Source organism: Pezoporus wallicus, unplaced genomic scaffold, assembly GCF_028554395.1.
Source record: "Pezoporus wallicus isolate ANWC-B61680 ecotype Strahan unplaced genomic scaffold, APGP_CSIRO_Pwel_v1 contig_7722, whole genome shotgun sequence".
In the NCBI taxonomy this organism is placed as follows: Eukaryota; Metazoa; Chordata; class Aves; order Psittaciformes; family Psittacidae; genus Pezoporus; species Pezoporus wallicus.
In genome coordinates this window covers 1,503,812-1,575,900 of record NW_026635420.1, presented here as the reverse complement: position 1 = coordinate 1,575,900, position 72,089 = coordinate 1,503,812, and the positions used below count along the sequence as shown (strand labels likewise).

At 37.6% G+C, this 72,089-nt stretch overlaps 1 long non-coding RNA gene across 2 annotated transcripts; it reads right to left on the bottom strand.

Moving 5' to 3' along the window:
- Positions 1 to 35,016: 35,016 nt before the first annotated feature.
- On the bottom strand, positions 35,017 to 49,057 carry LOC130607072 (uncharacterized). 2 transcript variants are annotated; one of them, XR_008974154.1, is made up of 4 exons: positions 48,574 to 49,057; positions 40,628 to 40,789; positions 38,825 to 38,992; positions 35,017 to 35,075 (listed from the first exon to the last, which is right to left on the bottom strand). It is a non-coding gene; the product is annotated as an uncharacterized LOC130607072 (long non-coding RNA). The 2 variants fall into 2 exon arrangements; XR_008974153.1 differs by lacking the exon at positions 35,017 to 35,075 and adding an exon at positions 35,665 to 35,764.
- Positions 49,058 to 72,089: the final 23,032 nt, after the last annotated feature.

The window sequence follows — 72,089 nt, the reverse complement described above, 5'->3', positions numbered from 1 at the left end:
GCGCACTCAATCCCACTGTCCATGTCAGCAACGAAGATGTTAAACAAGACTGGTCCGAATATTGATCCCTGAGGGACACCACTCGTTACCGGTCTGCAGCTGGACATTGAGCCACTGACCACAACTCTCTGCGTGCGGCCATCCAGCCAGTTCTTTATCCACCGAGTGGTCCACCTACCAAACTGATGTCTCTTCAATTTAGAGACAAGGATGTCGTGTGGGACAGTGTTGAACGCTTTGCACCGGTCCAGGTAGATGACATCAACTGCTCTACCCCCATCCATCAGTTCTGTAGCCCCATCATAGAAGGCCACCAAATTGGTCAGGCAGGATTTCCCCTTAGTGAAGCCATGCTGGCTGTCACCAAGCACCTTGTTGACTTTCATGTGCCTTAGCATGCCATCCAGGAGAATCTGCTCCAAGATTTTGCCAGGCACAGAGGTGAGACTGACTGGTCTGTAATTCCCCAGGTCATCCATTTTCCCCTTCTTGAAAATGGGGGTTATATTCCCCTTTTTCCAGTCATGGGGAACTTCACCTGACTGCCATGATTTCTCAAATATGATGGCCAGTGGCTTAGCAGCTTCATTCGATGGCTCCTTCAGGACCAACAAATGGATTTCATCAGGTCCCATGGACTTGTGCACATTCAGGTTCTTAAGATGGTCTCGAACCAGTTCCTCTCCTACAGTGGGCACAAGGTCTTCATTCTCACAGTCCCTGCATCTGCCTTCCAAGACTTGGGTGGTGTGGTCAGAGCCTTTGCCAGTTGAAGACCGAGACAAAGAAGTCATTCAGAACCTCAGCCTTCTCCAAATCCTGTGTAGGTAGCTCTCCCGAGAGCTTCCTGAGGGAGCCTACGTTGTCCCTAGCCTGTCTTTTATTCACTATGTACCTATAGAATCCCTTCCTGTTATCCTTAACATCCCTAGCTAAGTTTAATTCTAACTGGGCCTTAGCTTTCCTAACCTGGTCCCTAGCTTCCCAAACAACATCCCTGTACTCTTCCCAGGCCGCCTGTCCTTGTTTCCACCTTCTATAAGCCTCTTTTTTCATTTGAATTTTCCTCAGCAATTTTAATTTAATTAATTTAATTTAATTTTAATTTAATTTAATTTTAACTAAGTATAATTTCAACACACTTTTGTAAGTGGATCCTAATCTTACTCAAGCAAATGCACAACTTTTTCTCAGACCTTGCTTTTTCTACAGTTTCTGCTTGTGTTATACTTCATTTAATTCTACCTCTGTCTTAAATGTTCTGGTCTGATTAGTCTTCCAGAAGTACTTTTCAAACTTTTTGAACTCTTATTTATTATAATACGTTTGGTTGTTGGGTGCTGAAGAAATTAAGTATATCAAACATCAAAAGTCATCCAGCTGGATTTCCATTCTGTTTTCTGGGGTAAGATGAACTTCCAGCACAGGCCATTAAACCAAACAATGTACTTGATATTCATGTTAAACAGAACCAGAACATGGTATTTACATTTATTATAATGTATTTCCTAATGTTAGGCTAACAGAATCTGTGTACTGATTAAAATACTGATCAGAAGTTTTAACTGAAAAGCCGCTCTGAAATTAATACCAGCAGCAGTAACTATGCATTTCAGCATTTCATCTTTTTAGCTTCTGTGGTATGTACACACATCAGCTCTTTCTCACTGATCTAAAAAGTGCAGACAGAGTTTAGGCAACTCTCAATGCCATCCATTGTATACCTAGTATTGCTAGAATTCTAAACTGCCTGATTTTCCTGGGCATTTTTCCCATGGTGCTGTTAACCATGGCAAGTTTCCTACAAAAAGTAATTGTTTTTCTTAGGGAAAAAAAAGACATTCTTTGTAAAATATTCACAGCAAGAGGCCAGCAGATGTAATTTTCTGATATCAGAAGATTATGTTCAGAACAAAAAAATGTTGAAAAAGGTTGATGAATTCAATGTTCCACATTCATCTAGTGTGAAGCATACAAACACAAATCCTCAATCAAGTGCCAAACTATGTTAAATATTGCTCAGATATTAGTTTAAGACACTAGCTTTGAGGTTATGTTTCAAGGATTGTGTCTATCCACAAGGTATATAAAAGAGCAAATCTCTAATTTTCCCCAGGTTCTGCTGGGTACAGATGCAGGCTCTTTTGGTAACTTGCTTTGCCCTGCTTTGGCCAATATGTGGATATCCCCTTTCAAGCTATTTTCTAACCTGTCATGGCCTTTTCCTTTTCATCATCAAACTTAAATTTTAGCCCTGCAAGATTTAAAACATTAGGACCTGCAAAAAGAAGGAATAGAAGTGATAGAGAAAAAAATATCTACTTTTCTGCCAGCATTGTTCTACTTGTCTTGCAAGAAAGTTTTATGGTGACTCATGGTGAGTTGCTTGGCTGGTACATTCACTTATCACAAAGTCAACCAGTGTTGGCTTCTGAAGAAAGGAAAGTTCCAACACTTCATATTTAGCAATCATTGGAGCAGGGATTAGAAATCACATTTGATTCATACCTCCTAATGCAAATTGTGTTAACACTGTTAGGATAAATTATTTTCTAAGAAATTTCAAGGGAAAATGTTATTAAATCTACAACCTGATTTCTCAAAATCTAATATTCTAAAAGACTGGAATTTATCTGATTCTTAGATGGGTCAGGGGAGTGTTTATTTTAGAATCTTAGAATCATAGAATCATAAAATCATAGAATAGTTAGGGTTGGAAAGGACCTTAAGATCATCCAGTTCCAACCCCCCCTGCCATGGGCAGGGACACCTCACACTAAACCATATCACCCAAGGCTATGTCCAACCTGGCCTTGAACACTGCCAGCGATGGAGCATTCACAGCCTCCCTGGGCAACCCATTCCAGTGCCTCACCTCCCTAACAGGAAAGAACTTCTTCCTTATATCCAATTTAAACTTCCCCTGTTTAAGTTTTAACCTGTTACCCCTTGTCCTACCACTACAGTCCCTAATGAAGAGTCCTTCCCCAGCATCCCTATAGGCCCCCTTCAGATACTGGAAGGCTGCTATGAGGTCTCCACGCAGCCTTCTCTCCTCCAGGCTGAACAGCCCCGACTTTCTCAGCTTGTCTTCAAATGGGAGGTGCTCCAGTCCCCTGATCATTTTAGTGAATGATTAATTAGGCCTGCAATAAATGCAAAAATAGTATCCTGCAAATAGTTCTAACAAGAGCTACTTCTTGTAGGCCACAATTTAAGAAGGTATGTAGGAACTTTCATTAGCCAAGCATGTAAACAGTTACATTAACTTCAGGAAGTCTACAGATATGCTTAATAGAGGGCAAATACTGAGCTCAGGGCATCCAAGAAATATGATACAAAATTGCAGGCAGGCTGAAAAATTATAATTTCAAGTTCTTGTTTCTAAGATTCCAATTTGCTGTCTATGTTTTTATTGAAATTCTAAAGTGAAACTCTGAAATTCCAAAATCTTTACTGGAACTGTAGAATGAGGTTTCGGATGACATTAACTTCAGGTTGAATTCTATTGGTTTTGGCTTGTTTGTCAAAAGCTTTTTGATTGTCTCAAAATAATGTCTAGTACTCTGCAAGCATAATCTATAGTTTGCCAACAAAAAGAATGTCAGTTCCAATTACATCACTGCATCAGTGCTATATTTTATTTTTTCTGAACACAGTTGATCATCTTTATGAATTTAATGATTAAAATCACTGAAAACCAGATGTCCGTATATCTACTCACATATTTGATTGTGTCTTTTTGCATATCTTAGGTATATGTATTTTACAGTAAGTATGCTAAACAAAAAAAAAAAAAAAAAGAAGATATTTGACTGGAGCTCTTTATTCTGTATGACTTCCCAAATGAAGAGGGATTTTTTAGGAATTCTTAAATAGCCATGTTCGAAATCATTAAGGATATGTGAATTACACAGAGTCATAGAAAGTGTTCTTTAAGGACTCCCGAGACAGTAACTACTTTAGTCCTCTTTTCCTAAGGCAGAATCAATAACATCTAAGCTGTTGACAGCATTTTTTCCAATCCTCACTTAAAAATGCACAGTAGTTGGGTTATACAGCCTCCCTTGGTTATCTAGCCTCCTTGGTTATCTATTGTGATGTTTAATTGACTTTACAAACAGATCAATCAAGGAAAGTTGACTGTCACTCTTGCAGCAGCTTAATTGACTGCTCAACTTCAGGGTAGTTTGGAGTGGACAAAGAGAGCAGTTCAGCCTCCTCCACTTCCTTGGTGTCTGAAAGAAAGGAGGAAGGTGCCTCCAGGCAGGAAGCAATGGCTGTCAGGTGCACATCTGCAGGAGGCTGGAGGTGAGGACCTGAGCCCAAGGCTCTCTGTCTGTGCCACGCAGCTGAGCCCTGAACCCTGTGTGGTTTGAAACAGCAGCCAGTGCTGTCTGTGCAGGTGGGTCCTGCCTCCTCTGGGGATATATCCGCAGCCACAGCACAAGACAGCTAGGCTGGCAGTGCGGCTGCACAATGTTGCTTCAAATTAATTTTGTTTGCTAAGAAAATGAGGGGAATTCAGTACTTCCTTATGTTGAGTCTCTAAATTCTCACAGGAGACTTTTGTGCTTGCATACAACAACCTTCCACAGCAGATTGACAACAGACCTGAGACTGTTTTGCATTACATGTTAATTATGCGGTACATGGTGTTTTCCTTTTATTTTTAGAGAATGAAAGATACATTTTGTTTTTCCAAATTTTGAAAAAAAAATGTGTTTTAAATTTCTGGTCTTAAACACTGTACTAAATAGAGCTACAAAGGTTCTTATTTTGGGGGTGTCAGAATTTAAGTTTTCCTTTCATTTTCTGTGTGTTTCACCTTCTTACCTGCTGGCCCCTCTGTAAAGGTTGATGACTTGGTGTGTTAGGAAAAGAAGAAATAGCAGGGATCTCATCAAAATTGTACTGAAGATCTTGTTTAAACAAATCCTATGCTGTAAATTAATAATACTTTTTAAAAGCTGAGTATATATGTTTTTCTGAACAGTGTTTTAATCTAATTTAAAACACTAGAACTGGTTAGAGTGGACTTCATTCTCTTGGCCATATAAAAGATACATCACAGAATCACAGAATATATATGTATATATGATGTATATAGGATGTATATATGTGTATATATATACACGAGATGTTTATCAGGAGCTACACTCTGATATAATCTCTTTTACTTAACAAAATGACACAAAAGGAATCATAGATGCCAGTGCAGATGAGAGGAAGGGAAAAGACTTTAAATCATTCTTTCACATTCAAATGCTGGCTTGCTGAATATTATGAGAACAGAATAAAAGAAAGTGGGAGGAAAATGCGAAGGAAGAGATATGAAGGAAATTCTTTTCAGAATCTTGACTAATTATTACCAAAACAAATCACTTAAAAATCATTAAAAAAACACCAAGAACACTTTACTTATTATTGGTTCATTTTGTAAGGAAGTACAGTAATTATTATTCTTGATATTGTTAAATTCTTGTCTCTTGCATTTAGTGGTCTTTACTAAGTTTTTTTTGAAAAACATGATATTTCCTTTTTAATAATAAATGTTTCAAAATGCAGAAACATCACAGTTCATTTGTTTGTTTTCCAGAAGAAAATTTAATTAAGATTATTTTTTTAAATAAGTACTTAAGGATTATTGAAGACCAAAGGCAATATGATCATAGAAAAAAATAAATTCATAAGCTTAGAGATATTTCTTTGGTTTTTTTTCATTTAGGTGTTACTGTGAGGGATTTTATATGGGAACAGATGGATGAAGTCACCTAGCCAAGGCTGAGTCAAAGGTAGACTGCAAAGCCCTGTGCTAATGATTTCTTTATCTTTTCTCCTTCAAAAATATTTAATTTTCTAATGACCATTACCTAAGCATTACAATTTGAGTCTTTTGTTACCTTAATTAGATTGACTTAATATTAAATATTAATCAATTTAATATTTTCAGTTAACCTGTAGTTGTTATACTGGTTTATAATTTGGCTATTGGTTCTGGCTGTAAATGAAACTAAGGCTCTGCTTCACTCACCAGAAGTAAAATACTCAACCGCAGAGACTTTTTGTTTTTAGTGTAATGATATTAGTAATAAGTAGTAATACTACTATTTCAAATGTAATTGTGATTTTCTTTCAGAAAAAGCTTTGTCTAGAAGCCATTTTAGTATTGTCCCATTACTGTCAATATGAGAGAACTGGTATTTTTAGGGAATGGAGAATAGAGTAATTGCAGAAATTGAAGAATGCCTAATGGTTTCCCCTTTAAATAACAAATTTCTTCATATGGGACAACTGAAATGAAAGCATACCTTTCATTTGAAAATTAATCCAACTAATTTAGAAGGTATGACTTATATTTTGCAAATACATACAGGCATGTTAATGTGTTATACACAAGCAGTTACACAGACAAGTGTGTGTATGTGAATATGTTTGTTAGATGTAATAGCATGGCAACAGGCAAATCAAAAATGCCTAAAAGAAATACAGGTTTCATTATTTGCAGAAGTTAATTAAAATCTTGGCAAGATTTTTCTTTGATGTTCTATACATAATTGTTTTTAAAAATGGATACTTTTATAAACTTCCTAGAATTGTGTCTGGCATCTTTAAAGACGCAGTTGGTTTAGTCAGTACCTTGTTCTCTGTTCTAAAAGTTAACATCTCCTTTGTTGTTTAAACACAAAACGTGTCCCTGTTGTCACTACCAATTTCAATTTTAGCTGTTCTGAGAATAAAAACATTTTGAATTGTAGGACTCCCATGTCTGACTCCATCAAAGAATCATCTTTACCTTATATTTTATCCACCTATATGCACCTTTGTCCATATATCATTATTAGATTGCAAAGAGATGCTCTTAAAATTTAGCATATATCAGAAATAAACTTACCTCTGCAATATTATGCCAGCCCCCTTGTGTACTTCTCAGTTTTTAATTATAATTTTAACCTTTAATCCAAAGTTGTGCTTACAGTTATATTTACAAATATTTCTTTACAGTTATATTTACAAATATTTCTTAACGCTTTCCATAACCATTTACTCAGACATGAAAAGATGGAACTGAAACAGAAGATGTAATTGGCTAAGTTAGAATTTGGGATGTTCAAGTTAACTCACATATTTATTTCATACTTTAAGCATATACTTGAACTATTCCTCTAGAACATTATTGCATTTCTAAAGAGCTTGGGGCTGAATAAGAACTAGATCAAGAAAGAAAACCTTAGCACAAATATAATTCTCTTAAGTAAAAGCTTTTCTTCTTGTGAAGCTAGGATTTATATAGAACTATGTATGTGCATATTCATGTGTGTGTGTGCATGTGTGTTTGTGAACTACGAAAAGGTAAAAACTCTTTTAAGAAGGAAATACTTTATATGAATCGTGGCACACTAAGACTTAAACACTGGCACTGATATTGTTGTAAGTTGTAAGATAGCCAACAGATCACTGTGAGCCAATTGAAAGGAAAGAGGCAGCTTTGATTTTGACTGTCATATATCTTGAAACAGTGACTACATTCACGAGGTTTCATTTAACTCAGGCTTAGAGACTAATGTGTTTGACTATGATTCTATGATTTGGCAAACACAAAAGTACTGACAAAGACATATGGAAGACAAAACTGACTTGGATCTGACCAAGATACTTTCAAGGTAGAACCTTCTATTTGTGAATTAACAGAGCATATGTTAGCTGAAGTCTGAAGGGACTAGACAGGTAAGTTTGGATTGTACCCAAATGTATTTTGGTTTACATGGCAATGCTGGGGGAGACACATGGGACTTCAGGGGTGGCATCTGTGAGATGCTAGAAGCTGACCCCATATTGGACAGAGCCAGCTCCAGTCAGCTCCAAGATGGTTCTGCCACTGGCCAAAGCTGAGCCAATCAGTGATGCTGGTAACACTTCTGTGATAACATATTTATGAAAGGGTAAAAACAAGCTGCACAACAGGAATGAGAGAGAGGAGTGAGAATATGTGTGAGTGACAGCTCTGCAGGTACAAAGGTCAGTGAAGAAGGAGGGGAGGAGGTGCTCCAGGTGCCAGAGCAGAGATTCCCCTGCAGGCCATGGTGACAACAATGGTAAGGCAGGCTCTGCCCCTGCAGCCTATGGAGGTCCACAATGGAGCAGATAACCCACCATGTCTATGTAAACACAATCCCTCTCAGAGAGGCTTCCTTTTTTTTTGGTTTTATTCTTGACACCTGGCACTATAAAGAAGTTTAGAGAGAAGTGGAAGATTTGGAGTTAATCCCTAAAATAAATAAATAATAAATAAATAAATAAATAATAAGTTTTCAAACCATGGAGATCATAGTGAATGTAGGAATACAGGAGACACAGCAGCTTGATATATCAATATATTCAAAACTTAAAACAGTAGAAGCTGGAAGATGCACATTCCTCCTAAAGGACCATGTTAAATATGTTCACTAGTGAAGAGCAAATTTAAACTGATATATTGTAATGCAAAGGAAAAGAGTTGCTGTTACTGAACTGGCCATGCATCAAGATTTCTACTATTGTCAGGAGAATATCCTCATCGAGGGCTCAGAGGTCCAGAACAATTAAGTAGTTTAAATATGTCTCCCCAAGAACAGAGAAATCCTTAATAAAGAACAAAAGGAAAAAGGAAGCTGGAAGAAATTAACAGAGGACGTGTACACACAGATCACAGCACAGCTTAGATTACCACCAAGGTGTCTTCCCTAACTGGCAAAGGAAAATGTCCATGGGAATGAGAGATTATACCTGGAAAACTTTATCCAGTTTTGTTGCTTAACCCAACGTCTTGTTAATGCTGTAGAGCAGTGTTTCCCCATGGACATGTAATGCAGATAAAGACTCTGAGAAAATGAAAACTTATAAAAGTTCAAATTCTCAGTCAGACTGAAGAAGAAAACTTAGTTTTCCGCAGGTACTTCCAGGGAGGGATACAGTTCTCCTCTGAAGAACTAAGATCAAATTTACAGATTTAGATATTTAGAGCACTAACAAAAATTGAAAGTATAATTCATCCTAAGATATTTATGGTTGTACTTTGAAACCTGCACTGAAAATGGCTATATCTATGCTGGACAACCTGGCCTTCTAGAAAATAGAAAAGAACAGGCTTTCCTTACTTCTTTCTTTTTAGGGTTTGGTCATATTATTTCTGCTCTGTTTCAGTATCTCCAAATACATAAAGATGTATATAATCAGTCTGAACAAAGAACTTGATGCATATATGAAATTTTAATGTCTTTAACTAAGACTGGATGAAACTTTATAAATCACTTGCTGCTGCTGTTTAAAGTGGGACAGAAAATGAATGTAGGTTAAAGACACAATTTTACAAAAAGTGCAAAAAGTGCAGTTCAGCAAAGTACAAAGTTAATTTTTACAGCAGTATGTTTTAATCTAAACCAAACAAAGAATATAGTCAGTATTAGATAAAACAGGACATGACCTGCCCAATCTACTGAGCAGGATATTCTGGAAAATGATTGAAACTATCAGAACAGGTTGAATAAGATGGTGTGCTTCTACCCCTAACATCAAACTATCCAATAATGGTTGAGGTTGGCATGGACCTCTGGAGATCATCTAGTCCAACCCCCTCCTCAAGCAGGTTCAGCTAGAGCAGGTTTCCAGTACTGTGTCTAGCCTGCTTTGGAGTATCTCCAAGGATGGAGACTCCACAACCTGACTGGGCAACCTGGTCCTGTGTTTCACCACCCTCACAGTGGGAACATTTCTCCTCTTGAAATGAAAATTCCTGTACCTCCCCTTGTGCCTTTTAACTGACCACCATGACTAAAAGTATGACCTTATCATCTCCCCATCTGTCCCAGTAGTTTACACGTTAGTAAGATGAAGAAGATGTTGGATATGTCAGCCATTTCTACGTCCTCTGTCACTGTATGTCCCATCCCTTTCAGCCATGGGCCTGTGTTTTCACTTGCCTTATGTTACTGCTTAGCTACCTGTAGAATCCCTTCATGTTGCACTTCATGTCCCTTATCAGATTTGATTCCTGCTGGGCATTTCCTAACACTATCTCTGTACGAAAGAACAGTGTTTTTATGTATCTTCTGTGTGACCTGACCCCACATCCACTTCTTGTAGGTTTCCTTGTTAAGCTTGGATTTTTATAAGGAGCTCCTTGTTTATCTATGAAGGCCTCCTGCCATTCTTGCTCTTACTCATGAGGGTGGGACCATTCTTGAGCTTGCAGAAGCTAATACCTGAAAATCACTTAGCTTTTCTTGAACCTTCTTCTCTGCAGGACCATATCCTATAGGATTCTCCTAAGCAGATAATTGTGCTTGCAAAAGTTCTCTGGAGTGGTTCACTTGCCAGCCTCCAGATACCAATTTCTAAATTATTTGAGAAAAACTGGCCTTCCCTGCACCCCACTTAATACCATACAGCATTAAGCATTCTTTGCTGCTAGTAGAGAGAGGTTACAAACTTGTACAATCTCTCTGCATGCCATGCTCCTATTTCTATCTCACCCACCCACTTGCAGTACTATATTTATCCCTAAAACAAGTAATGTTGAGACAACTTTGTGCTTTATATATATATATATCAGACTGCGAGTAAATAAAGCATGTATGTATAAACAGGTTTGCATTCACCAAAGAAATTATTCATTTATGTTAGATTATTTTTCTTATATTGGATAAACAGTAGATAATGTGTGTCAGTTCTGTCTTCTTGTCAGCCATGGTATATTCACAGGGGTCTATTTGTCGGGAGAGTGTGAGCATGATTTAGGCAGTTGACAGTGAAATATGGATTTAGGTGTGTAACTGTTAGTCCTTATAACACAGTGACAAAGGATGGTGGAAAAAAATAATCAGACTAATAAAAAATGTGCTGAAAAAGAATGTAGTCAGAAACTGATCCATATTTAGCATGGTTGCTATGGAATAGCACAGAGTAACATGCTATCAAACACTGACATATTATTAAAGAAAAAATAAAAATTGATGGATAAGACTTCAAAAAACCCCGTATAAGTATTGTGTTTCAGAAGGATGGTGTAGGTGTTACATATGGTAGGAGTCAATGATTGCCAGACACTGTGAAACGTTAAGGGAGTTGTTATGCATCCACTTTATTTGGGCGCATAATGGAAAGGAGTCACTGAAATGGTTTATATATCCAGCTGGTGAGGATAAGGAGCCTTTATTCTGTACCTTTTCCTGTGAAGAAACATCAGGTCAAGAAATGTAAGCCGCAGGATGTGGTACTGTTAGGACAGATGACCTTGTCACCTCTCAGCAATATTTATAACCAAAGGAGTTTTTCAAGTCCAAATGGCAGAATAAGGTATCTCAGAGGATAACTGAGCAATTTTAAAAGTACTTAAAGCTCTGTATTACATCAGTGCTCATTGCTGGTGTTATGCTAGCCTTGCAAGTGAAGACATACTGTTGGGAGCTATCTTTAAAACAGCTTTGGAGACAGGATGTCTGCAACAGGGTAGCAAAGTGGTTTGTTAAAAAGTTGCAATTGTCAGAGAGAAGATAAACAAAGCAAAACTTTATCAAATTTGAGTAAGTCAGACAGCTCCTTCCTTCCCATATAACAGGCCTTTGGGTTTGACTGCAGGTGTATTACAGTGGGCCAGCCCTGCCATTCAAAAAACAAGCGCTGTGTGACCTGCTCAGCAATGTGGTTTTGTGGATAAATATGCACTTTCATGTTGCCTGTGTTAAAATTGAATTCCTGGTATGAAAAATTAATGTTGTATGTTGTATTATTCATTAAGAAAAAGTTTCACCTGACAGTAGTTTCTTTTAAGTGGGTGATCCGTAATGTAAAGAAAATATATTAAGAATATAGTGACTGCACAATCTGAGCATTCACTGTTTGGCTCTCAGTCATATGTTGCTTTTTGGTCATATATTGGTGATTACTTGCAAAATTCAAATAAGTAGTATTTCACGTGAGTACTTGGAGGGAAGAGGCCAGCTTTTATACTGTTGGATCTTCATATGATATTCATTTTTCTTTTGGTTTAAATTACATATGTATATCATGCATATATCAGAAACTTTTATACTCCTTGGATATCTCAGAAACATCATTAGAGCTTACACATTAGAAATATCACATGTGTGTGTCCCAGCTGCTTACATGATCACCTGAAGTTGTCTCTCATTAATCTGTAGAACAGAAAAATAGAGGGAAAAGATTGTAATTATGTAATTTTGCAAAGGAGAGCAAAGAGAAATGACTTTATAAATGTTCATTGCAAACTGGTTTTGGTGCGATGCTGTTTCTCTTGTCTCTTTACTTATACAGAAGCAGGAAGAGACTTCTGGTGCATTCACATCAGGAAACACTGGATAGAGGATTCATTAACGGAGGTTTATTTTGGGTCATAAAAGTCAGCCATAACAGTAAGATATGCATGTATATGGCACTCCAGAACATATTTTTCTTTCAGTGTATACTGCCAGGGATCATCTGTCAATGTGATTACTCACTATAGCTTACTTTTCAGGCAGAACTAACTATTTTCATATCCCATGATATTTTCTATCCATGTGAGCTCTTCTGCTGCCGCGGTAGAGATCATATGGATAAACTGTAGACTGGGAATCTGAAACATCAAACTGTCCACATAGCTACATTGAAGTAGTGGATGGTAAAATTTAGTTAGCAAGACTTGCAACAAACATTTATAAGTCATTAACACAAAAAATATTCCAGATAACATGTTAATTCTGGTAATTGAAATACTATTTCATTACTTCTATCTTAAATGTATGGCTTTGGTACTCCCTTTGAATTTATTTGTGTTTCTTTGAAGTGTTTGTAACTGTTGCAGAGTAGACACTCTTTTTGACAGTATGTAATGTAAACGTTATACTGACAACACAGTTTTCAGTCAGTCTACTTTGTCTGAGCTGTACCTAGGCAACCTCTTGTCAAACTTAGGCAACCTCCTGTCAGACTTGGCATCTCACAGTGTTTTCAAAGGACTTTAATAGTGTGAAGTTTAGAAAACATTAGCAGTAATGAGCTTTTCCGTACTAACTCTAGTTTACAAAAGTTTACTGCCCTCCTCAAGTTGTTTTGGAATTAAACTAACAAATCTGAAAATTATAACAGGGTTTTGTTGGTGTTTTTTTTGTTTTGTTTGGGTTTCCTTTTTTTTTTTCTGTTTTGTTTGTTTTTTTTGTTGTTTTTCTTTGTTTGTTTTTTTTTGTTTTGTTTTTTTTTTTTTTTGGGGTTTTGTTTGTTTGCTTCTTTGTATGTTTTTTTCCCTGCAGGAGACCAAGTCAGAGCTAAAAATATGCTGTGAGTTTTTTATGGTTTTATTTATCTTGTAGGTTTGGAGACTAGATAGTCCTTCAGCTAGAAATTCTAGTACTTTTCAATAAACCAGGGGAAGTCCATGGCAGAAAGGGTAGATTATTTTATTTGTAATACTCCTGGCAAAGGGCAAAAAGAAAAAGTCAATGTACTATAGACCTTTTATATATATGTATATATATATAAAAATTATATACATGTATATATTATGTAAATGTGCGTATGGATATTATTCCTACAAACACAAATATATTTAAATACAACATACATAATGCATTAGCCGTGTATTTATTATACATGCATACATATATATTTGTAAATGGATTCTTTTGAAATAAATAAATCCAAAGCATGAGCTGCAAGTTTGCTTTTAATTAAATTTGTTGACTTCTGTTTTTGGGAAAAAAATGAAGATGTAATTTAAAGCAATTGGATGGGTGCAGAGCTACAGGAACTCAGTAAGTTGTAGTTCAGTTAGCTGGTGTGAAGGATAAGGGAAATGAAAACAATGGGGTGCTTCCCTAGTACAGCAGTTCCACTAGCAATGCCAGGTTAAGGCCTTCCTGTCTTAGGCCATTTATTTCAGCATATTCTTCTGAGAGTAAACGAATGGGAGCTGGGTGTGTTATGCAGCTGTGGCAGTGTGCTTGTGCTTGGTTCTGTACCATGTTAGCTTTTTACCTGACAATGCACTCTGCTTGGTTTTTCTGTAAATCTGTTTGCTTGTTTCCATATGCTGTGTTGTTATCTTTGAAAGGAGTTACTGAGGCATGTCTGACCGTCCCAACCTACTGAATGCTTTAGTCTAGAGAGCGCACGGAATAGGCAAGAGAACATATTTAGAGGGATACCAGATTAGCTGATAGGCCTGACAGAAATTAGAGAAAACAGACTGACAAACTGTTTTAACTGCCAGGGTTTTCAAACACAATAAGTGAGCTGGGCATTTTAACCTTGCCAAAAAAAAAAAAAAAAAAGGAAGTGACACAGACTACATTTGCAATGACAGCTACTATATCTGACTGAGAGATGCTTTAGTTCATAACAAATGGTTATAGGAACTCTGTTCTGCCCTGGGGCCAAGAACCAAAAAGAATGTAATGTTAATACGCCATGGATACTTTAAGCTAGGACAAATATATTCAAAAATTTGCATAGAAAAAGAGCAGGGAAAAGAAAAAAGGAAAAGACAGAGACCATTCAGTTTTCATTTCCCTCAGATTTGTTGCACCTTTGCTGCTCATCCCAAGGGGGCAGGCTGCATTTTAAGATTCCCGGGTCCAAGGAAATGACCATCTTACACCTGTCTAGGCAGACACACTCCATTTCTCAGTTATATAGTTCTTTGGTTTATGACTATCTGTGTTGGACCCATAAATCCAGTGCGCTGTCCTCCTCTGCCATCTCCAGTGATAAACCCCAAACTATTAATTGGCTCCAAAATCAAAGTTTGCATTGCATACTGTCAGATGTTATTTTATATTTTATTATGTCTACAGAATTGGTCAAGCTCATTGATACAATATTTCAAAATATACTCACACATCCTGGCAGCACCTTCACTGAATATTAGGGTACACATTCACCACCAATATTCCCTTCCTGTCTTTGACACATTTCTTTAAGAAATAGTATAGAGATTTGTCTGCTATAGGTTCACCATTTGGACTATAAAACGTTGCAAATTCCATTTTTCCCGTTATAGAATCTTCACTATGGACAGTTTAAAATTTTTTCAAAGTTGTTTTTAATTTTTTTTGCTCCCCTTAGAGTATGATAATTTTTTCTACTTTCATAAAGCTGGTGTCACAGAGAGAAAGCTTTCTAAAAAGATGCTTATGGAAGTCTTCTTTTTTGGTTCTGTTGAAAGTATTTTTTCTAGTAGAAAAGGAAAATCTTTATTTCATATTCTGTTTTTACAGATAATACTTTATCTGTCCAATTATCAAGGGGCAAATGTCAAAGGCTGCACTTGGTATAGAAGAAAAACAGTGAAAAAAGTTTTTTTCTGTTTCATATTGATCTCCTTTGATGAGACCTACATTTCAGTGTATCTTTCTGATTTTAGTTTAAAATCTGTTTTTCTAAAAAGGAAACCAAGCTTTTATTTGTTTTAGCATTTTATATTATTTACCCTTCCCTAAATCTTTATCAAAGGGGAAAAAACAGTGCTGTTTTTAATGTAAATGCTTAAAAGACAAGCCTCTTGTGAAATATCTGGGGTCAATTAATCCCATTTCATATTAGACTCCTCTGTTGTAGACTTCTGCATCTGGGCTTGTTATCTCACTTCTCTTTTAGACAGTGGAGGGAAGCAAACATTTCTGGTGTGCAGCTATGTCTTAATTGATCTCAATTAGGATGAGATAATTTAATACAAAGGAAAAAAATCTATTTTCCTTCAATGTGTATCTGTCATCTCTGATTTTTTTTTTTTTTTACTACTTTACCTCCCTGATTATTACATGTTATAAAATATTTTAGGTTACAGTGTTTCTCAATAGTAGCTCAGGAGAACCACCTACACAAAGCAGGTGACTGCAATCACGTATGTTTCCCATGAAGGGCCAGTGAAGAGCTGCATGACTTAATGCTAATAATGCATTTGTGTGAAAGGTATTCTTCATATTAGATATTGAAATAAATAATAAGTTTCAATGGATGGAAGCACTTTATATTATTGTAAATAGCTATTGACAACAGGGAGAAGTATTACTCCTGAATCAAGGAATCACTAGTAGACGCGTCAAATGCAGAGATGCTAGAACCTTCACACAGGTGACACTTTTACTTGTTTAGCAGAAAGATACTGCCAGAATGACCTCCAGAAAAAGGTACAGGTGATAAGCTTTGGGGAGATAGAAATGAATGTGACTGCAATCACTAGAAGAAAGTTAGGTTATTTGTAGAAAGCATAGCTTACTAGAGGAAAAAAAAAATTGCTGGATAGTATCTGAAAGCTTCATCAGTTAAATGCATGTGGAAAGCCAGCTGTGTTTAAGTGGAGGGAAAGAAGCTATGAACATTAATTTTTATGAACTAAGTTGAATATTATATTACCTCTTATATTCACATAAACACCTGCAACTGCTGTCTTTATTTTGTCTATTATAAAACCAAAACAAAAATCCCAAACTTGCATTCTAGTATCAAGGGATAAATAAGAAAGCTGTCTTGTTGGGAGGCAAGAGCACGCATCATGCTTTTGCCTCAATAACAAAAGTACTGAGAGACTAAAGAGTTTGTCCTAACACGGAAATCATAGTAATCTCACTGCTTCCTTAACAACACTAATTTAAGTTTTAAATAGTGTTTTAGATATGTGAACTTGTGATAGAATCTGAAAAGGAAGAAGTCAGACTCCTTGGATATTCGAAAGTAATAACTGAAAATGAGGAAGTGCTTTAAAAGACTGTTTCTTTCTCTGTGTGTGTGTAATTAGTGGTTACAGATATTCATTATTTTGTTTCATGAAAGCCCTGAAATGTGCCAGCACAGCAGGTATAGAAAAAAGAACCTCAATCCAGAATTCTCATTAGGCAGCTACGATATCTGTGATCCTACCAAAAGCCATTGATATGTTGGCAATTTGATCATAAAAGAAGAGAGAAGAGGTAGAGCATGTGAAGTAGAAAGGCTGGTGTGCTACAGGGCTTTACTGTAGGTGGGGCAGAGATGGGTTTGAAACTAAGCGCTAGTGGCTTTGGAACCACTAATAGATGTTAGGAGATAGGAATTGAGAGGCAGAACTTGTAGTGCATATTTTTTTTCAGTAAATATGTTACTTTTGTGTGTGTGTGTGATTTGAGAAAAGATATTTGCCTTTGATTATGAGACACATTGCATTCACATTCATGACTTGGAAACATCAACCTAACATAATTCAAGTGAACATAAAAAAGGTCTGATTCCAGCACCACGTATGGTAGCTAATCACTATTGTTTTCTGATCTGTGTGATTTTAGGTGAATTTGTGCTTTCTTCCACTGATTTTTTATGGTTTTCTGGCTTGTCTATCTGATGAATCAGGTCAGCTACTGACAGGAGAAAGGAATTTTAGAGACAATAATCATAGGCCTACAATATTTGTTAAGGAATTAAAAATTTACACATGGCAGATGAAAATATTGTTCACAGTTATAGGCAATGACTTGAATGCGTGTACTTGTACAATACTTTAGGAAAGGAGAAGTTCATTCGGGGTATACAGTGATAAAGAACTGGAAAATAACAATGCCCTCTCTGCCCTTGGCTGCATGTTCTCCCTCTCCTGTGTCTGCTCAAGCCACTATGCAGCCACATGGTGATCCCCTTTCCTGGTGATTGGTGATGGGGCTTTGCTGGTGCGGAGGTTTCTTGAATTCTAATTGACTAGAAAGGAGGTAGCTATTATTAATGCATGAACTTGAAACTGCATGCACAGCATAACACTCTAAATATTATTACTGCTAGAGGGAAATTCATTATATATATGTGGAGCTTTTGTAAGTCTAATTTGATAGTCTAATCAAAATAAAGCAAAGAATTATAATAATACTAACACAATACTACCATTTAATGGGAGTACTACCAATTACACTCCAAATTAATATAGGAAAGTCTCTATAGTACAGCTAGTTATACAGAAAAAGAAATCTTAGTCTTCACTTACTTTCTCTGGTGTTGTGCTCACTTTTCAGTGTCTCTCCAGGTTGTTAAGGTTGTTGGTCAGCCGTTCTCAAGCAAGTTGTCTATGTCTGCACGGCTATATACCAGCAGGAGTTTGAAGCTTCAAGGAAAAAGGGAAGGGGTACCTTCCTCCTTGTCTTGGAGTCCACTTGTGTTTATCCATTTTTTTGAAGTGGATGTGAGCATTCTGTTAATTTGTTCTGAGTTATCTTCATGGGATTTCAGTTGCTTAAGTGTTCTGTTCTCTTTGTATGTCTAAACTGGTTTAACAAGATTGTATTCCTGTAGTGACCGCTGACTGATCATTGCGATTTTTGTTTAGTTCAGGATGTCTGGTACCAGTCTGTGTTTACACTCTTGGAAGCCATATTTTATTTTATGATTACAGATAGTTCAATCTACAAAGAATAATTCCTTTTTCTCGCTATAACCTAAAGCTATCTTAAATGAAACCTGATTGCTAGGTAATAGCTATTGTAGATAAAACAAGTTAAAATTAGCTTAGGCCATAGGCTAGCCCAGGCAAGCCTGGAGCTCCTACACTTCCAGGTTAATACCAAGCTTGTGGACTTTAAATCATAATGGTAAAATACCATATTTACTGGACTACAACAGCTCTATCTTGTTCACAGCTTTTCCACCCAAGTCTGTCCAACTCAGGAAATTCCTGAACATTCCAGGCTCCAGATAGCGTGCAGTGCATATCTTCCAGCCCTCATCCTTGAGGAAATGTTCTAGACCTCCTAGGGATTGGAAGATTGGCTCCCACCCTGGGACTTATCTCCTGAAGCACCCATAGCACTTGTCTGTCCCAGTGCTCAGAGAGCACCAACAGAAGCTGTGTCAGGACTCCTATGAATCATGTGGGAGGGCTGAAGATACCACGAGCAATTGTTGTGCTTGCAATTTACTTTCTGCCTGAAACCTCTTGAGCTTTATCTCTTCCAGTGCAATTTTACCTGTCAGGTGCTTCTACAATTAGAGAAAGTCATGTCCTCCCACAGCAGTGGGTGTTACCAATCCTACTAAGCAGCTGTTGGAACACCTTGAAAAATTCTTGGTTCATGAGGGTAAATAAAGCTAAGGATTTCTGCTGTGATTATAGGAAACAGGAATTACTTTCTGATTCATTCTTTTTCTTTCCCAAGCTACTTTTTAATATAAAAGTTTAATAACCTCAGGCTTCCTGGCTCAGTGGCAGTTCCTTTCTTCTTTCCTTCTTCTTGTAGATACAACATATTGGCTGTATACATCACATCCAGCCATACCATATGTCCATAGGAATCACCTTCCTTTGATTCTACAGTTTCTTTTTTCAAGAACACACGGAAGGGCTTATGCTCAAGTTAGGAATAATCACCTAGAGTGTACTCATAAAACACAGCAAAACCTCGAACAGTTCTGTTTTTCCTGTGGTATTTACCCAACATAGAAAGAAACATCATTTAAAATGTGGTTTAAAATTATGTTTAGTGTCCATGACTGTAGTCAGTTCTGTTAGGGACAGCAAGCCATACAAAAATCTAGTCATTTCAAGGGATTGACATATGGCTCCTGCAAATCAAAAAGCAAACCTGTTTTCATTGCCTATTCAATCTTATAATGGTTTGCATTTCAGTTTAGGAAAATTAAGAAAAAAACCAAAGGAAATCCTACTGAGTTTTGAGGACACACAAAATTCACATAGAGCTCAGAACTTGCAACAGCTTCTGTGTTTCATCTTGGGCTGTTAATTATACATTTTATGAGGAAAATATATGACTAAGAAAGGATGCATCACTGAGTGATGAGTGGAGAGAGATTATTTACTATGCAGTCATTTGACATACTCTGTTCAGGTTGTAGGTGAAAGGTATTCTAATGTGAGAAAGGTAAGCTAATATTTGCCTGCAGTTACTCATATGACTGTTCCTCCCTTTACTAAAAAAAGAAGTAACATACAAGCTATAATGAATCTTCTCTATACTTTCTTTCTTGGTAGAACTGCACAATCTCCTGTGAAAATCAGTATGACACATGACTTGTAGACATGTCCCATAACATTTAAGGTAGTAATTTAATTTTGAGAAGGATATCAAGAAGTGAAATTAAAGGAACATCTGTCTGTAATGCCATCAAATGTGCTGGATTTCTAGAAGAAATTCAGATGGTCAGAGAGCTGAAAAGGATACTATTATTTGCATTAGGGTGGCATCCTGGGGCCATAGAGGAGCAGAGCTCCGTTGTGCTAAGTACTATAGAAATGGAATAACTGACATCATCTGCCCTGACAGGGATGCCAGAAATTCCTCAAAGATGGGAATTCAGAGGGGATAGCTAAAACTGTACAGAACTCAGCAGAACACCCCATCAGACCTTAGAGCTGCTCAGAGCTGTAAGGTATGTCCTGATGAAGAGAAGCACTAGGCTAGTATTTAGTGCTTCAAGCCCCAAAAGTGGTAGAGCTGCATCTATGGGTAGCAGGATTACATACAGGAAAGATCTTAATCTTGATCTATTATCTTAATCTTGGTCTCAGTAAATGTTTAAAGACATTGTTGGAGCAGTGTACAGGGCTAAAAATGATACCAAGCTACATGGGTTTGGCAGCAGAACATGAAGTATAGATTCTTGGTTTCTGAAACAGCATCAAGATTAAATATTTATAAGAAGATGGAGGAAAAACTATAACAAATCCCACTAAAATGTTTTTTCATATGAGAACAAGAGAACAGTCCATGACAATAGACTTCCCTGAGCTAAAGAGACAATTCCATTTTCTTGGGAGCCTTTCTATGAAGCTAAATTTTTATTTACCTCGTTCTTGACAAGTTCTGCCTCTTGTGCTCTTCAGTTCTAGAATACAATTAAGAGCCATTTCAACTATCTTAAAGTAAGAAACATCTGCTGTAGCAATGTGCCAGCATTGTCAGGGATTGGCTCTCAAACTGAATTTTCATTGGGCACTACCTTAGCAAACATGCTGTGCTCGTTGGCATTATGTAAAAAAGGGAATTACATCAGGTCTTTGTGTAATAGATGAATCCTTTGTTTTGGGAAATATTAAAAAAACATTCTCCCAAGCGTATATTCTTGCAAAAACAATCTTATGCTTTTTACAAACTTTTCTAATAGTAGGTTGAAAATAGTGAAAAGATGTGCTGGCTGTTATTCTATGAGAAGGCTACTATATTTTTCAGCTCTCTTTTTTCAATTTTTTGATGAATCAATTATGTTTACAGCTACAATTTTTATTTTTTTTAAATTAAACAATGATTTAATGATCTCCCTCCCCCCAGCCTATTTTTCCCCACTACATTCAGTTGGCAGATATAATTTAAATTACATGATGGAAAAGGTGTCTTTATCTTTTACTAGTACTTTCTCGATAGTTCTTGAGTTCTCTGATTGCGTTCAAATTTGTCAAAGGGGAGGGATATCCAAATTATATCAGGTTTTCATAAGCTTTTTAAAACTTCAAAGTTGGGCAGATGACAGATTTATTTCTTTCCTTCTTTTAGGAAGGTTTCTGAAGCCAATACAGGATTTTACTGTGCTCTCATGTGTGCTGGCACACAAGACAAAAGGGCTTACTGCAGCATTATATACGCTGTAGTGTTCATATAGCAATCAGCCTAACTGGATACATGTCACCAGTGACAGCATGCAGTAATTCAAAGCATAAGTGAGAAACACAGCAAAGGAGTTAGGGGTCCTCCAGAACGGCTCATGTGCAGAGCTGTTTACTTCTTGCAGTGGACAGAGAACCTCTGTATATGGCATAAACTGTGTAGGAATAAGGCTTTGTAGGTCATTAATAGACCCACTGGAGCAGAGTCGCTTACACATTCTTGTTTCCTCCTTCAGTTCCTCATTTCTACATTTTTGAATGTAAAATAAAGAGAAAAGGGAGAATTTACTACTACAGCTTCTACTAGTACTACAAAAATAAACAAGTAAATAATCAAAACCCACAGAAAGCAGTATAAAAAAATCTATCAACACTTAATTTCTGAAGTGGTAATACTAGTCAACTGCAATAAGTTCTGCTATTACTGTAACAAGTAGATCCTATCCTTTGAATTGCCTGGATTAACTATGCTGCCTGTCTTTAAAATTGCAGGATCAATCCATGTTGAAAGTAACCATTAGTTACTGTTATAACTGTCAAATCCTTACTGTTAAAGTGGAAATCTTGCATGTCAGTGGTATCCACTTTACTTTTTAAATGTAAGCCAAAGCCAGTAACCTTTGATACTGAGAGTGAGAGAAAAAAAATCTAATAACCTTCTTAAGTCCAGGATGAAGATTGACCCTTAACTTTTACATTTTAATTGGTTTTGGGTTTTGGCTGCGTAGCACTGAATCAAAAATGTTATGACCTCAGTTGTTTTCAACTCAGGAGTCTTATGCAGACATTGATTTGCTTTATTTTTTTTATTTTTTACTGGCAAACAGTTTAGAGTAAACTTTCTCTAAGCCTTTCTTCTTAGAATTTCTCATTGTGCATTTCACAGCATATCCTCACACAGTATTTCTCTCTAGTTAACTTCCACTTTTTCTTCTGACTTGGAATTCTTTTGAATAAACAGTTTATACAGTGATGTACCACTTAGTTCTGTGATTTTTAGATGCATTTTTCTCATTAAAGGTTCTGCATAATTTTCCTATGCTTTTTTCTTGTGCAGTAAAAGCTATTCATTCTGTAGTTGAGAAACATTTGCTGCAAGTTAAAGATGTGAGTTTTCTCAGATGACCATGTTTATTTCCATGGGGTTCTAAAATTTACTCACCACATGAAAGACCAGAAAGTTAAAATCAAACAAACACCTTTTTATTTAGACAAATAAGGTAAGAACACCCTTGAAGGCCCTGAAAAAAACCCTGAATTTACAGCAGGCTCAGAAGTCAGTACTTAATTCTTTTTTTTCAGGATAAGATAGGAGAAATCCTATTCTTTCATGTAAAGACATTGTCTGAAAATCTTTCTAACAATATTCAAAAGTATCTTTTACTTGCAGAGCCCATTTTGAAAAAAACCAAAATCTCTGCTTGATTTCAGCCACAATAGGTCTGCACAAAGTAAATGGAAATTGTATCCCAGATTTTTCTTTTTGCTAAAATGATTGGGTTGTCTTTGTACATTTTCTGTTTCTAGCTTATATGAGCTTCTGCTTATGATACAGTAGGGTTTCCATTATTAGTTACAGTCTGCATTTCTCCACAGTAGCTTTTTGCAAACTGGCTTAGAAACATCATAGGTATTTCTCTCTCATCAATCATCTTCTAGTTTTCCAACCTCAAAGATAACATTTAGATTTAATTTATATTATGTAATACTCATTTGTATCCACCTGGATGATAATGAGGAAGTGATGGCTTTCATAAATGTCATATTTGAGACAGAACAATTTAACTACACAGTCTCCTTCCATGACATTTGCATAAAATGATGGTATTAACCTCCCAGTGGTCCTCTTCTCATCATACACAAGATCAAAGGCCTATTATGCTCTGAGCCTGTCTGCAGCTGTTCAATGCTTTCAGGGACTGTTTTTCACTCTCAGATTTTCAAGAGTATTTACTATAGGGGAGTATCAGAGTTTCCACTGTACTTGAGCTGTAATTTCTCAAAACCAATGTTGTGTTCGGGCGACCGCCATGTTGTATAATTTCTTAGGATTCAGCAGCTGTGTTGTGCAGCACATAGCATACCATAGTTATGAAAAATGTGGCCTCTTGTTCCAAGGCACTGAGGCTCTCTGTGGAGCTGCCAGCTGTCTCCTGCTGACTCACTAGGGGAGGAATGTCTGCTAGCATCTTCCTCAGTGTGCTGCGTGTGGGAATAATGACCTGGGCAGCCAGAATGGGGAGGAAACAGGAAACAAAGAAGCGCATGTGTGTGTGAATTTAAGGGAGGGGCACAAATATGAGGAAGAGGCACAAGGATGAGACTTAACTAAATTTTCTTCAATCTTACTGTTGTTGAACCAGAAACTGAACTCTCAGAGCAAGGGTAGTTATGCACTGGATCACTGTGTCATGGTTACAGAGTTCTGCTGGAATATGTTAATCACTTTGGTGGCTTATAGCAGGCCCTGGTGGGAAATAATACAAAACACTGATAGGACACTATTTAAGTACTCACTTTTGCTGATCCTCGTATGTCATCTAGCTTTGGAAATCACAGAATGGTTGAGGTTGGAAAGGGCATCTGGAGTTCATCAAGTCTAACCCACTTTCTCACTCAGGGTCAGCTAAAGAAGGTTACCCACGACCATGTCCAGTCCAGTTCTGAGTATTTCCAAGGCTCCATAATCAATCTGGGACACCTGGTTAGGTGTTTGACCACCTGCACAGTGAAAGCTGTGTTTTCCTGTCTTCAGATGGAGTTTCATCTATTTCACTCTATGCCCATTGCCTCTTGTCCTATCAGTGGGCACCACTGAGAGAAGTTAGTGGCTCTTTCTTCCTCATTCCCTTCTAACTTTTACACATATGGATAATATTCCTCTGAGCCTCCTTTTCCCTAGGCTGACCACTTCCAGGAATTTCAGCCTTTCTTCATGTATCAGATGTTCCAATCCTTTAGTCATCTTCATAGCACTATATTCAACTCACTTAAGTCTATATCTTGTACTGAGGAGCCCATAACTGGACCCAGCATTTAGGGTTTATGTTTCATTAACACATTCTAATAGGGTTTTGCAACAGTATTATATGATCCCGAATACAGTGGTGGCCAAATACCCTGGAACTAACAGGTTCAAAAGAAGGGATTGGATGCTCACATGCTGTAATTAGTATTTATGTTGTAATAAAAGGTTTTCTTTTTTTTGTTTCTGAGTATTTACAAGAGGTGCCTCTCTATTTTGCATAATTACCTCTCATTGCACGAGGAAAATGTTCTTTTATTTCCCAGTAGATGAACTCTTTATTTTTTTTTTTGTCTCCACAAGAGAAGTATTAAAAAAGAAAATGACTTTTTTTTGGTAACATTCACTAGAAATTAAACTAGTCTATCTACTTAAATAGATGAAGATAAATCACTTTGTCATTACTTAGTTATAAAACAATAGCCCGCTTTTATTTATTGTAGCTTTCTGCAGGTGTCTCTTAGTGTTAGTTTCCAACTTGTTCAAAACATCTTAGTGTTTAGATATATTATTGGTCCATAGGAGGTATGCAAACAAAGTAACTTGTAATCCTTGTTTTGAAGAATTTGCAACCTGAGGCTATGTCTACAATATCATTTATTTGTTTGCAAGAAAAACTGTTATGGAGGGTATTTTCTTCTGGTTTTATACTGACCAAAGCTCAAAACAAACATTCATGTGGTCCAGTGATTCAAATGGAATGACCCATTGACTAGAAAATAACATGATGTACAAGTTAGTGTTAGGTACTAAAACTCTAGGAAAATAAGTAGTCTTAATAAGCTTAGTGTGAAGGAAGTAAAAAAAAAGGACACAAAGCTCCAGGTGATGCCATTTACCATCTGTAGCAAGAGACTGAGCCTTACTGCTTGAAACTTATTAACTTGTTTTAACATCTTTCTTGCTCAGTACACAATTGACCTCCTAGAATACCCCTAAACCACTTATATTATGCGTATTACAGTTGGTTTCATTAAGAATCTCAAGCTGGCAACAAAAGCTAATAATTTAGAAGAGATTGCTCTAAAATCACCACTGTTAAGACAATGCTATCACAACTGTGATTTCATTTATAAATATCTTTAAAAAACTGTAAACTCACTCCTTGAATTCCAAAATGTGAGTACAATGAAAAAAAAAAAAAATCCATTTTCACACTAGAGATCTAGTCTGGTAAGGAATGCCACCCTCTACAGAAGCAGATTAACCCATGCTGGCTTCTCCACAGCAAGATAATTTGCAGTCCTCTGGTTTCCTGGAAACATGATTATTCATTTCACCAGATGCTAAGTTTGCAATTTTCGTAGTCAGTGTCAGGCTGCTTAAATCCACAAATTACAACCTCCAGTAAGTAGCCAATTACACTAAAGATTTACAGGTGAATTATCAAAGGAGTTATTTGCTCATGAATTTCAAAAGTAGTTGCTAGAAGAGAGTATGTTACATGATACAAAATCTTGCTTGGTATTTTAGGATGCATTTAATGCTGAAGCCTTTAGTGTAATTACCAAGTAATCCCAGATAACTTTTCATGGACCATCTTGAAGCAGATTCCTATTACACAAAGAAAAGTTTTGTCTGGACAGATCTGTAAGTGATACATGGTATGGTTGCATAATAGAGATAAATTAGCACTGCATATTCATGCAAACACTTGCATCTGTAATCTTGGTTTTTTAATACAGTTTTCAGGCAAACAAACCTGTGCTGTCTTACAGACCTGCAAGAGGAAAATTGAGCAAGAAAATCACCTGTTAAAAGTTTTAGTCAAACATAATGGCAATGGCGGAGAGCAAGTGTTCGCATGTAGTGCAAGCTCCACCTGATACTTCTATACTATAGTGTTCTTCCCCTTTTTCCCCTTCCTATTCCTCCCATTTCTGCTTAAGACATGGAAGTATTTTCTTAAATGTGACTACAGAAATACAGGAGGTGTGCTGCCCCCTTGTAGCACTAAAAGTCAAAATCAGTCTGCTCAATGAAAGACTGCATATCAAGCCTTGACACTGGCCAGATACATCAGAAATGTCATGAGCTCTTTTTTAAAACAGATTGCCTAAAGACTTAATGAAAACTCAGTGTGAAAAAAAAAAATCACAACAAAACAAAAACAACACAACCGTGAAAACACCAAAAACACAACAGTGACACTGTTTCTGAAACCAGTTGTCCCAAATCATTGCTGGCCCAGAAACGGGAAATATGAGAGTCCCAATCTGGTTTAAAGACACTACAGATGAACTGCCCTAGAACCCTTCCTGAGAAAACACTTAGCTGAGGAACCACTTAAAACACCAGCCCTGGTGCTGGGCATCTGACACCCTGGCAGCACAGGCACTGCAGACCTAAATTAACACTGGTAAATAAAATACACCTGGGCTGGCTGGGATGAGGGCTGGAAGCAGCAGGGGCTCCTGTGGTTCAGCCAGGGAATAGGTCAGACTCATAGCTGACAGACAGGTCCAACCATCAGTCCAGATCAGTAGCACAGTGATGAGGTAGGTCTGAAGTCAGATATCAGTCACCATGATCATTATCACGGTGATACTGGCATACAGTGCCAGAGAATGTAGATATCCCATTATGATCTTCCTCCAGAAAGACTTCTATAATGGTGTAGTTATTTTGATATTAGGACCATTTCCAACAGAGATCGCTAAACTTCCAAGTCATTGCGAGTTTGTGATGTCTCTTTTTCTGTATCCTCTCTGTCTCGTATCAGATCTGGCAAAAAATTATGAAAGCCCTTATGCATTGAGACTGACCATAGTTCTCTGACCTTTACTATAAAAAAATCCAAACATAGTTTAAAAACAATAGACATAGTGAATAGGAAATAACTTATTGTTTATCAACCTGTCATAGACTTTCTTTGTTGGCCACCATTCCACTAGTTTTTTGGTCCTTTTCCCTTAGAAACATTCTAAACTGCCTCACTTGAAAAAACATGACACCGGTCCATTCAGAGCAACAGCTACTTCAACAGCAACTTTTCTGTATATAAAGTAAGTAGTTAAAAATTCCAGCACTTCTGCCTTCTTTTCTCTGTGTAAACCTTCACACTAGATGAACCCATTTTATCATTGCTTTCTAATGAACACAGAAGCCCACCAGACCATCTTGTAGGATGTTGTGCAGGATAGTTCAATAGTTTGCTGGGCTTGTGTGATTTCTTTAGTAAATGTTCTTTATATCTCTACCAGCTTTGGAAGAAAAGCTCACCTCTAAGAACTGAGGGTGGAATTCTGTCCAGATGAGAAACACCTACATTTACACCTCCAGATGTGCACTACTTTTTAAAATTCCAATTACAGTGAGTGGAGATCTTGGCATACAGCCCATGAAGCTTATACAGTGAAACAGCTGATAGTTGTGTTGTGTTTCCTTCAGGATAAATTGCTCTCCACTGGTAAGAAGAGCTCAGATCAGTAGAATCCTAACAGTCATGTGCATGTACACATAAATTTAGGCATCTTAACCTCTACACTGAGTAGTACTCTGCACATCTACTTCCAGAAAATGAGAGCGTGGAACGTGATCCCTGTGTCCAAAGGATACAGTGATGCCTGTGGTCCAGGTTCTCCACTGAAGCTTTTACTCCACTTCAGTTTTCCCAGTGGGGGAGCAATCATAGAATCATAGAATAGTTAGGGTTGGAAAGGGCCTTAAGACCATTTAGTTCCAACCCCCCTGCCATGGGCAGGGACACCTCACACTAAACCATGTCACCCAAGACTCTGTCCAACCTGGCCTTGAACACTGACAAGGATGGAGCATTCACAACCTCCCTGGGCAGCCCCTTCCAGTGCCTGACTTCCCTTACAGTAAAGAACTTCTTTATATCCAATCTAAACTTCCCCTGTTTAAGTTTTAACCCGTTACCCCTTGTTCTATCACTACAGTCCCTAATGAAGAGCCCTTCCCCAGCATCTTTATAGGCCCCCTTCAGATACTGGAAGGCTGCTATGAGGTCTCCACACAGCCTTCTCTTCTCCAGGCTGAACAGCCCCTACTTACTCAGCCTATCTTCATGCGGGAGGTGCTCCAGTCCCCTGATCATCCTCGTGGCCCTCCTCTGGACTTGTTCCAACAGTTCCATGTCCTTTTTATGTTGAGGACACCAGAACTGCACACAATACTCCAGGTGAGGTCTCACAAGAGCAGAGTAGAGGGGCAGGATCACCTCCTTCCACCTGCTGGTCACTCTCCTGATGCAGCCCAGGATATGGTTGTCTTTCTGGGCTGCAAGCGCACACTGAAGCCGGCTCATGTTCATTTTCTCATCAACCAACACCCGCAAGTCCTTCTCCGCAGGGCTGCTCTGAATCTCTTCTCTGCCCAACCTGTAGCTGTGCCTGGGAGTGCTCCGACCCAGGTGTAGGACCTTGCACTTTTCATGGTTAAACTTCATAAAGTTGACATCTGCCCACCTCACAAGCATGTTGAGGTCCCTCTGGATGGCATTCCTTCCCTCCAGCATATCAACCAAACCACACAGCTTTGTGTCATGGGTAAACTTGCTGAGTGTGCACTTAATCCCACTGTCCATCCACCTGGCACAGATCTAGTAGCTCCAAAGACAGCAGTAGGGAAGCCTGATCTAACCCAGTTCATATACAACTCATCCATTGACATAGAGAAAGGGGTTAACTCATGGCTTTTTCCTGTTGGAGTACTGCCATTGGGAATATTTTGAGGGCAGCTTCAGCATTCTGGCTTGTCTGCACAGAATGGTAGCCAGTGCTGCACCAGAAAGAAAAAGCCAGATTGCTGGGGAAAAAGAAAAGCACCAAGGGCCAGGCATCATGTTCCCTAAAACCTCATGAATTCAGGCCCACCCTACTGAGAAGCTAGTTTGTTTTCCAACCAGCCATGACCTCACAGGTTTTTTTATTCTGTCATTCTTGTTCCAGACTGGCAAGTTTCCTTCTGCCTTGGTACCAGCTGAATTCATGCAAGTCTATAGGGACATACATGTTGTGGTGTACCTGATAGTTCTAGTCCCTCTGTGTCTGACAGGGTGGGAGTCACAGTGTGCTCCAGGAGGAGGCTTTTCTCATATCAGCACTGAGGGTGTACCATGAGGTGTAGCAGCCCCCAGTAGAGGCAGTCTTCATAAACCTACAAACTGAAGACACCTTTTGTACTCTCTGGATATAACCTACTTCCATAGAACAATAATTGCCTTGTTGGTGTATAGCACCCCCTAAGACAACAGAATCGTTTAAAATGCAACCTGCCCTTCCTGAATGTACAGTTGGGGTGATCAAGAGCAAATGGATCAGCTTGTCTGAACGCTGTAGTCAGTGCCTTCCTCATTTTAGTTTTTCTCAATGATTATAGGCAATTATATTCATAGCATACATTACCTTATTGGTTATTGCCCTCCAAAGATCAATATGGACTTTAAAAGAAGGAAGATTTATGATGTGAATCATTCATATATGGGCTGTTTGTGTGCTTTATTTTAAAGGATACCAGAAATGCATTTTTCACACCTACACTTTTAGAATACATCTGTTGCACAAAGCAGTTTGTAGGGACTGTGGCTGTTGAAAGCTTTAGTGCTTGTTCCCAGCTTCATCTCAGCTAACCTCCTTTTAGGGGAAGAATTAGATTTTTTATTAAGTTCTGTTATACTTTAATCTTAAAGCCCAGTGTACCTGGGTGTAGATTACCTGTGGGCATGCGCAGAAAGTAATTAAAATTGTCAAACTCAGAGTAATGGGATTAATTTGCTATAAACTGGGATCTTTTGTTTTTTGTTTGTGTTTTTTTTGTGTGTGTATGTGTTTGTTTGTTTGTGTGGAGAAACTTCTGAAAGTTACTGTTGGAGTAATGTTAATGTTAGGTGTGTCTGCTGGCAGCCAAGTACAACAAACAGGTACCTACAGATAGGGTTTGCAATGAACATTAGGTGCCTGAAGACTTGTAAGAACCGAACATAAGAAACACATGAACCTGTTGAAGCAAATCCATAGGAGGGCCATGAAGATGATCTGGGGGCTGGAGCACCTCTCCTATGGAGACAGGCTGAGAGAGCTGGGCTTATTCAGCCTGGAGAAGAGAAGGCTCCAGAAAGACCTCAGAGCAGCTTCCACAGCCTAAAGGGGGACTACAAGAAACCTGCAGAGGGACTTTGTCCAAGAGCAAGCAGTGCTGGAATAGTTTGCCCAGACAAGATGCAGATGCCCTATTGGAAGTGTTCAAGGCCAGGTTTGATGGGTCTTTGAGCAACCTGGTCTAGTGGAAGGTGTCCCTGCCCAAGGCAGGGGGCTGGAACTGGATGATCTTTAGGTCTGTTTCAACCCAAACCATTCTGTGATTCTATAATTCTATTACTCCAATAAAATCTACTAGATAGTTATCTGCATTGGACACACGATAATACTTCCGTTAAATTACTACTAGTATTGGAAGTATGATTTTTTTAACTCTGGAAAACAAATTTAGTTCTACATGAAGTACTCAGAAGTTACCCAGTTGTAGGATTACAGAGAGAATTTGCCTCAAGCTATCCAAAGATAATGATCGCAGCCTTATTTATCTTTATTTCATAGTTAAACTATGAAAAATGAAACAGATTAACATTGTGAATGCTTTCTTTTTTGTTCTGTCTTAATTAAAAACAAAAATCTCAGATAAGCCCAAATCACTTTTTACATGAACAGTAGTAACTTCCTCTTAAATCCCTAGTCTAGTCTTTTAATATTCTGGTAAGTTTTAATGGACTCCATCATTATATGGGAAATGCAGTCTCTAGAGAGAACTTTTTGTCACACAATGAATACAAAACTCATGTTTGATTCCCTGACACTACAAAGTCATTTGAATTCCTATAATCTACTGTAAGTCCTAGCCCTCCAGTGCCACTTCTGTAAAATGTTCTGTTTGATTCTCAGGTAGATGACAGCTTTGGGCAATTTACAGGTAGAGTTGGTAGATGAAAGCAGAACTGTTACAAAATATGGTATGTGTAGTGCACTGCAGTTTCTGTCTCCGAAAAAAATGTTGATTATTTTTATCACCTTCTCTTTAGAGTACACACTAATGCAATATGTTTTGGAGCTTCAGTAGTACCTTTCTACCAGTGTTGCTGATAAAAATGTTCTTCCAGACAAATAAAGTTTCCTCTCTCTTCTCTGTTATTCCACTGTGTCTGCATTCAGTCTTGTTTCTGGAGACTTCTCAAGTCATGTGGATATTGTTTTGTAGTCATAGTTGCTCTTATACTTTGATCTTGTCTTTCTACGATTAATTTATTTTCTTAGAGCATGGAATCACTGACTATGACAGAAAGAATAGTAAGCAATTGTTCCTTTGGATTAGCATTGAAAAGTCCATAAAATTGTAGACTGGAACTCGAATATCAATAAAGCTCTGGTATTTCGGTGTACTTCCTTCCTCATCATGTCTCAGGCAATTAAAGTTTTATTGGTTTATCTTTTGCCAAAATTTAATAATTACAGATTAGGGAGAAAACCTTCCCAACTTATTATTTGAATTTTAAAATTTCTTCTGATATTAAAGCTACCAAATAAAACTGTCAGTTAAAATGATAGTGATGTTCATTGGATGTGCCATATTAACTAATATCTTATTAAGATGATGTATAGTTAACTCAGAACTGCCGTGGAGCAAAAATAATACACCTATTCTTCTAAATCAAGAGCAAAATAGTTCTTACAGAATCATAGAAAAATACTGGTTGGAGGGGACTTCAAGAAGTCCTTCTCAAAGCAAGGTCAGACCACATTGTTCAGGGCTTTAATCAGTCAAGGTTGAAAATCTCCAACAATGAAACTGCACAAACTTCTCTGGGAAGCCTGTTCCAATGCTTGACTGTCTTCATGGTGAAAAGTTTGCCCTTATACCCATTTGGAGCCTTTTCTGTTTCACGATTTGATAGGAAACTGATTTTAGACTTTGGATAGATAGCAGCATTACACATGAACTATCATACCGTTATTTATTCACACTAAGGAGCTACCTCAACATAAGTAATCAAGCTGTGACAGATGTCACCGAGTTTTATTATAAAATGTGGGTTTCCAGTTCTAAACTGAATAACTTAGCAGAAACAGCAGCTTCCAAAAATCTGTAAGTAGCTATAAGCATACCCTACAGTTCTACTGAGCACATCTGCCATGAGAAACTTGCCAAAAAAATCAATGGATCTGTCAAGAATGGAGAGCTGCTCTTTGAATCCTTTATTTATAACCAAACTAAGCATTGACCAAATTAAGCCTACCCGTGCTGGGATTTTCTTCTAGAACTAGGAAAAGACATGCAGCAGACCTTTAATAAGCCTCTGTCTGATCAGAAGTATTATGGCTTAGTGATGTACTAAGAAAGCAGTCCAGAGAAAAGTGCTTAAGATGAAGGAAGTCTCTGTTTTTTGAGAGCTATCATAGAACAAAATGAGGAATTTTCATCTGAGATACATACTTGTTATGCTATTCGATCAAACATTTCTTTCCCACATAAAAATATGAATAGACACTGTCAAATACAGAATATTTTGCAGAACTATTGAACATGACTTACCTAAATTGTTATGCAGCCAGACTGAAACACAAAAAATGGAAAATTAAAGACTTAGAAGTTTCGCTGTATTCTGAAATACAGCACTTTGGAATATGTACAAATAAAGGACAAACTGTTGTATGTGATCTGAGTACAAATGTTAGTTGCAGTAAAGATCAGCTTTGCTAACGCCTGTTTATTTTTGTCAATTCATTTAGCCTGAGAGAGACTGTGGGAACATCTAGGAAAACATGCCTCTTTCCATTCTATCAAAGTAAGTATAAAAGGATACGGTGCAGAATTTACATTTAGAGCATCCCTCAACTATCTATAAAGAAAGGTGTAATCTGGCTATATTCTAGTAATTGTAAATATTTTTTGTGAGATATAAAGAAAGCATTAGAGATCTAGCTGAAGGTGTAATGAGGACACGATTGACTAGTAATACTAAATGAATAACATACATAAAATAAAAAGAAAGGGCAGCTATCCAGATGTTTCTTAAGCTTCTAATATGAGTAAAGAAAATGGCCAAAACCAGGATAAGTCCATGGTCTCTGATGGTTGCTTTGTTCCCTATAAAAATTACTGTGTAAACACATTATTGACACCCTTGCTAAATATTTTCATGGACTGTCTTTTTGCAGACTGAATCCAAGGCAGAAAACTTCTGTCTGATGAAGTAGCACTTTCAGATGCAGAAAACTTTATAAAACCAAGTATTTACTATTCATGCTTATCTAAGAGTTGGTCAAAACCGTATACGACTAAAATAGGACTAATTGGTTTGACCTGAAGACAGGGGTTAGACAGAGCCCTAGTGTGACCAAATTTTTTATTATTTGCAGCCTAGAAGACCTCACAAGAAACAGTGTTAATAGAAACCTATGAGATGGAATTTGCACAGGGAGAGCCAAAAAAATAATTATATATACATATATATATACTTTGAGGTATTGAATGTGTTGGGTTATTGCAACACAATGCGGAGAACTTAAGGGAAAATATCAGGAAAACCAAACAAGCTAGGTCACAAGCCACAAAATGTCAAAAGTTGTTTTTGACATATAAAATACTGGCCCATTTTCTTGCCACTTCTGTCCCAGAAGGTAACTGAGAATTGAAATCAGTGGCTAAAATATAACACAGAATAATTTAATTTACATTCAAGTTAGCAATACAATACGCAGTAAGACTTCTGAGTAGTGTAAAAAATCAATCTGGTTTAGTTTTATGTGAAAGGTTTTACCATTTGTATGTGACACTTGCATATTGAAAAAAATGAGATATTGAAATCTGTTGTTTTCATATTGAAATGTTGTGTGTATTAGATATTATTAATGAGAAGAAAATCAACCATATTTGTCATAACAGGAGTCAAGCCTGATAAAATCAGAGCAGACAAAGAAAACTTGAGTTTGCAGAACTTGTGGGCTAGATTGGATAGATTGCGAAGGGAAGATGTGCAAGGGATGATGCCCACTGCAGAGGTTAGGGAACATGTGGTCGCTGTGGTTTGTAACAGCTGAGGGATGTAGTACCACATTTTACCAGGCTGTGCAACAACTGCAAGACATGCAGGATGGTTTGCAGTGTGTGGTTTCTTTGAGTTGTATTTACCATCTATTGTCATTTAATTCTAGAGTAATTTTGCAATCCAGTGCAAGTGTTCAGTAATTGAAAATGGTATAAGTAATTCAATGTTAAGTATAAGTTTTGTTTTATATATATGTCTATATATTTGTGTATATATATGTACATTACTTTATAATGAGATACTGTGTTTGTTCATCAACATTTGCATGTGTTTTCTATGATAGGCTATGTGACTCTTCCAGAAGCCTGAAATCTGACCTGCCTTTAATGGATTTCATCCTAAATCTGACTTTTGTGTTTGGTAGGGTGGATAGATATTTCCTAAAAAAATATTAGAAAAAGTAACATTAGTTATCCTGTTGCCTCTGTAACTGGTCCAACTTTGGGATGATAAGCTTTTGTGGATATACTCATACTTATTTAATAGCTTGTCTATGTGGATAATATTTAATTAAACATGATAGGTATGGCATGCATTAAAGGTTTTATATACTAATATTCTCCCCATAAGCCTTCGCAGTGAAAAACACTTAAGAATTTATTTTATTGGGATTGCCAGCAAGAAAGGATACATGCATTTTAAGAATAACAGAAGAGATTAATCCACCATTCTCCTATAGTCCTCCAAATAGGATGGTGGATTCAGCCCCTGGTTTCAATGGTCAGGACTAGAGGAAATGCTTTTCCTTTGGGCATTGTAGGGCCCTCTTGAAGACTGGATGTTGAGTTGGAAGTAGCAGTTGTTAATCCCAACAGATTCATCAGCAGATTTATTGAACCATTTTCCATCTGAGAAAATGTTGATGTCTCTTAGCCTTAAAAAAAAAAAAAAAAAGAAAAAAGAAAATAATAGCTGAAATTAAAAATTTGCCTAACCTGGAGAAGAACTAGCATTTTTCTTGAGGTGATATGCTGCATTTTTCACTCTGTGTTCTTGAATATGGTTGTAGATACGTGTGGGTTCTCATGTATGGAAATAAGATTTACAGCCTTTTAAGGAACTAAGAGTTCTGTTATAAAACATAGTAAGTTGGAACCATGTCAGAATGTCAGATTTGGATTTATGTTTGGACAAACAACACTCAAATACGTATTACTCAGAACTTGGACACACCTCCCCATTCCCCCTCCTCCCCCTCCCCCAGAAGACAGACATGTTTATTTCTTCAGTTTTAAGGATTTATGGCTAAGACAGTCCTCTGGAAGTAAATTTTGAATGCCCTTAAAATTCTGCAGGGGTGTACTGATTCTGGCTGGGATGGCGTTAACTTTCCCCATTGCAGACCTTGTAATGCTGTGCTTTGTATCGGTAGCTGGAAAGGTGTTGATAACACACCGCTGTTCTGGCTGCTGCTCAGCAGTGCTCACATGACATCAACCCCGTCTCTCCAAACTGTCCTCCCTCCAAAGGCCAGTAGGCTGTGGGGTGGGCAAGAGGTGGAGAGGGGATACAGCCAGAGCTGACCCAAACTGACCAAAGGAATATTCCATAGCATATGACATCATGCTCAGTAATAAAAGCCACATTTGCCTTCCAGAGCAACCAGTACACTTGCTGAAACCCAGCTTACTAGGAAGTGGTGGGGCATCACCTGCTGATGGGAAATAGAGATTAAAGTCTTATTGTTTTCCTTTGCTTCTGTGCTTCAGGTCTTTGCTTTTTATTTATTAAACTGCTTTTATCTCAAACCAGAATTTCTTATTCACCTTATTTTCTCTCCCTCTGTCCTGCCGAGGAAAGGGAGTGATAAGGCAGCATGGCAGGCACCTAGTGATCAGCCATGGTCAACCTGCCACAATGGTTAAACATAGATCTAGTAAGTGCATGCTGAAAAGAGAAAATTATGCCCTTAATGTCATATCTCATCACAATCAGGATATTAGAGAAAAGAGGGCAATCCTTTCCTTTCTTGGCCCCCACAAAACTCCTTATCTCCCTCTGGGAATCACAGAAAGCAGAACTTCATATTTTTCAAGTTACCTACTAGCCAAAACTATTTCTAGAACACAACTTCATCTCCTCCCTACTCTCAAGGAAGAATCCCAGGCCAAAACATGTTTTCTCTTTTAGCAGCTTGGTTACATAGGATAAATGAACTTCTCTATAGTCCTACATTCTCATGTGGGATTCCCTTTATACACAACTTAGTTTTTACAGTTCTTTAGGGCTTCTACACACTTGTACATTTTTAAGTACTTGAAGTCACTGCTAAGAGGAAATGTGTCTAAGCCTTATCTGTACAATGACTTGGAGTTGAAAAGCTGTTAAAAATGTGATAAAGCCTCATGTAAAAATCTACCCTCATAGTCATTCCAGGACAATTTTTACCCTTTCTAGATATCTGAATAGTTCAGTAAGCATCATTAAGAGGGAGGAGATCCCTTATATAAAACAAATCCATGGCAGATCAATCATTAGGTAAGGATTAACATTTGCCATCCACCTTTGAATTGTGTAAGCATATAATTTTTCTTCTGTTCAAATGCAGCCAGACCAATTGAAGGAAATAAACCTTTCACTCAGCTTTTCAGCTTGCCATATTAATCATCTCTTAATTTTATAACAGAGGCTCTCAAATTCATCTTCACAGTTCGGTTTTGTTTCTTATATGTAAATTTAGTATTCGTCATATACCCAGGGTTGTTTGGAAATGGTCCCCAAAATGATGCCACAAAAGCTTTCTAACGTACTCATCCTCTTTGTGGCCTTAGGGCTGTCAAGTTCTTAACTTTCAGAGCCACCTAAGTAGAGTTATTGCTAGTTCATGTAAGTTCTGTGAATTGCTGTGCCCCATGAAAAGATGAGCAGCGGACCAAACCTTCAAAATTCTTCATATGTGTCAGTCTACACAGCAAAGAGGAACATCACAGAAATATCCAGGCTCCCATGGAGCAGTCTCATTCAGTCAGTGCTAGAGGGCTGCACACATCTCTGTGGAATTACATCCAAGGAAATTAGTTTGGCTGAGAAATGACATGCCACGGCCAAGGCAGAATATCACATTAGAACAACTATGCCATTTCCTCTTAGTGACAATGTGTTTTTAGAGTTAGCTTAGATGTCTTCATATAGTTTTGTGTTGCAGTACTTAAACATATCCTCTAATAAAAGGCTTCATAAATAATACCTTTGCTTTATATAACTATATTTCAGGTGCTAACATGTCATCTTTGGTTATCTTACATTTTAGCAGTAGCATCTGCAAAGCCCTGAAGGCAAGTGAGATTGCGAATATAAATATTAACACTCATGATGATTCAGGTGTTATATTTCTTCAAGGCTTCATGCAAGTGGTAGTCTCTGTCAAGCTACATTGTGCTGTTAGGCATGGATGATGGATTGGCTTAAAATATCTCTGTATTATAAAATGTAGACATCTGTGGGGTTTGCATAAGTATACAGGGAACATGCTGTAGGAAGGTTTTCATGAGGAGAAAAAACCTGCAACAGTTTTCTTGATATTCTTGTGATTTTTTTGTTATTCTTTTGAAAATAGCACCTTTCATATTATTAATACTAATAGTACCTTTGAAAAGCAGAACCCTGAATTGTCCCTATGAGTTTGAAAACATAGGAGTAGATTTTAAAGAAAATCCCACTGAAATTAATCCTCTAGACAAGAGTGACAGTCTCCCTTTCAGACCTTGTATGTACAAGTTGCAGAACAGCTGCTTATTGGTGGTATTTTAAGGAGTCCACTAGCTGTTTTGTAGTGAATTGGGCTGCATATGAAAAACAGTAGAAAGAGATATTAAAGAACTAATTTCACTGAGGTCCAGGTACAAATCCCATTGAAATAAATGAAACTTCAATACTTGCTGTATGTATTATTTTATTATGCTCAGATGTGTTTCTTGAGCAAAATCTAATACAGAAATACCTCACATTTAATTTATTTTGAATATCATAGGGCTCTTTGCAACATGGACTGTGTATTCAGGAAACAAGAAGTACAGCTGTCAGTATGAAAATGCTACAAAAGAAAACAAAATCTCTTCTACTACATTGTAGTCTATAACTAAAAAGTCAAACAACCTTAATGCTTTTCTTCCATCTCCTTTTTCCTTACCTCTGAATACTACTCCAGCTTTAAATCTTTGCAGGGCTTGCTCTGGAGATACAATTTTGTCACTAGCAATGCTTTTTGCGCACATCCTGCTAACAAAGAAATGCTTTGATCCACACAGATGGCAACAGGCTTTATTCTTGTCTTCTGTAAATCCAATAAATTCCAAGTCTGCAAGTAGTAATAAATTAAAGGCACATTTTAGTGTTTACATAGGGAAGCTGTTGTGTTTAGAGAATGAGATTAACCAGAGTGGTCAGAGAAAACTCTGAATAACAAATTCCATGCTCCCAGTAAAGGCCTATATGACATGAAAATCATGGTCTGCCCAAAACAGGGCTGTATTTCTCAGATTCATTAGGTTCTCTCTCTAAGAGTTCTAACTTTCCTTTGTTCATAGTATTCAAAATTTATAAATGCAAAAAAGTAACCCAAAATATTTTATTGTATAAAGAAAGAAGATATCAATACATGCCTCAGGACTCTCACCTTTCAGGTTTCCAGGACTTTTACTCTATTGAAAGAAAGAGAACTTACTGCAAAACTAAGGAACAGATTTCAGGAGCACAGAACATCATACACATGTAAGGATAATATGGAGTGGTGGGGAATATTAGATTAAAACCAGTATCTAACATCCTGTCTCTGGAAGAGGAGGATATAGGATCTGTATCTGAAAGGGAGCAAAGCTTTGCTTGTTTTGTAAACTCTTCTGTGTTGAGTCAAGCTAATTCAATGCTTTCAGTTGCATGGATTTAACATCCTCAGGATACTGAGTCATCTCATGGACCTCTGGGATCTCACTACAAGAAGATATGGCGCAACACAAGCAGGTCATAAGAGTGTGTATTTCCCATAATGTGTTCTTAGAGTGCCTTGATCATGCCATATAAGAAAGACATCTTGTTACAGCACCAAGATGAACATTCAGAGCAGATATATGTACATACTTAAAGGCTCACTCTTCCTCTTCCGTCCTTCCTAAAGGTTACATAACAAGTTCTGTTAAACCAATTTGGAATACCTTATGTTATTTAAGATGTTTTCTGATTTAACAGTACCAACAAAGCTGAATTATTTTCTCTTCTTTAGCGGATGTCCCTAATTAATTAGCAATGGTTAGTTGTCAGATGGGATATTCTGTCCAGGAATTCTTCATAATGCATCAAAATAGTTGCTGTACTAATAGACCCACTTTAAACATTTGTTTGTAGTTTTGAACATGCCCACTAAACCTGAGGGTCATGCAGAAAACTTCTGTACAAAAGCAGACAGGGTAATCTGAATTATTGAACTTAATTACTGTTATTTGATTAATGAAAAGGAATCATTCTACCATAATTTCCAGAAATAATGGTAAAAAATTAACTGGTAAATAGCCAATATGCTAATTCATTATAGACTATTCCTGAGAAGAATTTTTTTTGCCTAAAATTGCCTATCTGTCAGGATTTGATCATGTTCTGCCTCGGAAAGAAGTGGACAGCAATTTATCTTGGTAACAATTGTGGATAATCACTTGTACCTACTGATAGAAAGCCTAGAGGAAGGATTTTTTTTTTCAATAGGAAGGCACAATTAATTGAGACAAAAATTGTTTCAGTGCTGGGTCAACCTGATCACAGAAAAATAACACTTGAAAGATGTATAAAATTGCACAGTGCTGAGCCTTTGGAGAACCCAAGGAAAGTGGTGTTAATCTGAGTTGTTTTCAGTTTTTCAAATAAAAATGAATCTCCTCAAAAGATGTAAGCTTGGGTTATGTACTCTACATTTCTTAGCAATTAGGAAAAATCAGCTACTTACACCACCTTAGCACGTCTGACACTGGTTCCTGGTTCCACAGTTAGCTTGGTCCCACTTCTGGCAACCTGACACAGTCAAGCGCAAACAGATGTTTCACAGCAGTGGAAGCCTGTTCAAAACTACTTGGCCGCATCACTGAGAGGTTCTGCCCAACCTAATTAGCTGTGATGAGAAGAAATCATTATTTTATTTGTGTCACATGTTGTTCATTAGTATATAAAGACTTTGGCTTTGAAAGAATAAATTGTCATCAGAAGTGCACAAGGTGTAGAAAAGTGCTTTATGAGAATCTGATCCATAAAATTACATTGCCTGGAATGGCAAATGCTATGGGCCAGATGTGTAGCCACAACTAAATACTCTTAGTGTTAAGTGTACTGTTCTGTGTTTAGCTTCTGAGCCCTCACTTAAGACAAAACCCGTAACAGGAGAATGTTCCATGCAACCATTTAGATTATAAATTAACCTGTAAATAAGTTGCTGTCATTTCTTTCTATATACTTTTGTTTTCTAATAAGTAAGAAATCAGACAATTCTAAGTGCACAAGAAAGACACATCCTGGTTACATGAACATAATTGTTTTCCTTTTTTGGTATATTTTAACTATAAGTAACTAAGATATTTTGTGTTGATGGGACTGCTTGTCTCCAGCTGTACTTCAGGATATAAACTGGCAGGCTCTGCCCCTTACTTACTATATATGCCTTATGACTATATGTCTTAGACAATAGTACTCATATATAAAAGAAGAATAGGATGGAAGGAAAAAGCTGTCTTGTAGCAATTTCTGATTGTCACCAACCTCTTCATCCATATTTGCCATTCACTCCACAGGATGTTATAATGCATTAGGTTTAGGTGGTCCTCTCTCAGCTCTGCCCCATCAGCCTGTTCAGATCCTCAAATTCTGTCAAATGCTGACCCTCCTCCAAACTTCTAGAGCTAGACTAATGAAGTTGTTACTGATTACTTTCCTAGTATGCAGCTGAGGAACACTAGTGACAGATCAGTACTGACTGTTTAAATACTGGATAAATACAGGAAAAAATATTGGCAACTTCTGAAGGCAGTGCCTATAAGCACAGGAGTAGAGATGTCAGATCAACACTGACAAACGGGTGGTGATGTAGGCATCAATGCAAAGGAGAATTTTAAAAAGGAAAGTAAAGAGGAACAAGAAAGTAGCTTTGTGCATATTTACAGAGATTCCAAGCTGGTCTTACTGTGCTGAATGAAGGCAAGAATTGATCTTCTAAGGTTAAAGGAGACATGATAAGAGGAAGGTATAGGTAATTGGGATCCTGACATAAGCTTTTTTATTGTTATATAAATAGAGGACTTTCATAGAAAAAGGAGAGGGAGCAGATAGAAGGAAACAGAGATGTGAGAAGTACAGAGCAGTAGACTAAGGAAATTACTTTTGAATTAGAATTTTGCTACTTTCCTTTTGAACAACACAGGACTTTTTGTCATGGACAAAGAGGTCACTGAGACGACTAAAAATGGCATTTTTCCCCAAAGTGTATCCTCTGGGTATATGTCCCTTGATTCCATGGGATCATTTATAAGGTCCTACCAAATGTTCTGCATGATATTCCTTCTCAAAAAAAGGGTCTCTCTAGGACAGTGTTAGCTTGATCACACTTCTTCTAGACCTCTTCTTAAGTAAACCATCTGATCACAGGATTAACTCTACAGAGGGGGTTGCCATCCCAGTGTCTTTAACAAGAATTTTGTAGCAGAATTATTAGTTTCCTAATTCCCTTTGGGATACACAATATGTATTGTACACCAAACATTTGATTTTGTATATAAAATATTTTGTCATCAAATATTACAGAGTCATCTCCAACAATTTGTCACTAATTTAGCTTTTTTAACTCAATGAGCCTTCCTGTCTTCCTAACAGGGCTCCATGTTGTTACTGGGAGAAGTCAATGTATTTGAAGTTTTACTTTGTTCTATGGAGAAGCTTTCCTAAGAAAATAATATCTCACTTGGGACACCTTCTGCAAACCATTTTCTGAACCATATTTTTTCCAATACTAATGTTAAAACCATTACATCTTATAGATATAGTGAAAGTCAAATCATCCATCCACTCAAAGTATCAAAATTAACAGTAACCTGTGTCTCACTGGGTAACTTCCCAGCCAGCAGCACAATCAAGCTGAAGCAATATTTTGCCATTCCTCTAGAGATATGCTGTGTGTGACTTGAAGTAAGAATATGACTAGTATATGATCAAAGGCATTTTATTATCAGATATCACCACAGGGATATTGCAAGAGATACCGGTCTGGTCCACATAATTAGTCTTTAAAGCATTTCAAAAGGGCAAAATCTAATAATCAGGTGATTGACATTTGGTATTATGTCTGCTGCAAAGAAAGATAACTAAATACTAGACATACCATTTGTTAATGCTGTGTTTCCACTATTTTCTTATTTCTTATACTTTTATTATTCTATACTGTGTTCTACCATTTCTACCTTGTCAGAAGTAAATATGGAGATAAAAAATGTAATCAAACACACTTATGCAACATTGGGTTGAATGCAGCAAAGTCTTTTAAAGCTGTTAGATGTTCTAATGCCTGTTTCTCAAGCAATTACTGTGATGAGACTCTGCATTAATGAGACTTCTGTGACAGTAATTAAAAAAAAATTTCTTTATCATGTAATCCCCATTTCATCAGCACTTTAATGCTGACAGAAATTTAACCCTACAAAGTACTGTAAGTCTGAATATGAGAAAGAACTACCAGTAAAATGTTAAATTTTGATAAGGATAATATTTTAGTTGAAATCCATGTGCAGTGTGAAATCCATTGTTGCAAAATTGAAAACCTTCTTGAACATTTTTCCACTCACACTTAAAACAAAAAAGGGAAAATCTCAGAAGATATTAATTTAGCACAGTTAGCTGCCACAGTGGCCAATTCTAAGTACTTTTCCCCTGATACTTAAATTTTCTCTAATTTTCCTGTTCAGCTGAAACCAACAGCTAGATTGCTTTAGAAATCACTTAATAAGCAGTCAGCCAGTGTTTTTTTTTGTTTCATATAAACTCTGTCATTTCAACTTTTGACTAAACTGAACAGAATGAAAGTGTGATTTTGCAGAATTCAGGATAAAAATAGCCCTATTTATCCAAATTCTAAGTGTCTGAGACTGGTTGAATAATAGATCTTTCATCGTTGTAAGTTGTTCTAAACAAATAATAACTATAGTGCCTGAACTAAGAAGAATTTAGGAGTTACATGCACTTCAGGTATGCCGAAGACAAAAAGAGCTAAACGTAGGGAGAATATGCACCCATTGCTACATGATCCATTTGATATATAGAAAAGGCAAGAAGGAGGATTTGGGGAACCAGAAGCTGGTCAGCCTTACCTCAATACAAGGAAGGGAATAGAGATAAATCGTCCTGGAAATCATTTCCTAACATGAGGGACAGAAAGGTAATGGGGACTAGCCATCATACAGTTATGAAGGGGAATCCATGCCTGAGTGATCTGATAGATTTCTGTGATGAGTGGCTTGGTGGATGAGGGCAGGACAGTGGAAGTTGTTTATCTCAACTTTAGCAATGCTTTTGACCCTGTGTCCATTAACATCCCTATAGAAAAAATGGTAAAATACAGGCTAGGTAAAAGGTCATTGAGGTGGACTGAAAACTGACTGAACTGCTGGGATCATAGGATTGTTATCAGCAGTGACTGAAAACAGTGACTAACGGTGCACCCCAGGAATCAATACTGGGACAAATTGTTTTCAACACGTTGGACAGAGCCTTGGGTGGCATGGTTTAATGTGAGGTGTCCTGCCCATGGCAGGGGGGTTGGAACTTGATGATCTTAAGGTCCTTTCCAACCCTAACTATTCTATGATTCATGTCTATCATACCACGATGGGACGGAGCGTACTCAGCAGATTTGCAGATAGCACAAATCTAGGAGCAGAGGCTAATTTAACAGTGGGTCACGCTGCCCTCCAGAGGGACTTGGGCAGGCTGGAGAAATGGACCAACAGTAACCCCATTCAGTTCAACAAGGTCAAGTGCTAAATTCTGCTCCCTCGGAAGGAGTACAAACCGGGGCTAGTAAGCTAGAAACAGCTCTAACAGTGAACGAATTTGGTGTCCTTGTGGACAACAAACAAACCATGAGCCAGCAGTGTGCCCGTGCAGGAGAGAATGTCAAAAGCCTCATGGCCCACATTAGGATGAGTTTGACAGGAGATCAAGGGAGGTGATCCTTCCCCTCTAGTCAGTCCTGGTAAGGCCACATCTGAATCCCAAGCTGAGTTCCCCAGTACAAGAAAGATATGGACCTACTTGAGTGAATGTGATTCAGGGTGATGAAGATGAGCAAGGGATTGGAGCATCTGACAAGAGGAGAGGCTGAGATTACTGTGAGTGGTCAACCTTGGGAAGAGAAGGCTCAAAAGTATATTATATGTGTATACTAACATGAGAGGAGGGAATGAAGAAGAGTGAGCCACTGACTACACTCAGTGGTGCCCACTGATAGGATGAGAGATAATGGACACATTAAAACATATGAAATTCCATCCAAAGGCACGGAAACACTTTTTTACTATGCAGATGGCCTCAAAGAGGTTATGGAGCCTCCGTCCTTAGAGATATTCAAAACTGGACTGGACACAGTCCTTGGACAACCTGCTCTAGCTGACCCTGACTGAGCAGAGGGATTAGACTTGATGAACTCCAGATGTTCTTTCCACCCTCAACCATTCTGTAATTCTATGATTTTCTCATTCTGTATGTCAAACTCATCTTAATCTTTATTTTCAACGGTGTTTAAAATTCTTTGAAAAATATCTTCTGGCATTATGACTGGTGTGGGAAGTTTAAAACTGGAGAAATGTTCTGGCAGCAACCTTCATTTGCTTGTTTATAGTAGCTAGTATTTTGTTTATTTTCCCTATTTCTCTTTAATTCCCAGCTTGGTAAAAAAAAAAAGAATAATAATTGCAATTTAGTGTATTTAGATTTTAAGGTTACTAAGATTTCCTTTGACTCTGATATGCCTATAGAAATACTGGAAAAAATGGTTAAAATACTTCTACTAGGACTACATGACTAGGTTTTAAATGCTAAAGATATGTTTATGTAAAGTTGTTTATATTTCCTTATTTTGCAGAAAGGATTTATTCAATCTGTGGATATGCAATAACCTTGATTCAAACCACGCAACACCATGTTCTCTGGATGAACGGTGAATTCAAGTATAGAAAGTTGAAAAAAGAAGAATATGCATATCTGTGTATATATCTATCTGTGTGCATGTATATGCTTCACAGCAAGAAATGAGAAACTGAAGATCATGTGTATTTAATGCCTACAAATATTTGTAAATATTTAAGGTTACATTTTGCAGCACAACAGGAAGTTACATCTAGGCCAGTGACCAGGGAAGTTTCATCTTTTTGTTTAAAAGAAGCAGTGAGAAAGTTGAAATATGACTCTTTTCACACAATAAAAAACCAAAAATAAGATACAGGGGAAAAATATGATGATAACAGTACTTGAAAGGTTGGTTTATGGTCTGAGCAACCTACAAATACCTGTGTGATACAAACAAGTTGATTTGCTCATTACTGCTGAAATTACATACCATAACTATAAAACCAAATAGCACAATTAATGATTTTTGCTGTTTGGTGCACATGAAGAAAAAGAAAGATCAGTAAGTAATCTGGTAACCAGTACCAGCAAACCTACAGTAATACCACTGCAAATAACCAAAACATGTTTTATGCTGGAGAGCAAAAGAAGTCCTATTCGTAACATATATGGGAACTTCTTCAAAGGAGCAATAACGTGTTCTACCAATAACCTTAGTCTACTATACCATTAGCTCATAATCTAACATGAAAGTCATATGCAGTTACATTTCACTTAGTTATCCCCCTTTGGGTGAAGTAATTTGTATTTCACTAAGCCATGCTAGTGTACAGTAAAACTGATTTTTCAGAGACTCATGCTATGTAGACTTGAAAACACAACTTGGACAAGTTTTTTACTGAAACTGCTGAAAACATATATTTTGTTCTCATTTGGATTTCTGCTGAGCTTTCAGACACTGGCTTTTGTTATGCCTTCATTAATAAAATAAAAAAAGCCAAACAATTTCAATATTTTTTTCCTCTCTCCAAGGTATTTGCACACAGTAAGCTTTCAATCTCCTCTGAAAAACTGGGCAGACTGAGCTTTTTATTACCCTTACCATTATTTTTTTTTTTTAGTACTTGGATTGTTTTTATGTCTGCACCTTCCCTAAATCAGATGTTTTAACAGCTCTTAAAGTACAGGCTGAAGCTGGAATAGTATCTCAGCAATTCAGTAAGGATATGTACAGATGTAAAATACACTTTATTTATGCTATGGAGGAGTGCATAATAAAGACATATTTTCCATGAAAGTGTACTTTCAGGAATTAGGCAGCAGGTTATAATTGTTATAATCCTAAATTTGGTCTGGTATATATGTAATGGTATCTCTCAGAGCTGAGCACCAGCAATAGTCAAAGCCTGTCTGTCACACAAAAAGTCTTGGCAGAATAATCACTTTAGTTACATGGTCTCCACCTGCTTTCTGATATTAAATCACAATAAACCTAGAAGTCCAGTGTAACTAACCTAAATCCTGTGCAGTTTGAAAAATTACATTTGGAAAAAAGTGAGGATCAGAGAAGATAATTGTTGGGATTGAAAAAGGAGGTGTAACAGAACTAAAGCTTACAGGGAATGCTGTGGATCTGTGAAGCTTGGACATCTGTGTGGAATTGTCTGGATAATGGGGATTCTCAAAAGAAAGAGATTTTCTTGACTCCTGAAAGACAAAAACTACCAGGTGGGAGGTCACTTTTTTTTTTTTACAGAAGATCCAATAGCTATTTGAACCAGTTTTTCCAGGAAACAGAAAATATTACTATAAAATGTAGCTTTGCTACGTCTAAACACAGCACACGTGTATCAACTGGCAAGAACTCACCCATGACCCCATCCTAAATATTGCTCCTCAGAACCTAAGAAATGAAGGCAGAGTTGTTTACATAGAATCCCAACCAATCCCACTGAAATAATATTGAGTGTTCCACCTAACAGGAACCTTCTTTCCCACCAGTCATGAAACTGCTGGCTCATCTCCGCTGCTTTCTGCTTTTTTACATTGTGTCTGGTGGAGAGAGCAGGGGGAACTCCAGAAAAAAAAAATCAGTTGATTTTTTTCTTTCAAGTTGAAATTTATAATTGGATAATTTCATATAATAATTTATTCTAACTTATGTCATCATTAATGGAGACAAGCCAAAGGATTTCACAATGATGCTTAATATATCCTTCCCTTCTTTGTTTCAGAGAAAGACCACCTAATGCAGAGTTGCAGACAATAAATGGAGGAACTTTCTGGATAGCCAATTCTTCTCCCTGCAGTTCTTATTCCATTGCTCCAGAGGCTATTGTCTTGGCAGTTCGCTGGTTTAGAGACCCTTATTACTGTAGTTCATCTGTGGGAACTAAGGGACTGACTCAGCAGCGCTTTTCAATTCTGGTGTTGTTTTGTGGCTTGATGACTCCTAAGTCATACCTGGAGGTTTTCTAGTTTCCTTTTACTGCAAACAGAACATCAAAACATGGCTTAAGTCTTGGGTGATTCCTCCATTTCCTACCTTTTTTGCTGCTTGCTTAGGAGTACTTATTGTCTTGTGTCTTTAATCAGCTCTAGGAGTCTGCAATAACTTTTTTCTGAACTTGGTCCCCACATGTGGTGTGAGAAAATCCTGAATTTGCTAACCAGTGTCTTAAATTTGGTATTACTGTAACACAAAATATGAAACCTCCACCAGGTAGTTATTTATAAGGGAAAACCTCAGATCTCCTGGGAAAAGGAGCCTGAAATTAAAGGTCTGAAACAAACCAGTACCCTGCCAGTTGTGCTCTTGTAAGGACACATCCGTTTCTTCAGCCTTGCTGCTCTTTCCAGCAAGTTCCTGTAGCTTCCTTGGTTTCCACAAACTGCACACAGTTCTTTCTGGGTCTCCTGCTTTCTTTTGGTTCTGAGTCTTGACTTTGGAACTACTTCTTGCTTCAGAAAGGCCCCTTGCTCCTTTCATGAGGAAAACTCCTGGTTATCTCAATGCTTCATGCTCCCATTCTACTCTGTGTCCTTGGATGCTCTATACTGCTGCCCAAGGCTTCTCTGCACTTGGATATGCTCAGCTGCTTTCAGGAGAACACACTCCTGTTACTTCCTCCTTTCTAGAGGAGGAGGCACCAAAAAGCATGTCAGGCAGGTCATGGAGCTTCTCCCTTGCCCAGCCACAGTCCTGTTACAAAACACACAATTTGCATTTACGTGATACAGGTTTACATCAGTTGCCACGCTCATGATTGGGTAAGGTTTCAGTCCCCCTGAAAACAAGATGTGAGAACAATAACAGTAGATTCTAATAGATACTGCTAAAGATTAATAGTTGCACAGACATAAAGGGACACAGTCATAAGGTCCAGAGTGCAAAGTAAACAAGAGGTGTAAGGGTTAATATTAACTCAGATGAGAAACTTTTTCCTGAGGCAGGATAGGCAGCTATTATCTTAATTTGATCATGCGCTTCATATTCTCTTTTTTTTTTTTCACTTAAAAAATCAGATCCAGTCAGCCAATTAGTACAGGTGCAGCAGAGAAAGAAGGGGTTACACTGCTTTAGTAAGGGAAGAATGGGTTATAGAATAGCTGGATGAACTGCAAATATTTGAAGGCCTAACAGAGTCATCCAAATGTATTTAATAAAAGCAAGGAACTAGTGATCTAGATTAGTCCGTTTAATTTCAGCTCCAAAACAAACAAACCTACTGAAACAAAAAAAAAAACTCCACAAATATTTTCTAAGCAAATAGAAAACAGCAGGGAGATAAGTACCAATCAAGATGGTATTCTCCAAATATGCTACTTTTTAAAAGAAAGTATTCCCCTTCTTTGACTAGATAGCAATTTTATTTTTTTTTTTTGCAAGGGGGGATTGGCACATATCAGTCTTGTCTGGTACTACTTAAAAGGCACTGTCATGAAGTAACTAGGGAAATGACAACTGGATTAAGCAGTTGCACAACTAATTGGAAATATATACCCAGAGGAGCAGTAATTTGTCTTCCACTGTCAGACTAGCAGCTAAATAAAATAAGTTTCTATGGGAATCTGCCCTGTACCTATGAGGGTTCAGCACTTCTGTTGGTGACTTGGATGAATGGTTGCATGGATTTTTGAGGCAAATTTAGAATTCAAGACAATCTTGAAAAATCTGACAAATGGTCTGATAAAAATATTCTGAATTTCAGTAAGACAAATACAAAAATCTATCTTTATAGAGAAATATTTGGCTGTATAAATATAGCTCAATGGAGGATGCACAAATACGTCAGCGCAAAATACACAGTTGTAGTAAATCATCTGCTGAAAATGAGGTAAATCTCTCCTATTGTTATAAAAGAGACAAAAGCCATACTTTAATAAATAAATCAAAGTATTTTCTGTGAATGCATGAAGTAGGTCTGTGCTATCTGGTGCTTCATGATCAAAGTTTAGAAAAATGATGTGCAGTGAATTCTTGAAAGCAACTGGTATATTAAATTCGGAGAGAAATCTATAGGAGAAAGCAGTAAAAAATAAACAAAATAAAGAGATTTTAAAAAATGTAAATTACAGTAACAGTAGACACCACAAAAAGGTCCCCAGAAAAAAAATAAGTGTGAGCTGCAGGAAAGTTCACCTTGGGTTGTTCATTTTTCGTGACTTCAAGATATTAAAGGGAAGTCAGACAAGTGTTTGGCATATCAGATTTTATCTTGGGCTGGGGAAGAAGACGTCCATGAAAGTGAAGAATAATTAGAGAACTGCACTGTTTTCTTTTCCCACCCACTCCATCAATAATAAGTTGGGCTGGAAAATCTGTTTGCAAGTATTGTGGCTTCTCACTAATTGAATCCATTTTGTGCGATAATCATAGAATCAGCTAGGTTGGAAAAGACCTATAAGATCATAAAGTCCAACAATTACCGCGTTGTGGACTTTCCCACACCTCCCCTATCCCTGAAAGCTTGTTTTGAAATACTCTGCAGACACTTAATTTGAAGATTGAGAGGGGAAGCAGTTTTCTAAGTACAGCATATCATCTACTATATGGAAGGATTTATATACACAACAGACTGCAATGTCTACTTAAAAATTTGTCATAGTTGATTCTTGTTCTCAGAGCTCTGGTTTGACTACTTAAAGGATGCTTTCAGATAAACATGGAATAAACAGGAAGTCAGTCTCAAAGGAGACTGTCTGAAGTCACCAGGCTCCAGCTAACCACTCTAGCAAATAATAACACTGAAAAAGCAGGCAAATTTATAATAATTTTAACTTCAAAGATAGTTTTCTGAGTATCTAACTTTTTTTGCCTGTTATAATTCCTATTGCTTTTAACATAAATTAGGTGCAGTTAATTAAGCTAACTCAATGAGCAGATAACAGTTAGGTCAGCTGGAACTGGTCAACCAAAAAATGCAACTGTTTCTGATTTGATTAAAAAATCTCACTGCTGTAAGCCAGCTAAAGCTGAACAAAAAATATCTAGCAATGAAAATGAGATAATAATTTTTTTAGGGGCAAAAAAATGATATATGAAAAGGACTGGATTTCGGAAAACAAGGTTTTGTAACATAATGGGCAAATCAGGGTTGTATTGCTATTGGTCATACATTCAGGCCTGGTTCTGCTGTCTTCCTTTTATGAGTTTTGGCCATTCTAATAAATCTGTTTGAAATAAAAAATACTTTCAGTTGAATGGTGACTCATATTCCAGCAAGTTTTCTGTTTTATAATACCACACTGAAGCCCTTCACAGCCTGTTTATTTGTTATTAACAGTTATTTTTGTAAACAATTTTACTGGAGAATATCATTAATTAAGCCAACAGGGCATAACTGTCATTGTTTTATTACTAATTAGATCATATGTGTCCCTAGAGAATATCTTTTGATCTCATCTTTCCCTAAAAAACAAGATACAGTTTCATTCTCAAAATTCTCTCATGTATGATCAAACTTTAACTCCTCTAGGTGCAATAAGAACTGAAAACTAATATTTAGCATAAATTTTAAAGAACAGCTTCTTGTAATATCAGGGAAGCAATAAAAGAATACTGCTATGAAGCAACCTATGTACCATTCTTCTACTTAAAAGCACCCATGGGGCTTGTTAAATAATAATATATTATTAAGCATGCATCATACTGATTCCCAGTAGAGACAATTACCCTTTTGTTTCCAGCAGAAAGCAAATTATTCTGTGTGGTGATGAGTCTAATGCCTTAGTTATGTTCCCATGTCTGATACAATTCTGGAATAATTCAGTTTGCAGCAGAAGTTAGGAAAAGTAAGAATATCTTTGGCATGACACTACAGTCACTGATTGTGAAGCAAAGGCTTCCTGACCTGCTTCATTGACAGCAGTCAAAATCACAGACAGCTTTATCACATCTTGTACTTTATTTTTCTGTTCTATTGTCTCTTCATCTCATTTTTCATACTAATATTTTTGATCAATTTCCGTGTTCTATTTCTTGAAAATAAAAAGAGCTGGGATTTTATTTAACAATATTAGCAAAACCAGGGATATCCTGCAATCAGATTAACTTTGAAACCACAGGTGGGGTACACATTTTTCTGACCTACTGTCTCCTTGTCAGCTGGAGCTATATATAGGTTCTTTTACTGTTACATGGGTTTTGGTCTTGTGGCATGTGCAGTCACAGTCCCAGAAGGGAAGAAAGGCACCCAAGAGAAACAACTGTTTCCTACATGAGGAGACAAACCTTGGCTGACTGTTTTCTTGTCTTTGCTAGGAAGTACCCTTGACTGGGATTTCCTCAAACACATCTGAGGGAGCTGTTCAGCTTTGCAGGCAAAATATTCATTGAATCGGAGAAAAAAAATAGTTTTTTTTGATACTAAAAATATTAATTGGAGCAGAATTTGTAATCAAGTTCTTCTTCCCAGGTGAATGCCCTTAGGTTTTCACTGTTTCTTACATTCTTTTGTCTCATGAATATTTAATTCTACTGTGTAAAGTGGAGTATCTTACACAGGTGTTAATGAGAAATTTAGTTCTTGAACATATAACCACAATTTTCACTCAAGATAGTAGGTGCAATCCAAGCAAAAGGTTCCCTCAGAGGTGGGTGTTATGAAAGTACATAAGATGAAAATGAAAATTTGAATAGTTAAATCCACAGAGCAGTGAGGTAAAGGAGTAGGAAGCAGCTCTTGGCAGGGCAGAGGAAAGTAAAGAAGCAGAGATAGCCACTCTAGCATGATAGTGGATGGGGCACAGGGAGCTACCAGTTTTTTTATGTGATGATTGGCTGCAAAAGGCTTGGGAATTGTTTGGTGATTTCTCTGGGAGACAGTGATTGACGTGCAGCAGAGAAAGGAGCTGATCTTTAATCTCTTGCATCCCAAGCAATCCTGAAGTTACTGGATGTACTTTCTCCCATTGCAATCTGTTAGATTGTAGTGAGACTGCCTATAGGATGCACAAGGCAGAATACAAACATCCTGTCTCTGAATTCTGACTAGGCTTATGCATAAGACAGCTGTCTAGCAGAAGGTGAAATACATTACTCCTGGTCATATTCAGAGGCTGGACTTCAGTGTTGTTATTTGCAAAAACTGTCTGCCTTTCATATTTTAGTGCCTTGAGAATTGAGCAATAACTGATATGTGATTTAGAGGGGTTTGACCTGGGTGTTTACTTCCAATTTTTGCCATTTATATCTTTTGTGGATATAATCCTGGGTCTAGGCTTTAAGTGTGTTTTCCTTTGCTCCAACAGCTCTGTCTGTATGCCTGTAATATGTCTTTAAGAGGAATACCAAATGTGAACAGCTTTGAAGCATTGCACATGAGAGTTTTTGATAAATGGCAATTAATTAAACTATTTATAAGCCAAAGTACAATGAAAACAAAAACATACCTGGCTTGTTATATAATTATTTTGTTGCAATATTTATAGGGTAGAAAATCCAGAAACATGAAATCTTTTGAAAGGATGATTGTTATACCAGAAAGGGACACATCACTTGCTTCGGCAACATTGTGTTCTGGCATGTACTGATCATGCTGAATATCTTTAGCAACCATAATATTTTGCAGAGCTTTGATAAGACAAACACCATTACTCCATAAAGAAGCTTATTTTCCACCCTCTAAAACATTTCTTTCCAAAATATTACAAATACAAGGACAGATAGTATAAAGATACAAAAGTTTTGTCTTAATTTGAGGGCAACTTAATGAGTTGGTAACAATTTTCACTTACAAATATTTAGAAATAAGAGTAATGTGCAATAATTTGCCCAAATCTCTTACCTTCTAGACTTGCCTCTCATCATCTACTATGGGAAAAAAGCCAGTAAGGACTGGAAGAACATCTATTCATTGTTTTGCATAGGAGAAAATGCACTAGAGGTTTTGGAGCATCAGAACCTACAATTTTAAGTTGCTTGGTGAAAGTCAGGCTGTGTCATGTTTAAATGTGGCTTAAGGGAATTTGGGGTTATTCTCTACAACTGAAACTGATGTTTCAGAAATTTCTCACACCTCTGCAAGAAGGGAAACTACTGAGCAGTCAAACCATTCATATAAGCTGTGTCATAGCCAAGTTAATTCCCATCTCTGTCTAATTTAGAGGTAGAACTTGAAGCTAGTCTCCCACAGACTGAAGGAGTGGCCTTGCATTAGTTAATGAAACTTTAATTTTGTTTATATGAAACAACCAGTCATGAAATGGAACAGATCCATTTATCAGTTTTAATTTGCAGAAAATGCGGATAGAACAAATGACTATATGCAGGATCAGCGAGAGTCAGTAGAGTCAGTAGAATTTCATAGCTATACGCTGAGTTGGACTAGTTATTATCAGCTATCTCATCCCAGAACAGAGTAACTTCATAAAAATTTTGGCTTCAGTCAATCAGCATCTTTCAACAAGAATTATATCACAGAAAAATTCCTTTATTGATTTTAATTATGAAAGATTAATTCTGCTAAGGTGTGATACTTGCTTGGTTGACTAAGTAAAGTAAGTCGATATGTTTGGTAGAGTTTCAAATTCTACCCCTGATTATCTGTAGGAGAGTAAATTACAGGATGTTTAGGCATGTTTGGGCAAAGTTATGTGAAAGTCCAAGACAAAAAAGAAAAGAAAAAAAAAGAAAGAAAAGAAAGAGAAGAAAGAAAAGAAAGAGAAGAAAGAAAAAAGAGAGAAGGGGAGAGGGAGGGAGGGAGGGAGAAAGGAGGGAGGGATGGAGGGATGGAGGGAGGGAGGGAGGGAGGAAGGAAGGAAGGAAGGAAGGAAGGAAGGAGATACAAAAATCTACGTCAGTTCTAGATGAATTATGGATTGGAAGATAAAGCTGAAATTTAATTTCCTAAGAGGGGTGACTAGGGAAGAATCTATATTCACTGTGAATGGAGTTTTTTCAAGGGAGAAGGGGAACAGTCCAAAAGACCCTGGATTCTCCCTAGAAAGAATAGGAGGTTCTTAGAAAAAAAGGAAAAAGGACAGAAAGAGGTTAATAGTAAGAGGTTATTTCAGATGACAATTCAGAATCTCTCATGTTCAGAACTACCCCTGGAGTAGCTCATCTTTTTCAATTAACTAGAGAAAGATTGTAGCGAGACTTGTCTGAAACTAACCTCTGTGTACAGTCACTCAGCACTGTTGTGCAGTGCAGTAAAGAGTACATTTGTATACAGTCTTTCTGACTTCTGGAACACATCACATGTTCAAAATGATCCAAGTGATTTACTGTATATTTACTTTCAAGGCCAAAAAGATCAGCAAAAAAGAAAAGTATTCTAGAAAAATATTCAGACTTTTCTTCAAACAATGCTGTCATTCCAATATATATTCAGAGCTACTTGCAGATCGCCAAGATTGCAAGGCAGTCTCAGCCTGCTGTAGGATGTAGGAACCGTGTGGGAACCATGTGGAAACCATGCACTGTTTGGCAGCCTTTCTCTTGGGGCTTAGTAGGGCCAAATGACCAGAAGCTAGTGGGCTGATGTAGGAAGCTGCCAGGTGAATGTCTGCTTCTGGCAATACTCTTCCTTCTGGGGTTGGCTCAGAGCTGCTGAAGTGAATTGATGGGTTCCTTGGCTGAGCCAGCAAAAGCAAACTTTATCAAAAAAATTGTTAACGGAAGTATAGCATCCCTGCTAGCATAGTATAACAACCTGTATTCTTTGTCACATTATGGGGATGAGTGTGGTTATAATTGGTACACTGCTGTTATCTCCTCCTCTTACCTTAGGAAGAACACTCAGTTGCAAGCATGGCATTTCTAGGTAGTAGTGTCTGATTTGTATTCCTACAGAATCTTATCCAGTTGCTTAAGGCTGCAGCCCAGCAGCACATCCCTTCTACAAATACAGTGTCTAGGTAGTCTCTACACTAAGCAGGATGCTACGACTTGAGACTGGTTGTCCTGATACACTGATTGGACCAATTTACACAGCCTCCATTCACCTATGCTAGCCTAAAGTGCTGAGCTAAATATGGGCTTTCACAGTTTTGACAGCCTTGGCTTCAATAGTCATCTCCTTTGTGAGCTCTTGGGAACTACCCTTCTTAGGACTCAAAATAGGAGGAAGGCTTCAGGCCCTCTGAAGTGTTTCAAAATATTGCGGAAGCCTTGAGTACAGGCACTTCAAAGAAATAATGGGGATAATGGTGTTCCCAGCTGTGGACTCCAGACTGTTTTGTTCAAGATGTTCTATTTGTAGCATTGTTCAGGGGTCCACATTCTCATCTGGTGTAAATCAGCTATATGCTTCTGAAATCAGTGGAACTGTGCCAAGTCATAGCTACAAAGAATCAGGCCCTTCATTAAAAAAAAATCATAAATTGTTGAAAACAAGGCACTTTAGAACTCTGAGAATTACTTGCCAGATTTGGCAGAAACACAACAATCTAGCTGGTCTGGTGTTTGAATCACAGTCCATTTAAGAGAGTGTGCCAAAGGAATCCCCAAACATAAAGGCTGTTTGGCTTTTCTCTCACAGCTAAAGGTGTTCCTCCCTCCTGTGCTCTCACATTCATTCCTGTCCCATCAAATTTATTCCCCGTGTTGTAAAATGTGCACCTTTACAATTATATTTTAAAATTACTGCACCATTTCAGGATGGTAGCATTTCAGGAAGTAGCAAAATTATGAGGCAGATCAATTTGGCCATAAATGTTAAATTATCACCTGAAACGCTCAGCAGCAATCCAGCCATGAAAGTAGCTAAATAGGTATTTCCTCTTCCATTTGGACCTAAGCATATTTCACAACAGAATTTTGCTGTGAACATATTGTATTGTCTTTACCAAAGCAACTGAGCATGGGTTTCCAAAAATTGGATAGAAGGAATACAGTGGTGGGCCAACATAGAAAGTGCATTGCTAATCTTGGATTATTCTCAAAGTTAGTCTATTGATCTCTCTCCCCTAGACATACAATGGTTATTTCTAGAAGTTATTTCTTATGTGATTAGAATACATGCAGAGGAAGTGAGAAGTCAAGGTTTAATTCTCTTTTCCATTTGAGAAAGAAGACTTCTCTCACTTTCCAGGAGAAGTATCTTCCTCTGCTGTTTAAGTTCATTAGATCTAGTCACATGTCTGTGCCTAAAAAAACAGCACGTGTTTATCAGGGAACTGAGAAGAATGTTTCTGGTTTTCCAAGAGTTTTCTGTTTAGGTGAATTATATGCACTACAGTTAATCTTATCAACGTTTCTAGTTAAAGTTTTAATACTTACATTTCTAACTAACTAACTAAAGAGTAATCAGACAAGATTAGTAACAAGATATTTACTCTAATCAGATTAAAAGTCCTACTGTTATCTCCTTTACTCTAAGAAGCCCATTAAAAAAATGAATTACCGCCATTATCGTTCTCAGCTAAACAACTTTGACCCAAAATTTCCCTCACTTTTATCTTCCATTTAAGTCACTGGAAATTCTTTCTAACTCTTCTGATCATTCTGACTACTGTTAATTTCACAGGTAGGCTGATATATTCTCCATAATTACCACTGACAGCTCTTTGTTTGATACCTAACATCACTGGAAATGTAAGCAAATCTTTTGTCTGACTTGCCCAGTTAGTCATGTACTGGGAAGTATTGAAATACATTTAGATTACATTTTATCTTATACTGTAAGGGAGTATTTTATTAATTTGGATAACTTTTGTAAATAATAACTACATAACTGTTACTTCCCATTATAACCCGTCTTTCTCAACAGGACATCTTTTAATTGTGTTACATATTGTTCTAGGTATGACCTGACACACTCAAGCTGTCAGTTATCCATAACATTATTTGCATACCCAATCTATTAGGGAATAAAATGCTATATAATATTTTAATGACTTGGCTGCTTTCTACAGAAGCAAAGTAGGTTATTTTTTTTCTCTAACATATTTTGGAAAGGAACATAATTTAATGGTGTTTTAGAAGATTAGCTATATTCATTTGGAGTTAAGCTTATTACTATGTCAATCTTTTAAATCCTGGCTTCTATACATCTGATAACAACACAGACATAGCCCTTCAGTATAAGCAGTGCTCCTGTTCAGACCTACTGATGCACTAAAAGACATGCAGATCTTTCAACTTCTCTTCACAATCTCTTACCCTATTAAAAGTATATGGATTGACCTTATCTATAAATAATTTCTTTAATCTTCAAATTGAAACAACAGAGTCATCTTAATTTACCTCTCTTGACTTCAATAGTTGAAGTGCTTTGCATAAAGAATCTATATGCAGCTTTTTGTAATGTATTATTCAAGAAGTCTGCCATTAGCTACAGCATACAGTGCAGTACCAACTGCTGTGGCAGCATAAATAGGGAACTGCCACTTTTCCACTCTCTGATGAGAGTATGTGCTAGATCAGTTTATGTAATGAAGGAAGGATCTGGCACTAAACTTTGTTCAGGTTTCTTCTATCAGGGATGTTATAAGCTCAGAAATTCACAATGCGATATGCTTCTCAGATGAAGTGCAAGACCTTGATTTCTCTTGTTTGTCATAGTCCCACAGATCAAACTGTCTAGTTCATGGAGGTGACAGAGTAGCTGTGAATGTGTGTGAGAGGGAGAGATACATGATACCAGACTGAGAATGGTGCCACAGCATGACTGTTGTCAGATTCTTTAGTAGCACGAATGGGAAGGCTAAACTCTTGAAATTAGCATCATAGTTATATACTCCATTTTACAAAATCACCCAGACACGAGTGGCTTGTACCACACTATTTTATACAATGACAGCACAGTCATCCTGAAGGCTAAATGCCTTGACCACTCCCACTTCCCAGCTCTTGGAATGCCTTTCATAATAGGTTGATTTTACTACAGGTAAAATATTAGGACCTCAGCTATTGTGCCCTCCACAGTATTTTTAGAAAATAGTTATAGTTTGGATGATGGATACACAGTTTTGAGTGACCCCACTTAAATCTAATAGCACTTGTCTCAAATAGACATATTGTCTGTTTTGAATCTTCAAGGAGGCACATATATTCCTTTCCATGGAAGAAGAAGGATGTAAATGACTGAAAAGCTCTTTACAGCTCTTTACATGTCTGATCCGATGTTGAGCTGTGTTGTACCAGTGTAGGAGATCAGCAGTGATAAAGGTTGAAGCATGTTTTCAGCAAGATCAAAGATGTGAACAACTGCTTGGAGGTGGGAGAAAGCAGAGAGAGAGGAAGAACAGAGAAGAAACTCTTCTGTCTCAGGAGAAGGTCAAGTAGACCTATAGCAGGAAACTTATGGGTAAAAAGTCTATAGAAGGAAGGTCTGTAGCAATGCATTTATGCTCCTCAGAAGTTTCAGAAGATAAAAGAAAGTCTGTCCCACTGAAAAGAAGAAAGATGAGACAAGTGAAGAACACCAAGGTCTGACCCTGATGTGGAGAAGGACAATATACATAAGCCTCATATTTTTGTGACACCAGAAAAAAATCCAGTAGCCTGAGTAGTGCTATCATCTGACACCAGCAAGATGTCTCAAAGACATATAACTTGGCATTGTCTCAGCAGCATTTCTCATGACCAGGGCATGACCAAATCATGACACAGGACTTGATGAAGGAATGACAACCTTGTCTCTCATTACTAAAGAGTACTAAGTTCCAAATATTTGGCAATCCAGCCAGACCAGAGTGGTTCTCCCTAGTCCTAACACAGAGGAGGAATTCTCATATATCTGCTATATGGGTAGTTTCACATATGTCCATGCCCATGTTGGCCTTGGCCTGTAGTCAGAATAGCAGCAATGCTGGCAGAGGCTTCCTGCATAAAGAAATGTCTGTTATAAGAGGCAGGAAGAAACAATGGAGTGTTCAGGAACAGTGCCTGGCAGGGTGGTTTTACAGGACAACAAATGTCCAGCAGATTTTTCTGTCCTCTCCCAACCAACAATTTTTCTTGGTGGTTTTCATAGACAACTTAACTTCCTTCAGAGAAGCAACCATTAATTTTTTTAACTGCTCTTTGGCCACAGGTTAATGTTGAAGGCAGAACTTTATTTCTTAGCTTCCTTGAAAGGCCAAGCAGGAGCATTGCCTCCATGCGTATGCCATGTCTTCCACTGAGCAATCTCCCCAGACCGTAGCCTGAAGACAGCCTTTGGGCATGTAAATGCCAAAGCTTTGAGAGAGTCCAGATGACCTCAGTAGGAAAGGGTGGCTTTTCTTGATGTATTCTCATTGTACTTTGATGAATGTGTCCTGGACAGTAAGAAGGCCTGGCCTAGATGTAAATATTCTCTCTGCTGTTTTCCATTAGTTTTCCAAGAGGGCAGTCAGTTGTCGAAGCTCTGTTAAGTATGGACTGGTTTTCAAGGCTAACACAGTTAGTACTTGCCAAAATAAAAATTGTTTTCATGCTTGACAATAAGAAAATATTTCTGCACTTCAAAGCACTGTGTCCTCTGGACTTCAGAGAGCTTTTACCTTTCTGTCTTCCACACCTCCTCCCCACTTTTGGTGTAGTGCAAGAGCCACTGACCTGTGCCTTGATCCTAACAAAGAGGAGCTCTGTTCCTGCTGGGGAGCATTTCATACAACCTTCGAGTCACGTACTTAGGAGAACAAGGTACAGTGCAGTGATATCTGAGTTTGGGCAGTGAGCATCAAGGGACAAAAGACTAGCCAGCCTCCACAAGCTTTCAGTACCATGGCAACCAAATAGTAAAAAATTCATAAGAAAGTAGGTGTGATGCTATATTTTAGTCACTTACAAATAAGAGATTTGTTTTGATAGAGAGAACAGGCAAGACATGCATGGGCTGAGAAGCCTTAAAAAATTCTGATGGCAACAAAGGGAAAGCCTCTGAAGGCAAATGAGGCAGAGAAGGCAAAGGAAAAACTGTCAGAACGAGAAAGCAGAGTTTTTTGGAAGGGGTGTGGAGGATTATGGGGTGTGACTGGTGCACAAGCCTGTGGGAGGGTCTGGGGTGAGTTCTGGGACCTGCCATACTCATAGAAGTCCCAAGGAAAGCATGGGGTGAGCAAGGCCGTTAGCAGGCTGCTGGGAGCTTGCAGGTCTGCTGGATTGGAAGGATGGAGCAGCAGCATGTGGTCAGGGTCAAACAGAGCAGCTCAGGTGCGGAAGTGCTGTGGGAGGGACACATGTAATTCTGCACATTGGGTAAACCGCAAAACCTTGTTTCAAATTTCTTTCTTTTTTGTATACTTTTGGCTGCTCACCTAAGAAAGTAACTAAATATGGCACAAGAAAGCTATGCTATTTCATGATTAGGAACAGCATCTTACGTCAGCATTGCAAGCACTTTAAAGTGAAAGAGGGTGGTTATTTTCTTCAAAACAATTATTAACTTTAGTTATCTATATATACACCTATATTACTTACAAATATGAAGATATAAAAATTTTACGTTACATTTGAAGATGTTATCTTTGCACATAATTATTTAAACTCGTTTCTTGCAGTGACTCTTAAAATAAGTAGTTAATTTTGGTGACACTTATGACCTCTGTTTTTTAAGTCACAAAATTTGTAAGTCTTTTGAAAAGGTTATTTTTGGGGACAAACTTTTTCAGATTAAGGATGGAGGTCTTTAGTGTGTGATTATTTCATTGCTGGAGAGGTGTTCTGTGCCAGTTTTTGTTAGTCTTTCTTGTTTGATCAAAACCAAAATTGTTTTGGTTTTGGTTTTGATTTTTTTTAAAGCCATGCAAGCAGGTGATGTGTGTCTTATTCTTACAAGCTCTCTAAAGAAATCTCTAAAGCACTGGTTTTGTCTCAGTACTAAAATACACTATATTTTTTGGGCACCAGTGATAATATCTTGAATCCCTTTCACAGGACCATTGTCACTGAGGAGCATTCCCAGAATGGTTTTGAAATAAAATGCATACATTTAGAAAGCAGCTTCCTAAACAGTAAGTTTAGAAAATATTATCTTGACTGTATATCTGCAAAATGAGAAGTAATAAGTTGTTTATGGTTATGACAATTCCAGTAATACCAACCGGGGCTTTCTTCAGCAGGGTATAAATGGATATAAAATGTATGGGGTTTTTTACTAATTCTATTTATAGTAATAAAAATATGGGTGATAAATGGAAATTGAAATTGCATATAATGCAAGTACCATTGATGGCACCTTTATTGTATTGCATTGATGGGTTAATTTGCATTGATAGACTAACACTGCACTCAGTAATATTCATGTTCATCACAATAAAGCTGAGGTATAATTCATGAAAGAAATTGTCTTTCAGTAGAAATCAAATTACATTATCACTTCACCAGAAGAGACTCTTCTTTTTGATCAGACATGTACATTAGCATCTTTAAAATCAGTTTATTCAGCTTAAATGGAAGCATGGTCTTACTACTCTCGGATCCCTTAATGAAATGCACTGGGGAACTGAGAGTTGTCAGCTTGGACCAGGAGATGCTTTTAAGCGCTCTGTGTCACTAAGCATGGAATGCTGGAAAGTCAGGAAGCATACTTAAATTAGCTTTTATCTCATACCAGACTGCATAAGAATAAGCAAAAGAAGTATTTATTTACCAAGTGTAAATCTATGACAATATTTGTAAGCATTCAGAAATAAAAAGAATCAACATATATCTACCTATCATTTTAGCTTTCAAGGTTCATTCCACCCCGCAGACTTCCATTATGAAGCTGACAGATACTTCACAGCCTTCCTCTCTGAAACCTGTTTTGTAAGCAACCTGACCTTGTCCATCTGCATTCATGAAAGTAGATCCTAGATTTGCTGTTACTACTTCACAAATACAATGATTCTCTGGCTGAGGTTTAACGGCATTAAAATTCCATCTGCAAGACTCAGGATTTTGGGCAAAGTTTCAACTTTCCTGTCATCAGAAAAGTGTCTGCTTTATCTAACCTGGAAAAGTTAATGTCTCTTGGGTATGATCCAGGGCTAACCTTGTTTTTCTATCCAGCAAATGAAAGATTATTTTCAAGGTGAACTGAGCAAGTAGCTAAGTCATTTACTGCAGGGCAAAAGAATTTCTAACTTCCTAAGTCAATGAATGATATCTCTTCATATTGATCCTGATATTTTCTAGAAACTGGACAACCACATTATACTGCCATACACATTGTAGTAATGCTACAGATTATTTTCTGACTTTTGATTGAAAGGCAGTTTCAACAGACATGACATTAATGGATCACTTCGGGTGGTTGTGGATTTCCACTGTATTTCTTTGTAACACCAGAATAAACTACACAGCTTGACAAGTTATACTGATACAGTGAGTTTCTACTGAGAACTAATTTGTACATCATTCTTCATTTCTCATTATCTATATGGAACTTTGTGGAGCAATGGCTCAGTTGTCCTTGCTGTCTTTGGGAAACACTTTCTATAACACTGTCAGTGAATTTTTGGAAGAAGTGACAATAAAGTATGTATGTTGATTACAGCCCTGGATTTTCATAGTAAACAATGTTAGCCTAGTTTAGACTGTGACTCTGTGGAAAACAAAGAACCATAACATCTGAGCAGGTAATACTTGTAAGCATCTTGGATATGTAAAAAAAAGGTGACGTAATTTGTTTAACTTAAAAGTATCAGCTTGGGTTAGAATCCTTTCTGCCTTCACAAACAATTGATCTCCACATCCATCACAGTATGCCTGAGCACTTGTCTGCAACCCTGGGCTTAGCAGTTTATGCATAAATATGTTTCACAGAAATGAGAAGTGGCAACCTATGCAAAACTTGCATCTACTTTTCCATCTGGTTTTCTTCTATTTTGTGTCTTTTTCTTTCCTTACAAGGTCCTAGCAGATTCTGCAGAACTTCAGGCAGAAAGCAATTTGCATATACAAGTGCAAACAGAATGACATTGGAAAGAGCTGCAATTTGATTATCTCTCTTGGTTAAATGCTGAGAAAATCTGTGATCTGTGGGGATTACTCAGAATGTCTTCGGAGGCTGTAAAAACCTTACTCTGATAAAAGTCACTTAGAATATATCATCTAACCTTCCTGCCTGAAAGGATGTTTTTCTCTCCTGTCCCCCTGCTAAATTCTGGCAAGCTCCTTATATTACCTAAAGCCACTAACATTTCTGCAGCTTCAGGAGATGATCTACGGAATTCCAAGGAATCTACATTAACATCTATGGGGTTTGGCTAGGTTTTGATTTCCTTGCACACTGCTCTGGGAATTGCATACACTTTGTGCCAGTGTGTTGATGGAAGTTTTCTGATGCTATATAAATATTTTTGTACTTTTTTTTTGCATTATATTAAATATTAGAGGTGGAGAATAGGTATCCCATGTCTCAGCTAGGGGGATTGTGACAGACTTATCAGAAAGGCCAAGTAAAAAAAGGCTGCTTGCATTTAAAAATTCACTTCCATTTAGGACACTAAAAAAAATGCTGAGAATGCCACATCTACTTATTCTTTGTTTATATACTTTGTGGCTGTGACACTTTTCCTAAATATTCCATTATGAAAGTGTATGAATCTATTCAGAGACACTAGTATCACACTACAAGACACAGCTTGTTCTACCTCATTTGCAGTTGGGTGCCTGGTGTAATAATTTTCAAGTTGAAAAAGGCACTATGTTCTATTTCTGTAGGGCCACAAGAACGGGACTTTATAGAGAACTATTCCCAGGGGCAGGCCTGTGGGAAAAGTTGTAATAAACTGGCTCCCACCATTGTATTGCCTAGCAGACCAAAAAAAGCAAACAAATAAGTCTCTTCCTTTCTTTTTAAAGAAACATGCATCATCATAATTCTGTTGTTTAATCTCTATGTATTAAAAGTAATGTACATGAATAAAACCCATCCAAATCTAATAATAAATAGTTGCAGCATGGCCTAAAATGAGATTGGTTTCTCCAGAGAGAAATGATATTACAATGTCCCAATTCGGTGTGAATAGGCCACCGACCTCTGTCCCTTTAAAAATCTTTGAGTCACCTTCTAGTACTTATTTTAGTTTAACAGCTCTAATTCAAGATGCTCACTTAATAACACTTTGTTCAAAGCTAATGACATTTGATAGTGCAGTAGAATTTTTCACAGTATTTTGAATCAGCTTACAAGTACTTGCCAAAGCAGACTGAGAGATTGTATATTAAGTGGATGTGGATGGAACAAAAAGGAACTTTGAAAGACATCCTCCACCTCATGTCTTTCCCTAACTTCTGGTTGTGATCATTAGGGCTGGTGAGCAGAAATTTGTTTTCTAAAGGTTTTAGATTATTTTAGGATACATATGGAAAGTCTTTCAAAACGCAGATTGTCTCATTTACTACAAAATCATGCAAAAGAAAGATAAAGAAAAAATACTGAATTTTTCCACAAATATAATTCTTTATGTATTTTCTTTATTCATTTTATAGAAATGAATGCATAAAAACACAACCAGCAGAGAACAAGCAGTTATGAAACCTAGAAAGACTTCAAGCTGCTTCTCGAAAAGTATTGCCTGCACTAGGAAAAATGCCAGCTTGTTAAAAAAAAAAACACAGTCATGGAAGACAAAGACAGAAAACATGGCTCAAATAGAGGCAAGGCTGATCCTTTAAGCACAAATGCCAGTTCGATCCTGTGGAGCAGGCAGAGACCTTGTCAGAGGTGGGGCGTGGGTTGGAGGGACATGATTTAAACAGTCAAGAGCTTTGGAGACTGATCAGGAGTTGGTGTTGTGTGCCTTTGCTGCAAAGTCTAAGGGCTCATGTAAATAAGAAGGATTCTGCCCAGCCTCAAATGCTGACAATCTAAGTATTTACAAGAACTAAGCTGAGATCAAAGAATATTTAGAGGATTTCAGGGGCCTGGCTGCAGCATTACCTCTGCTTTATGCAACAAGTGAGATAAGAAATCTATTCCAGGAATACGATTTAGGGACCCAAGCCATGAACTATGTCAGTGCTTTCCTGAAAGCCAACTGGCTTGAGAGCCCTTGGCACACCCACACAGTCTTCTGAAGGTACAGATCCAGTCTGTGGTGTGGATGATGGTGGCTTTTTTCACCCCCTTTTTTCCCAAATAGTCTTGGATAGTTTTTAATCCCTTACTAGGGAGCAGAAAACTTAGCTAAGTAAGACTAAAGTGAGTAGAAAAAAACCTCACCTTTTCATTATCCAAGCTGCCCGACTATTATTAATTAAAAACAATTTTCCAATTCAATCTCAGAAGACTACTCTGTATGAAAAGTTCCCTCAAGCAAAGCAAAACAGTAAACAGCAGAAGCCTTTCTGCAAAGTTTGTTTTTTTTATACATAAATATGTTAAAAGTAGAAACATTAACAGGAATTGTTACAGATTAATTCAGACTGTGTTACACCACACCACGTTTTGTCAAGATAAGGGATAGGTTCACTTTTTGGAATTTGGAAATTTTACCTCTATGGCAGAACACGCAGTCATGAGGGAAGACAAGCTGACAGTAACTTCTCTGTAGTTTCTCCTCAGGTCCCATCTTCTTTATCGCATAATAAATATGTTAGTATTTCCTAGATTCTTGTTTGGAACAAAGTAGTCAGTTCTCTCTCTGTGACATAGCTCAGGAAGTGCTTTGCTTCAGTAATGATTTCTCTGCGTTGGTCGTCACTGCCTTTAACACCACCCCAGCAGGTGCGGAGTCCTCATCTAGCTGTCTCACTGTATTCAATGCCTACCATCGATATCCTAGCATCCTGTTGGGCTCTGCAACATTGTCTATGTTTTTTTAGGTACTTTCAACCTAAATATTGCAACAGAATGATACATCTTTCAGGGTTCAGTGGTGATGATGCAGAGGACTTTCAGAAGAGGGCTTTAGATCAAGTGTTACTCAGTGTGCACACAGATTGTGTGCCTCAAAGAGCATGACCGTCTGCAGGGAGAACGTGACCCACACTGCGCAACTTAGCCTGGACTTCAGGGAATGCTCCCAGGGGACAGTGTCACTGGCGGCATAGGTATAATTACAATCCAGTAGAGATAATGTGTGGTCTCAGAGAAAACGACTCCTTAAAAAGTTGGGTGCTGTTTTGCGCGCAGCTTCAGAGTTTTGGTTGATATGGGTTGGGGCTACATGCACACTGTAGCATGGCCCAAAATGTCAAACTCACAGGTAACAGAAGCCATTTGCTGCAGTGGAGAGCACCTATACCTCAAACACAAACGCAGATCTTTGGAGACTGCACCTAGGATGACCAATTTTTTTGACCACCTAACCTGTAGCAGGCACAAGCCCTGTATTAAGTGTGGCTGGGTTAACCAAGGCAAAGCAGAAAATTTTCAAAACCCCACATTTTTCTACAAATTTTATTAATCTCTTGCTCTCAAACAAACAGAGAGAGAAGGAAACGTTAGTTCTGATTGAACTAAATAAAGGCATAGGGGAGGCAATTTTATTCAGTGAAACACATCCTGCAGGCTAAGGTGAATAATTTCATTTAATACTCCTTTCCCTAGGCATTAATGAAATGGATTTGGGCCAGCCTGTCCTCTCTCTTTTTCTCTCTGATTTTCAGTACCACTGACATGAAATTTAATCTTACAAAACTTCCATGGATATCTATTTCTTAGGTTTAACTCAATGTGCATGTGAATACTCGATGAGAATTCGGAGTTCTCCTAAGATTATAAGAGAATTATTTCCATCTGACATCCTCAAAATAATAGCCAATATACTTCAACAGGAAGTAGATTTTGCATTTCAAATGCAGAAGCACTCAAGCAGTGACTGAAACACTACTAACTTCATAGACTGAGTCTATATCCAACAGTACTTCTGTATGTTTCAATGCTAAATTTCATATAATGAAAGAGGGTGTCGGTTTTTATTAGTATGATGCGGACATTTTTCTTTAATGAGATAAGACCCTGCAAAAAATAAGAGCTTCTTCACAACCCTTTTACTCCTTCTGATGAAAATGATCTGATCTAGCTTGATAGCAAGTAATGCTTGAATAAAAAAAATTACTTCAGTTTGAGACCTAGTTATTTTTAGTGTGCTTGTGCTCTAGTTTATACCGCTTCATTCACTCAGGGGAAGTTCATAAAGGTTTTTCTGTGGGGGATGGGAAAGGGAGGGTGGGAACAGTGTAGTAGTAATTTCTTAGTCATTTGCGGGCTTCCTTTCCAACTGAGTAAGATATTTATACTCTATCTGTAGTTGCCAGTTTAACACGTTATGGATTCATAGAATAATTTTGTTAACTTAAAAAAGGACTCATTATAAAAACTGGCAAAATTATACATAAAAATGCTTTCATTGTGTTGACATACCTAATTCTTCAGTTGAGCAAGGGAAAAAAAGAGTTAGTAAGCTAAATATATCTGAAGTGGCTACTGTTGGCGGTTCCTCAGAGTATTTCAGAAATGTTCCATATGGAATGAAGCAGATCTGATACTTTTTTTTTTTTTTAAGGAGGGAAGCAGAAAGTAGGAGGATGAAAATAGATGGAGAATCTTCTGTCATAATTTTAAGCTTTTGGCCCCTCAGGTCTGAGAACTAAAGTTTGCCAAGAGGAAACGAGTAAGTTTCCTGAGGGAGGGAAAGCAGGGAGGAAAGAGTAATGACAGCAATGCTAACAGCCTCAGATGTTAGAAAAAACCATCAGTCAGAATAACAAAAAAAGTGAAATCAGTTTTTGACACTAAGGTTTCTGAAGAATCAATAGTATTGTGTGGTGGACTTTGCCTTTGTATTTCTTTTTTAATTATCATTTATTTTGCATGATTTCTCTGCAGGGAGGATACAGATTTAACATTCATATACAGAGTTTATGAATAACTAACTCCCTAAATGAACAGTCTTCTACAAACAGTAGTCACCCTTTGCATTAACACCGTATCTTAACCCAGTTTAAATTCCACTGCAAAAAAATTTAGTTTGATTTTGAGCAGGATGCTGTGTGCGATGGTCTCAGTTAACGGACCTGGGTATTCCTCTTCCACCTAGGCTATTGTTGCTCATGGCTCATTTTCTCTATTTGTTCACCTGCTGACCTGCTGATGTCACATAATTCTTGCAGTTTGTAGGAAGTCCTGTTAGAGTCTACAGGGCCTTATCCCTGCATTCCTCTAGGCTGAAGCTGCATGTCTGCAGGTAACTGAGTGGACCTAGCAGCCTGCCAAAGCAGGTGGAGGTTAACTCTTTCCTAATCCAGCCTCTTTCTCATCCCCAGCTCCCCACACCCAGCTCTGCCTGGGAAGGGCCCTTGTGCTGCTGCCTCTGGGACTTACTGTGTCCTCCTAGCTCCCTTCCACTTCCTGACCCAAGTGCTCCTCCACTGTGGAGAAGAGAAGCTTTCTGGGAGCTGGGAAATGTTAAGTGGGAGGACAAAATTGAGTCATTGAATACTGAACAGGCTGGGGGGGGGCGGGGGAAGGCACAGGAGAAGAGAGTAAAGGGAGGAGTAGAGATATGCAGGACCATGTGGTTAGGGGCAGTAGGATATAGGGGTGAGGGATGGGCACACTACCATTATGGACAGTGTGGAGAACTGAAAGCCTGCCAGAAACATTCCTAGACTCTTTCAGTATTGCTTGTGGAAGGAGCAATCCTGGGAGCGAGGGGTACACTATGACACTGCTTGGTGTCTCCACTAGCTAAGAGCTCTGCCAGCCCTCTTCCAACCGCTTCCATGGAAAGGTTTCATTTTCTCCCAGCTTTCACTGAACATCAGCTTGAATGGATTTCTTTCTTTGTGTTTGAAGTCTGCTGCTAAGCTGCCCTAAAATGTACTTTTGATCCTGTAAGCTTAGAGAAGGCAGGAGACAGGGCAAGATTAGAGAAAGGCCTTGCTTTTCTCTTAATACTTTGGTGTTGTCTCATTAAGTAGACTGCCAATTTGTAGATTCCCAGGTCTACAACCTATCTCACCTATAAATGTACTGCCATTTTAGAGTTTGCCCTACTTCAGTGCTTGTTGTGTCTTCTGGGAATAGGTGATCAGTACATATTTTTTTATTTCAATCAAAATACACTTCTTGCCTGAAAATGTTCAGACTTTAACTGACAGATAACTTACATGCTTACAAATACACTGAAATGTGAATAGAAGGAGTGAAGGCACCCAGCTCAGTACCTGTAAACTCTGCTTTGCATCAGGGTTTGCTTTTCAGAAGTTATGGAAAACACCACTATCTATGGTCTTCAGTGGGTATTTTTGTTGCTCAGTAACTAAGTCAGTTTTTAAGAATCTAAAGGATGGGTATTATGATCACTTTTGGCAGGTAGGATGTGGCAAATTTAATTACCTTTTAATTGAGATATTGTAATTTGTTATATCTGCATCTATAGAAAAGCTGTATCTGTGTGCTTCTAGTTCACTTCAGTACAAAATAAATTAGGTAAATTTAATCTTTTTGGAAATAACATCACACCTGAAAATTTCGCTGAGACTTTGACACGAGTAACAAGTTATTGTCTTTTAAATAGGTCTTCATTAATAAAGCCCCAAGTAGGGCCCTACTATTTTTTTTTCAATTAGGATGGAAAGTTTATTACACGAAACAGCTACGTGTTTAGTAAAATCTGTATTCACAATATAAACACTTTGCCTTTCTTGACTAACTAGAGAGATGAAAAACATCAAGCAAGTATTTTTGTTGCTCAGAGATACTCAGGTATGCGACCTGAGCTAGTTTCTTGCTGAAAAAGCTTTGTCTTTTTCCTTCTTCCTAGCGTCATGTTTTAACTCCAGCTGCTACTTTGTCCTCTCATGAAACTTCAGTTGGTGCTGATGTCGCCACCCCTACACTGGCTCCTAGACTAGATCTGGAAAAAGATCATGATTAGATGCTTGAACAGTAGCTCTTTTTATCTGCAGCTTATTTTATTCGGGGCTTGTTGTGCAGTCATGTTGGAATACCAAACTAAATGGAGACTTATGAAAACCCTCATTGAGTGTTAGTGTCTAACAAGTCAGTACTATGACATTTCCTTCAAAATTAGTTGTTGTTTTAATATCCAAAAGAGCTTAGTTGATCTTTTGTTGAGCCTGATGACATGTGTCTGGGAAACTCACTGGCTGTATGAGCTGTTCCCTTTGGTACAAGATTCGTGTCATATTGCAGCCATTTGCTCCCTTCTGCAAAACAAGATGTAAATAAACATAGACTAGAAATACCAAACTGAATGCTGTGTAACATAGTAAAATTGATCAGAATATAAACTTTGGTACAAGCTCTTCCATGGTGGCTGTTCTAAAGTGGCTTTCTATGCAGACATTCTTTTTGAATATTGGAAACTCCAATAGTTTCCAATGAGGACACAGGATATTCACTTGTATAAGGAATACATGGAATTGCTGGTATAGAAAAGATAATTTTCCAGTGATTATTCTAGGAAAATTCCACATTATATAAGCTATACATTTTCTCACTTTTTCCTCATGAGGGATCACTCAGTTCAGACAACTTCAGTCTTTCTTGCTACTTTGAAACCAGTAAACAATTTAACTTAGCTCTTCCTTTTCCTTCCACATCACTCATCATAGTATTCGTTTTCCATTTTCATGTGGCTTCGTGTACTTCTTTCACTGTCCAGTAGTAAGGAATGGAAACCAATTTCCACAGAGATTAAGCGCATACATCGAAAGCATAGTAGTTTTGGAGTAACGCAGAACATATACGTCTGTTGTAAGGATGCAGAGTTAAACTTTTCTATGCTTCCTACAATGTGATGGGCCAGAAAGGAATATTTGCTCCCTGGGAAAAATAAGATAATATCTGCAAAAAAAGTACAAGCTCTCCAGGTTCAGGTTTCTGCATCATTGCGTGTACACTCTCTGGTCGTACACACAGCATAATGTTTTGCCACAATGCCATGTTAACTCACTCTCTCAAAATATTGAGAGC